The sequence below is a fragment of the Mauremys reevesii genome, linkage group 1 (assembly GCF_016161935.1).
Source record: "Mauremys reevesii isolate NIE-2019 linkage group 1, ASM1616193v1, whole genome shotgun sequence".
NCBI lineage: Eukaryota > Metazoa > Chordata > Testudines > Geoemydidae > Mauremys > Mauremys reevesii.
The window spans coordinates 271,256,735-271,327,847 of NC_052623.1; the positions used below are offsets into that span (position 1 = coordinate 271,256,735).

General features: G+C 47.4%; 2 protein-coding genes and 1 long non-coding RNA gene across 3 annotated transcripts; 2 read left to right on the plus strand and 1 right to left on the minus strand.

Moving 5' to 3' along the window:
- Nucleotides 1–208: 208 nt before the first annotated feature.
- On the minus strand, nucleotides 209–7,075 carry NDUFA6 (NADH:ubiquinone oxidoreductase subunit A6). Its single transcript, XM_039503838.1, has 3 exons — nucleotides 6,888–7,075; nucleotides 3,963–4,078; nucleotides 209–407 (listed from the first exon to the last, which is right to left on the minus strand). Exons 1-3 carry the CDS (start codon nucleotides 7,024–7,026, stop codon nucleotides 276–278), a joined length of 387 nt encoding a protein of 128 aa, XP_039359772.1. The 5' UTR covers nucleotides 7,027–7,075; the 3' UTR covers nucleotides 209–275.
- Nucleotides 7,076–7,400: 325 nt separating this feature from the next.
- LOC120384797 lies at nucleotides 7,401–12,440 on the plus strand. The gene is made up of 3 exons (XR_005589115.1): nucleotides 7,401–8,021; nucleotides 8,288–8,415; nucleotides 12,058–12,440. It is a non-coding gene; the product is annotated as an uncharacterized LOC120384797 (long non-coding RNA).
- Nucleotides 12,441–17,914: 5,474 nt separating this feature from the next.
- LOC120384786 (cytochrome P450 2D14-like) lies at nucleotides 17,915–35,092 on the plus strand. Its single transcript, XM_039503835.1, has 9 exons — nucleotides 17,915–18,134; nucleotides 19,425–19,596; nucleotides 20,921–21,073; nucleotides 21,386–21,546; nucleotides 23,383–23,556; nucleotides 27,381–27,522; nucleotides 30,992–31,179; nucleotides 31,651–31,792; nucleotides 34,473–35,092. The coding sequence occupies exons 1-9, from the start codon at nucleotides 17,922–17,924 to the stop codon at nucleotides 34,649–34,651; spliced, it is 1,524 nt and encodes a 507-aa protein (XP_039359769.1). The 5' UTR covers nucleotides 17,915–17,921; the 3' UTR covers nucleotides 34,652–35,092.
- Nucleotides 35,093–71,113: the final 36,021 nt, after the last annotated feature.

Below are 71,113 nucleotides of genomic sequence, written 5' to 3' on the forward strand. Positions count from 1 at the left end.
CTGAAGTTTCCCAATCTACTTTAGCTCATTGTATACTTGATGGTTACTTTCTCATGCTACAAGATGTTCCAGAGCAAGCACAATACTTTAAAAAGGAGACAGGAACAGAAGATAGGATCCTTGCTGCGCACAACCCATTGTATCAGTACAATAGCATACACAGTATTGAGATGGATACTTCCTTCATGAAGAATTTCAAGAGCTGCTCTCCAGTATACAGAGCTTTTATTTGCAGTAAGACAGTGAAATACAGAATTCGTTTCAGTCAGTTTGTCTCAAGGGTCATGGCCCGCATAGAACTTGGACAGAAAGTCCTTGGGTCGCGGGGTTTCTGTCTCATGGAAAAACCTCATGACGTGTGTCCGCTGCTTCCATACAAGAGTAGTTTCCTGTAGTTCCATTTTCCCCTGCATTTATACAAAAAGAGCCAGGGTTCAGAGATCAATTCCCAGTTAGGAGATCTTAAGTAGCTTAAGCAGATGAGAACAGAATGCATAGTTAATTTATTTCTACCTCTGCATTCAGAAGTTTTTTTAATGAAACTCCACTGGTTGGTTCAGTTATTCAGTCCTTTTAAAGTCTACTAACCTCACCCTTACAGCCTTTTAAGTCTGTCCCACTAAAAAGTATACTCAGCATTACCGTCCCGTTTCACATCACTGATTTCCTCTGCACCACCCCCAAACACACAGAGCAAGTGACCCAGATCTCTGGTTCTCTCCTCTCGACCTGCACTCCTAGCTACCCACCTGCTTTTCGAACATCCACTCCTCTAGAGCCTGGCAGCAAGTGTCAAGCTGCACAGGAGAGAAAGGCCAAGCCTCTTCTCCATAGAGATATCATGGCTTGCCCCATTTCCTCTGCCAGAAACCCATCCCTGGCCTAGCACCCCCTTCCAGACATGGAACAAGGCTCCAGGCACCTTTATTTTAGAATCCTTGTTCAATACCCAGATTCACCAGTGAGATTACTTAGCTCTGTGTGTAAATACTCTATTGACACTATGAAAAGAAAACATTTGTATAAACGTATGAAACTTAAATCTGGGTCTAAAATGTCAATCATAAATCCCAAAACCAGAAGGACCGTTGTGATCATTAATCCGACCTCCTTTAAATGTGTTATTACATGGTGTTACTACAGGGCAGAGGTAAGGTTGTTTGGGTGCCCAAACTGCATTTCCCTACCGTAACACGACTGGTGCTCTTTTAAGTGCAACTTTAATTCTGGATTTATAATGCTTGGTTTGGGAATAACTGAGGAATCCATCTAATTTTTTTGCCCTTAAAGTTACTGATACACACTCTTGACAAACACTGTTTGTCTGTCTTGGTACTTATATAGCACTAGAGGTGAACACGCAGCTCACAGTTTGAAGGAATCTCTTGGTAAAGCAATGCTACTGCAGAGTTCAGTTAGGGTACGTCTTCACTACTGGCCAGATTGGCGGATAGCAATCAATTTCTCCGGGATCGATATATCGCGTCTCATCGATATATCGATCCCCGAACGCGCTCCTGTCGACTCCGGAACTCCACCAACGCGAACGGCGGTAGCGGAGTCGACGGGGAGCCACGGACATCGATCCCGCGCCGTGAGGACGGTAAGTAATTCGATCTAAGGTACTTCAACTTCAGCTACGCTATTCACGTAGCTGAAGTTGCGTATCTTAGATCGATTCCCCGCCCCAGTGTAGATCTGCCCTGAGTCTTGCTTTGGCCACTTGTTCTGAAATGCTAAGGTGGTGTTTGTGCGTTTTGGTAATTTTATTCTCCCTTGGACAGACAGGTCTACAGCCCAAAATACATATCTGGCAAGCTTATCTAGGAAGTCTTGATGCGGCTACGCCACCCACTTAAAAATCCAAAACCATCCTTTACAGTAGAAGTATTTCTGTAATGTCTAATGCCTCCGACTGATTGGGGGGGGGGGAGAACAACAATAAGATGGAAGTCTGGGAAATGGAAAGATTTCTGTTGGAGAATTAGCCATTTGTGACCCCATCACCTTTTATAAGCACATACACAGGACTCCTTAAACACAACTGTTTCATCCGATGGCCGATTCCTGTTTGCAAATGCAGAACAAGAAAAGTCTGACTGACTAAACTCCTCCTCTTTGGTGTTATGAGTATGGCTGTCAAAAAAATTAATCACACTGTTAAACAATACTAGAATACCATTTATTTAAATATTTGTTGATATTTTCTACATTTTCAAATATATTGATGTCAATTACAACACAGAATACAAAGTGTGCAGTGTTCACTTTATATTTATTTTTATTACAAATATTTGCACTGTAAAAAACAAAAGAAATCATAATTTTCAATTCACCTACTACAAGTAGTGTAGTGCAATCTCTTCATCATGAAAGTGCAACTTACAAATGTAGAATTATGTACAATAAAAACCTGCATTCAAAAATAAAACAGTGTAAAACTTTAGAGCCTGTAAGTCCTTATTCAACCAATTGCTCAGACAAACAAGTTTGTCTACATTTGTAGAAGATAATGCTTCCCATTTCTTGTTTACAGTGTCACCTGAAAGTGAGAACAGGCATTTGGATGGCACTGTTGTAGCCAGCATCGCAAGATATTTACATGCCAGATGCATTATAGATTCATATGTCCCTTCATGTTTCAACCACTATTCCAGAGGACATGCTGATGACAGGTTCTGCTCAATAACGATCCAAAGCCGTGCAGACCAACGCATGTTCATTTTCATCATCTGAATCAGGTGCCACCAGCAGAAGGTTGATTTTCTTTTTTGGTGGTTTGGGTTCTGTAGTTTCCACATCAGAGTGTTGCTCTTGTAAGACATCTGAAAGAATGCTCCACGCCTCATCGCTCTCAGATTTTCGAAGGCACTTCAGATTCTTAAATTTTGGGTCAAGTGCTTTAGAAATTTCACATTGGTATCTTTGCACTTTGTCAAATTTGCAGTGAAAGTGTTCTTAAAAACGAACAACACGTGCTGGGTCATCATCCAAGACTGCTATAACATTAAATATATGGCAGAATGTGGGTAAAACAGAGCAGGAAACATACAATTCTCCCCCAAGGAGTTCAGTCACTAATTTAATTAACGCATTTTTTTTTAAATGAGCTTCATCAGCATGGAAGCATGTCCTCTGGAACAATGGCTAAAGCATGAAGAGGCATATGAATCTTTAGCACATCTGGCATGTAAATATCTTGCAATGTCAGCTACAACAGTGCCATTTGAATGCCTGTTCTCACTTTCAGGTGACATTGTAATTAAGAAGTGGGCAGCATTATGTCCTGTAAATGTAAAAAGAAACTTGTTTCTCTTGGTGATTGGTTGAACAAGAAGTAGGACTGAGTGGAGTGTAGAATCTAAAGTTTTACATTGTTTTGTTTGAGTGCAGTTATGTAACAAAAAACCCTTCATTTGTAAGTTTCACTTTCATGATAAAGCGATTGCATCACAGTACTTGTATGAGCTGAATTGAAAAATACTATTTTATCATTTTTACAGTGCAAATATTTGTAATAAATATAAAGTGAGCACTGTACACTTTGTATTCTGTGTTGTAATTGATATCAATATATTTGAAAGCAAAGAAAAACATCCACAAATATTTAATAAATTTCAATGGGTATTCTATTATTTAACAGTGCGATTAATTGCAATTAAATTTTTTAACCGTGATTCATTTTTTTTTGAGTTAATTGCGAGAGTTAATTGCGATTAATCAACAGCCCTAATTATGAGTCTATTATAAAGACCAACTTGCTTTATAAGGACAAGGTCTTTTCTCTTCTAGTATCTATGACTGAAATACATATCCTAACTATATTACCCTGATCTTAATGGGCTCCAATATTTCAGCTTGTTCTATAGAACTTTGATAAGCAAAGAGTCACCCTCTCCCGCTACTATTTATACATGCTAATCACACCACTTTGTGGATTTGAGAAAGTATGTTTGTTTTACCTTTATAACCAGCATGTCAATCACTCTGGGGTCTGTGACATGGGCATTCTTCATGAACATCTCCCGCACCTTATCACGCCCCTGTTTCACTGAGATGTCCAACTGGTATAGATGTACTAGGCAAAGAGCAGAGAATATTCACAGGAGTCATCACCAATGCGCTAAAGTTTTCCACCATAGAATGTCTCAATTTTGTATGGAACACTGCAAATTAAGATGTGTTCTTTTATTTCTAAGCTAGAAATTATTCCTCTGCTAGAAGCTATTAAAATTGTAATAAGAAATTGCTCAGCCTAGTTTTGTAGACTTAGGCAATTATAACACACATCCTTAGTTTACAGAGTTTATTGAACAAGCTTCACCCAGTACTTGGCTAAGAGATCAAAGTTAGAAGAGAAGACATATGCAGTATTTTTTTTTCTCCTCTCTAGGCCCCTTCCAGCCATTGGGACAGGGTGCATCTTGAAAACTGTGCTAGTCAGTACTGAACACACACACACACACACACACTCAAGATGACTTGCAGCATCACAAAATAAGTGGCAGAAGATCCAGTTACATATAGTCTCAATCATTCTTGTCCCCAGCTGATGGGATATATCATATCATACCAGAGAGGGTAGGGGTACAGACAGTAAGGCTTATAATTTTCCACTGAATATCCAGTATTGTTCACTGAAGGAGACATGATACCAGACAAGATGTCCCTATCGGTTTATACAGTAGAGAAATTATTAAAATTGGAGAAGATGGGGATTAATATGAGAACTGAAAAGTGGATAACAAACTGGTTAAAGGGAAGACTACAGCAGATCATACTGAAAGGTGACCTGTCAGACTAGAGGCAGGTTACTAGTGGAGTTCATCAGGGACTGGTCTTGGGACCAATCTTATTTAACATTTTTATTAATGACCTTGTCACAAAAAGGGGGAGTACGCTAATAAAGTTTGCAGATGATACAAAATTGTGAGGTACTGCCAATATGGAGGAGGACCGGAATATCAAAGAAGAAGATCTGGATGACTTTTAAAATTGGAGTAATATAGAAATGGGATGAAATTTAATAGTGCAAAGTCATGTGTTTAGGGACTAACAACAAGTTTTGGGGATTTAACAGCTGGAAATGACAGAGGCGGAGAATGACTTGGGTGTACTGTTCGCTCACAGGATGACAATGAGCCACCAATGTCATACCATCATCAAAAGAGCCCATGCAGTCCTAGGATGCATCAGGCGAGGTATTTCCAGTAGAGACAGGGAAGTGTTAGTACCATTATACAAAGCACGGGGTGAGACCTCATCTGGAATACTGTGTGCAATTCTAATCTCCCATGTTTAACAAAAATGAATTCAAACTGGACCAGGTGAAGAAAAGGGGTAATAGGACGATCAGAGGAATAGACAAACTCTTTGAGTCTCCTCTCATAAGAGAGGTTTTCTTGTTTAGCCTAACTAAAAGAAGGCTGACAGGAGATATAACTGCTCTCGATAAATAGATCAGAGGGATAAATATCAAGGAGGGAGAAGAGTTATTTAAGCGCCAATGTGGACACAAGAACAAATTGATATATACTGGCCATTAGCAAGTTTAGGCTTGAAATTAGGCGAAGGTTTCTAGACATCAGAGCAGTGACATTTTGGAACAGGCTTCCAATGGGAGTGGGGGCAAAAACACCTAACTAGTTTCAAGACTGAGCTCAATAAGTTTATGGAGGGGATGGTATAATGAGACTGCTTACAATAGCACATAGCTGATCTGTGACTGCTAGCAGCAAATATCGCCAACAGCCAGTGATGGGACACTAGATGGGGAGGGCTCAGAGTTAGTACAGAAAATTCTTCTCCAGCTGTCTAGCTGGTGGGTCTTGCCCACATGGTCAGGGTCAACCTGATAGTCATATTTGGGTTTGGGAAGGAATTCTCCCCCAGGTCAGATGTCAGAGACCCTGGGGTTTTCTGCCTCTCTCTGCAGCCTGGGCAGAGATCACTTGCATGTTTGAACTAGTGGAAATGGTGAATTCTCTGTAACTTGAAGTCTTTAAATCATGATTTGAGAACTTCAGTAACTCAGCCACAGGTTAGGGGTCTATTACAGCAGTGGATGAGAGAGGTTCTGTGGCCTGCAACATGCAGATCATACTGGAGTCTGATCATGAGAGTCCCTCTTGACTTTAAAAAGTCTACCAGCTATTCACATTAAGTCAAAAAAGTCCAAGGTCCTAATACCTGATTAGACGGGACAGGAGTAGCTGTTTAAAAAAAAGGTGTATACTTTGTAACCTGTGCCAATAGTACATGCACCTTGTTGGATACTCTCTCTGCTGCTGAATAGGGAAGGCAGCCCACACAACAGAAGTATTTAGTGTCCAGAGCCATCAGGATTCAGTGGAAGAAGACGCGTGTAAGAATAAATAACCTCTTTAGTGCCACCACCACCCCCATTTGAATTTTAAAGTCCTTCATAAAAAAGAGGGACCATCACTGTCCCAGTTTTACACATGGGGAAAGACGGGCAGAGTGACATGGCCAAGGTCACACAGCAGGCCAGTGGCAGAGCCACCAACAGAGCCCAGGTGGCCTTGAGTGGGCTCCAGCCCAGCATCCAAGACACTGCAAGGCTCAGTGGCAACCAGATACCAGCGCAGAGCCGCGGGGGTCCTGCCCAGCGCGGGGTTTCCAAGCGCGGGAGGGGAGAGAAGGGCAGAGCCCCCGCTCCCCGCACCGGAGCCCCAAGGTCAGCCCCGCCCCGCCGCTTGGCAGGAGAGCGGAGAAGCCCGCGGCGGCCCCGAGGCGCTATCGCCGGGAAGGAGACCGGGGCCTCCCCCACACGCTCAGCCCCGCGCCCCGGCGGAAGCCTAGGACCCCGCACGGTCCCGTCACGAAGCCGCTGCCGGCTCCGACCTTGCGCAGGGCGCCGCCCTCACCGGCATTGGGCACTTCCCGGTACCAGGCGCGGTACAGCTCCCGCACCCGCCGCTTGGCCTCGCCCAGCTCCCGGCTGAAGATCGGCTTCACCGCCGCGCCCGCCGCCTTCGCCACCTTCCCACCCCCGGCCGCCGCCATCTTGCAGGAGCGGCGACCACGCCCCTTGCTCCGGGCAGTGGGCGGGGCTTATAAAGCCTTGGCGTCTGATTGGTTTTTTAAGCTACCGTTTTCCGCTCCCGGAAGCGCCCACCCACGCTGGCAAACGATTAGGTGAAGTCCGAGGTCTTGATCCCTGATTGGACGTAAGTGGCGGATAATCGTCCTAAGGCTGTTGGTTGCCTGGGTTACCCTAGCGGCAGGCAGGCTGTGAAGAGGGGAGTTGTGTCCCGCTTCCGTGGCTGGGGCGGGGGGTGAAGGGCTGGGGGGTCCCCCGAGCTCCAGCTCTGCCCCCCCGCCCTAGCAGCGGGCTCCAGGGGAGGTGCCGGGCTCCAGCTCTGCCCCCCCCCCCCCCACGCCCTAGCAGCGGGCTCCAGGGGAGGTGCCGGGCTCCAGCTGGAGTTGGGCTCTCAGCGCTGTGGGGAACTAGCAGCCCCGTGGCGCGGCTGCGCTGGGCTGAGCTGCCGTCAGGCTCCTAGCGCTGGGGGCTAAAGGCGGGTGGAGGCGCTGCGGCTCAAAGCGATGCCGCAGGGCCGCAGAGCTCCGTTTAAAGTGGGAAACCACAGTGCTGCCCTCTGTCTGACTCCCCTCTTAGGTGTCGTCATCACCCCCTCCAGACCAGCAGCCTGGCCCATGGGCCCCTATCTCCATGCCCTCTCAGGAGCCTCAGCCCTGGAGGGAATCCCCCTGCTTGTCCCACCCAGCTCCCTGCCATACCCCTCCCGGCTGGCAACCTTCACCCGGGAAGGTAGCGCTCGAGAGGTGCAGGAACACTCCAGTATGGTGCTCCTTCCCTTCTGATGGGTGCAACAAAGTAGGGACACCAGGCCCCCTCATTGGGTGCCTTTAAATAGAGCGATCCAGCAGCTGCCACCTCCCCTCCCAGCCAAACCCAAGACAGCAGCCCCTCCACCACCAGTGCTGCCTTGTCCGAGGAAGGGCTTGGACCTTCAGTCCCCTCCTAAGCTGCAGTGCTGGTATGCTGGCAGGGATTTTCCTGTTGGGTGGGGATGTGGATATCCCAGCCTGTTACCTCCTATGTGGATAGTGGGTCCCCAGCTGTGGGGCCAGGCCACCCTATCTAGCTGTCTCAGCCCTGGCCAAGAGGGGAAGTGCTGGCCACTAGGTCTCCACTCAGAGCTGGCCTAGGGGGATCTGGGCTTATAACCCTTCATTGTGCCCCTATCCCTGTCTCCCCCTATAGTCAGTGCCTCAGGCACCCTTTTTTTTTTTTTTTGCCAAGGGATGAGGTAATAGCCCTTTACTGTGGCACAGGCCGAAGGGCTCTGGCAGAAGAATAGTGACCCCCACCCTTTTACTGCCCATGAGTAAGTCAACCTGGACCGGTGCCGGCAGGAATCCAACAAAAAAGTGAGTTCCAGCACTTCTTTTTTTAGAAGTTGAGCACAGGGTGACAGGTCCATCCTGTTTCCTGGCCAGTCCCCGGTGCAGAGAAGAGTTGCTGTGGTTTCAGCAGCTGGCAGGTGAGGGCCCAGCCCATGGCATGGTATACAGAGCAGGATCTGGGTGCTGTCCACGGTGCACTCCCACTCATGAGATGCGCAGCTGCTAATTATAAGATCACGGCATGCAGCAGGACATACACATAAACTTTTCGGGGGGGGGGGAGGGGGTTGTTATCTCTTGACCAGCAACCAGCAAGAGAGTTGGAAAATTGCCCAGGCCTGTCAAAATCTACCAGGTGGCAATCCTATTTCCCATATACCTTCTTAAAAGTGGTTGGGCAATGGCCTCGATGGCCTAAATACTGCACCTCTGACACTGAACATGAGCATATTCCTTTTTAATGGGGCTGAGCCATCCTCTGTCACCACTCACAAGGTCTCATGTTGCTAAAGCTAAGAAGGAGCTTAAGAGGAATATTAGCCAGGCAGCCTGGGGGCAGGGTGTGGGCACTGGGCTGGGGTTTGAGTTCAGGAGGAGGTGCGGGGTGGGTGGGCTCTGGGCTGGGCAGGAGTGTGGGAGAGTGTGAGGGGTGCGGTGCTTACCTCAGGTGGCTCCCAAAAGCAACCCATACACCCCTCTGGCAGTGGCTCCTAGGAGGAGAGGATGGGGGGGGGTCTCCGTGCGCTGCTACCCGCAGGCACTGCCCCTGCAGCTCCCGTTGGCGCAGTTCCCGGGCAATGGGAGCTGCATAGTTGGCGCTCAGGGGCAGTGTGTGGAGACAACTTCCCCGGGAACACAGGGATGTGCCAGCCGCTTCTGGGAGTGGCGCAGAATGAGGGCAGGAAGGAAGCCACCTTAGCCCCACTGTGCTGATGGTGGTGGTGGTGGTGGCAAGCCCCGGGGTGCTTTTAAATTTCCCCGGGGGCAGCAGGCAGGGCTGGGAGATGCACTGGGGGAGGTGGGGGGGGGGGCGCAGGTGGGGCCAGAGGAGAGACCCAGCCCTGAACATTGGTGGAGCTGGGCCCTGAATATTCCTGGAGCATGGGCACCACGGGCCCATATTATTTGCCGCCTCTCCTCTCCTCCTCTTGCCTGGGCTACCATAACTCTCTTTATACTGCTATGTTCCCCAGGAGCATGCACGGCAGTGCCTGAGGGGCAGAGCTTTCCTGGCCCAGTAGTGCTCCAGCCTCTTCCCTGCCTTGGCCTTAGTGTGGGGTTTGTAAACCCCAGCATAGGTCCAATCTGGTAGATGTGCTCAGAGGTTGCCATTAGGTTGATGGCACCAGCTCTTTGGCTCCACTATGTGTAACACACAGTGCTGTTGAGTAACTTATCAGTGTACTGTATGGATAAGACTGGGGCCTGGATGAGGGACATCTGTTTGAGACTCAGTCCAGAGAAGACTTAGATGAAGTTGGTAGGTTGGAGAAGCAACTAGAAGATATGCTAGACATGAATTCAGCCCACTTGAATGTGGGTCCACACCAGAAATTTGCAATTCAAGTTTCCAGTTCCCAATAATAGATGAGGCGGTGTCAATTCCAGGAGAGGCAAAGCTGCATTTGTAATGAGCCAGCCACTCCCAGTCCCTATTCAAGCCCAAATTAATGGTGTTAAATTTGCAAATGAATTTTAGTTCTGCGGTTTCTCGTTGAAGTCTGTTTCTGACGTTTTTTTTTATTCAAGAATAGTGACTTTTAAATCTGTTATATAATGTCCAGGGAGATTGAAGTGTTCTCCTACTGGCTTTTGTATGTTCCCATTCCTGATGTCCGATTTGTGTCCATTTCTTCTTTTACATAGGGACTGTCTGGTTTGGCCAATGTACATGGCAGAGGGGCATTGCTGGCACATGATGGCATAAAATCTTTTAGGCACCCAAAGATGCAGCTAGTCATCTAGTGGGGCTTGCAAAGCACCTAACCTTCTAGGCGCATTTGAAAATCCCACTAGGTGTCTAAATAGCTTTGAAAATCTGTCCTTATGTCTGTGTGTGCCTCAGTGCCCCATCTGTACAATGGGGATAACAGCACAGCTCTGCCTCACTGAGGGGCTGTGAGAAGAACTAGATTAGACATTGAGAGGGGCCACATAAGTAGCACAGGTAGAGTGGGAACCTCTCTATACACTGCTATCCCTTCCCTGGGGTTTGCCCCCTTCTTTTCACCTATGTCCCCAAACCTCCCACATTTCTGAATGTCACCTTAGCTCTGAGGACTTGGCTGTATTTCTTCAGAGTCCTCTGTGTTCCCTCCAAAACCATTCTCCCTCTCCCCCTCCCCCAACAGAGGGATTCCTGTTTTACAAGCTTGACCGCCAGATCCTTAATTTAATCACCAGCCATTTTTATTTTGATCATCCTGCCTTTAAACAAAATACTCACTCCCTATCCCAGGGGCACCTCTCCTCCGCACTAATGCTGTGCTGTAGTTAAGAGCTCCACCTGGGAGCACACCTCCTGTACAAGACTTCGGGGGGGGGGAGTCCCCCTGCTCCCACTCAGTGGCACCCCTGCCCTTCCTTTCTGATATAGACCTCACACTTAATACTTAGGCCCCGTCTACACTGGCAAGTTTGTGTGCAGTAAAGCAGCTTTGAGCACTGTAACTCCTAAAGTGTACACACTTCCAAGCCACTTAGTGCGCAGAAACAGCGCTCTTAAAAAAAACACCTCGACGAGAGGTGTACAGCTTTCTGCGCCGGGGCTACAGCGCTGCAGTGCCAGTGTAGACACTGTGGTGATTACAGTGCTGCAATTGGCCTCCAGGAGGTGTCCCACGATGGTCATCGGTTTGAACTCTACTCCCCTGCCCTCAGGTGACCAACCATCAACCCCACCCCACACATTCCTTTGCAAATTTGAAAGTCCCCTTCCTGTTTGCTCAGTGATGCATGCAGTGGTCTCAACGCATCTTTCGAGGTGGCCATGCCTGCTCCGTGCAATCCCCCGCTTGGAGCAATGCTGAGCTGCTGGACCTCATCGAGAGGAGGCAGTGCAGTCCCAGCTGTGCTCCAGCTGTAGGAATTATGATACCTACAGACATATTTCTAGATGCATGATAGAAAAGGGCCATGACCAGGACACATTGCAGTGCAGGGTCAAAGTGAAGGAGCTGCAGAACGCTTACCACAAGGCGCGTGAGGCAAACCACCACTCTGGTGCTGCTCCCACAAGCTGCCAATTCCACAAAGAGCTGGACCCAGGCTAGCTGCATAGGGGCCAGGGCGGAAGCTGCAGGCTTGGAGAAGATCCTCCCTTGATTCCCTGCTCCCCCTTAGCAGTGAGATATCTTCCATAATGATCATCTCCTATGGAAAGTGTGGGGACAGGAATGATTATCAGGCCCACCCTATAGTGCTGGCTCTCCCCAACTGCCCAAAAGCCATGTGTCCAGTGTACAGCAGGATCCAGGAAGAGTCATTCACCCTGCCCCTGTGGCTACTCACCATTTTGGGGGTCTTGTGGCTCATGTGTGCTTGCCTGGGGTCAGCCAGTTAGTGACAGGTATGTGAGTATTGGCTGTGTTTTAAAGCACTCAAACAATGTTGTCTTGTGTTGCAAACAATACTGCCTCGGTAAAATGTTGCATTTAAACTTCAAAGATGACCTTGGGAGCACAGCCTCCCTCTTTGTTATTGGTGGCAGAATGGTTGAGAAGAATTAGGAAGTGTCCAAGAAGAACTAAGGAGGACTTTATGCATGAGATTATGATGCACTCCACCGCTGAGAAACAGGAATTGAAGGAGTGGCAGGACAGCGAGAAGAGGGAACGAAAGGAGAACGCGGCACACCAGAAAGAAGCCACGGAGTGGCTCTTAACAGTTATGGAGCGCCAAGCAGACATGCTCCAGGTGATGCTAGCTCTTGAAACCGAGCAGCTCCACGCCCGCCCTCCCCTGCAGCCTCTGCTGAACTCTTTCCCATGCACCCCTCCCACACCACCAGCACACTCTTATCAACCTCCTGGCTCCACTCTTTACCCGCAGCATTCAACTCCTCCCTCCTCACAGTCCACCACTGTGGACTCCCACTACCCACTGCATTCAACACCCATCCCTCTGCAGTTTGGTCCTGCTGAAGTACAGCACCTGCTGCATCATACTCCAAAGGAGAAGGTTGGGTATGATCCCTGGACATACACAAATCTGTAGCTGTCTTGGGACCCTTCCTCCTCTGGAGACCTTCCCTTATTCCCCTCCCTGCTGATGAATTTTTTCGTTTGACTCTCTCCACTGATTGATGTCCTTTAATAAAAGAATTGTGTTTGTTTGAAAGCAATCTTTATTCTATTACGTGAAAGCAAAAAGAGCACTGCAAAGCAACATACAATTATGTGAAGGCCCCTTCTTGCATCACATGCACCAATCACCTAAAAGCATTACAAGCACTGCAATCCCAAGCATAGCAACAGATATTAGTAGCTTTCAGCTTCAAATTTCTGCTTCAAGGCATCCCTGATCCTTATGGCCCCACACTGTGCCCCTCTAATAGCCCTGGTCTCCGGCTCTTTCAAACACAGCCTCCAGGCACTGAGCCTCTGCGGTCCAGCCCTGAGTGAAGCTTTCACCCTTCTCTTCACAAATATTATGGAGCGTACAGCAGGCGGCTATAAGCATAGGAATATTGTCATCGGCCATGTCCAGCTTCCCATACAGGCATCACCAGTGGGCTTTTAAATGGCCAAAAGCACACTCCACAGTCATTCTCTACTTGCTCAGCCTGTTGTTGAACTGCTCCTTGCTGCTGTCAAGTTGCCCCACGTATGGCTTCATAAGCCATGGCATTAAGGGGTAGGCGGGATCCCTCAGGATCACAATGGGCATTTTGACTTTCCCTATGGTGATCTGGTCCGGGAAGAGAGTCCCTGCTTGCAGCTTCTTGAACAGGCCAGTATTCTGAAAGATGTGTGCATCATGCACCTTTCCTGACCAGCCTGCGTTAATGTCTGTGAAACACCCGCAGTGATCCGCAAGCACCTGGAGAACCATTGAGAAATACTCCTTGCAATTAATTTACTTGGTAGCTAGGTGGTCTGGTGCCAGAGTTGGCATGTGCTTGCCATCTATCACCCCTCTGGAGTTAGGGAAGCCCATTTGTGCAAAGCCATCTTGTCATAAACCTACAGCTAAGGGTAACATAAAATCCCTCCTTTACCTGTAAGGGGTTAAAAAGCTCAAATAACCTGGTTGGCACCTGGTGAAAAGGACCAATAAGGGAAGAAGATTCTTTCAAATCTGTGGGGGGAGGCTTTGTTTGTGCTCTCTTTGTGTGCTCTCTCAGGGCAGAGAGAGGGACCAGGCAGGAAAAAAAACCACCTCTTCTAAAACCCTACCTGAAATAAGCATTTACGATAAAAAATTGTAAGTAAAGCAAGGAAATGCATTAGATTATCTTTTGTTTTAGCTTGTGAATTTTCCCTATGCTAAGAGGGAGGTTTATTCCTGTGTTTTGTAACTTTAAAGTTTTGCCTAGAGGGGAATCCTCTGTGTTTTAAATCTTATTACCCTGTAAAATTGCCTTCCATCCTGATTTTATAGAGGTGCTTCTTTTACTTTTTTCTTTATAATAAAGTTCTGCTTTTAAGAACCTGATTGGTTTTTAGTGTCCTAAAAACTCAAGAGTCTGGTCTGTGCTCACCTTGTTAACCTATTTGTTTGGTATATTATTCTCAAGCCTTCCCCAGGAAAGGGCATGAAGGGGCTTAGGGGGATATTTTGGGGAAACAGGAACTCCAAGTGGTCCTTTTCCTGAATCTTTGTCTAACTCACTTGGTGGTGGCAGCGATACCGGACAAGGAGGAATTTGTGCCTTGGGAAAGTTTTTAACCTAAGCTGATAGAAATAAACTTAGGGGGGTCTTCCATGTGGGTCCCCACATCTGTACCCCAGAATTCAGAGTGGGGAGGGAACCCTGACACATCCACAATGTCACGCACGTTGCCCAGAGTCACGGTCTTTCAGAGCAGAATGCGATTAATGGCCCAGCACATTTCCATCAACACGACTCCAACCATCGACTTTCCCACTCCTAACTGGTTAGCGATCGATTAATAGGAGTCTGGAGTAGCCAGCTTCCACGATGCAATCACCACACGCTTCTCCAGCGACAGGGAAGCTCTCATTCTTGTGTTCTTGCACCGCAGGGCTGGTGCGAGCTCATCACAGAGTCCCAAGAATGTGGCTTTTCTCATGCAAAAATTCTACATCCCAGACGTGCATCACAATGTGATCCCACCACTCAGTGCTTGTTTCTCGAGCCCAAAAGTGGTGTTCCACTGTGGTCAGCACCTCCGTGAATGCCATAAGCAATCTTGTGTCGTAGCTAGTGTGCGTGGTGAGATCAATGTCACACTCCTCTTGACTTTGCAGTTTAAGGAATAACCGCACTGACACACATGACGTATTGGTCAGTGCAAGCACCATTCTGGTCAACAGCTCGGGATCCATTCCCGCAGCCAGAAAGAGGCAGGGCAGGGCGTGCAGTACACAAACCATTGAAAGATGGCACCAAATACAGACAGAAGCACAGGGATTGCTGGGATGTGAAGCGATGCATCTCAGAGCATTGGGATAGAACCCAGGATGCCCCGCCACCCCTTCTGACCTCCCACAAGTCTTAGCAGCAAAAGAGGAAGAAATGCTCTGTGGGATAGCTGCCAAGAGTGCACCGCTCCAAATAGCGCTGCAAGTGCCATAAGTGTGAACATGCTATTGTGCAGGCAGCTGACAGTGTGAACACTGATGAGACCGGAGTCCCTTTGGACTCCCTTAAGACTAGTCCTTCATTAGGGTGCTACTGACTAATGCTGAGTACTGAGTACTTCCTGCCCTACAAATGGAACACATTGCCTCCAGTGCAGAAAGTTTACCAGCATGCAGTAACATTTCTAACTAGGTGTAACAGGGTCAGCACCCACCTCTCATGAGTGCTCCCTTTTCTCTGGCCAATATGCCTGCGATCCCAGTTTTTTCCCCCAGGGTGGCACCCACCTCTCATGAGTGCCCCCCTGCCCAACCTGATGGTTCTCTCAGAGGGACTTCAGCGATTCAGCCTTCTGGCTGAGCCACATACACTGTCTCCCCTTCCAGGGTTTAAAGTCCAAGTTCTTAGCTCAGCCCTGGTATGGGGCTGTAGCCCTGGTATGGGGCTGTAGCTCTCAGGCGTCTCCCAGAGGCACTACCTTCTGCAACCACCCAGCCAGTCCATCTAGCCCAGTATCCTGTCGTCTGACAGTCGCCAATGCCAGATGCACCAGAGGGAATGAACAGAACAGGTACTCATCAAGTGATCCATCCCCTGTCATCCATTCCCAGCTTTTGACAAAAATGGCAGATATGGCAGCTATGCTAAACATTCATATGTCCCTTCATGCTTTGACTTGTAGGCTCTAAAGTAGTGGTGGGCAACCTGCAGCCTATCAGGGTAAGCTTATTGTGGACTGCGAGACATTTTGCTGATGTTGACTGTCCGCAGACATGGCTCCCCGCAGCTCTCAGTGACTGCGGTTTTCCGTTCCTGGCCAATGGGAGCTGCAGGAAGCATGACACTATAACCAGAGCTAGCACAGAAGCCAAAACACAAAACTACTCTAGGTTATGGAGAAGGGTTTGCCTTTTGGGACCTTGCTTGCTCAGATTCTCTTGCAATATCACAGAATACAGGCTGAGGAGAATGGAATGGGCTGGACACACAGCAAAAAGCATTGCAGTCAGACTTTGGGTGCATAAGGCACTTCAAGGTGGAAAGGTTTATTTGTTTATTTTATTTTTTGTTGTTTAAAGGCTCAATTAGCATTCCAAGAACCACTGCTGTGCTCTACCCATATCAGGCAACTGTAGCTTTCAGCTCAGGTTTTGTTTTGTTAAGGTACCAGGGGAATCAGTGACCTAACAGTCCCATAAGAGTTCTTACTCCCTTTGAAAGCTTTCCCAGCAATTAACCAAGAACAGACAATTTCTCTTTTTTCCGGAACTTGGGCTCCTTCTGTCCAAGGACTCTTACCCGACCTTGGCAAACATCAGTCTTCTTCACGGTGACCCTGTACTCAGTCATTGTTCAAGCTTTGCCTAGATGGTTCCCACCAGGGTAATCTCCAAAATATGGGCCACAAGTACAAAACTCAGCCAAATTATACCCCTATGTCCCCAAATTACCTGAAGTTAATATGTAAATGTGGTGCTGCCTTGCTTAGTCCACTCCTCCTGGTCTCCAGCAGATGACAGCAGAGAGCTGACTCTGTTACCTTCCTTCTTTCCTAGGCTTCAGGCCACAGGACTTACCCTACTGCAGGGGTAGGCAACCTGCGACATGCGTGCCGAAGGCGGCATATGAGCTGATTTTCAGCGGCACTGACACTGCCTGGGTCCTGGCCACTGGTCCGGGAGGGCTCTGCATTTTAATTTAATTTTAAATGAAGCTTCTTTAGTTTAGTTATATATTATAGACTTATAGAAAGAGATGTTCTAAAAACGTTAAAATGTATGACTGGCACGCGAAATCTTAAATTAGAGTGAATAAATGAAGACTCAGCACACCACTTCTGAAAGGATGCCGACCCCTGCCCTACTGACTGACTTCTCTGAGGATTTACAAGTCAAATTGTTAATTAGTTAGCGTTAAAATCAATTAAAAGTGAGCTTTTAAGAAATGCAGCACTTGGCTCATCTTTTCTTTGACTGAATGATCATAATAACAGAGTAAGACAGACAGTTCTAGGTGGTTAAATCTCCTAGAAAACACATGCATAAACGATTTTCAAGAAATTAGATTGTAATTAAGTTAATTTATTAATTATTGATGCCTAATTGTTATAATTCCAGTCATGGATAACTCAGATCCTTCTTAAGTAGTGCCATTGTGATGGTTAGATTCCAAAGGGATGAGCAGCCATATATATTTTAAAAAAAATCCAACTAGATAATGATATCAGAGGTAACAAAACCAATCAAACCTCTTCCTTTTTAGCTAATTTGCCTGCTATAATTCTATTGCTGAAGTGGAGCGGTGGAGAGAGTGGGACGGTGTCAAGAGCTCTCACCAGTACATTTTTTGGCTCCAACTGTCACGAGATTGGCTCCCAGCTGCGACAACTCCTAAGATTTTGTGTAAAATTATGGCTTGTGTAAAATGGGGACAGGCACACCTTCCTCACCACTCCTACGAGGTCTGGGGAGGAGCTGAAGAGAAACAATAACTACACAGCCCGGCACTTCGCTATTTATAAAGTCCTGTGCAGACTTATGGCACTTTGTTATTAGAAGAGAGGACGTGAATAGAATAGAATAGAATAGCTAGAGAAATAGATAAAAACAGAGGGAAAAGAAGAGAGGGATGGGGAGCATGAGAGAGGGAAAGTAGGAGAAAGAAACAGAAAGACAAACTGGGAGAAGGTGAAACAGGCAGAGGGAAAGTGTTGGAGGGGAAAGGGAAAAAATATTCGGGGACAGAGTGAGGTAGGAGAGACACAATGGAACTGCTCTCTTGGCTTGGGTCCCAGCTCCCATCCTTCTGGAACAGCTTCACAACACTTGGCCTCTCTTTTGCTGTCTTTATCCTGCTTTTCGATCACATGAAGCGCAGAAAGAGATGGAAAAACTACCCCCCAGGTCCTGTCTCCTTCCCTTTCATTGGGAACCTGCTGCAGGTCAATTTCCAGTGTCCTCGCCGTGCTTTAACTGAGGTAAGTGCCAGAGGGACAGATGCCTTTCAGTGACTGGCAGAAAGGGTTGGTGAATAGCACCCATGCCAGATCAGTTTCCGGTTCTTGAGTGGCAGCTGAAGTGCATTTATTATTTACTGCATTGCAGGAAGATTTCAATCTATAAAAGGAGAAAAAGCTAAACAATAAGAGCAAAGCAAAAAAGCATTTTACATTCACCTCGTGAGCTTGTGACATCCCTCTCTCACTGTAATCAGTGTAGGTGGTTGGTTAATTGTTGATCAGTCATACACTATGGAACCGTGTGTACATCGAGATTGTAAATCAGTTTGTTAATATAAAGAAAGCATTGACACTAGATTACACTACTCTAATGGTTGAGAAAGCAGCAATGTAAGTGCCCTATTCTTCATTTGGGCCCTTAAACTAGGACTTGGACACACCCTCCCAAGGTGTGTGTGTAAATTGGAGAATTACATCATGTTCCCATACACAGCTGTACAGTAGAGCTGGTGGGAATGTTTTCATTTTACCAGTTTTTGGAAAACAAATGCTGGTTTTGATGACTATTCCCCGGGGGTGGCCTTTCAAAGGGAAAATTTGTTCACTTTGGAAAATGTTTGTTTCGGAGTTCTTCATTTTTAATTATTTTTATATTATTTTGTAACACATCAGTAGCAGTACTATTCAGAGCGTTATGACCACTGACATGTTATGGATAAAATGTAACTAGACAAATAAAAAAGCCCCATATAACAAAACAGCATTAGAATCCAAACTTCTAGATTTCAAAATGACATTTTGAAACAAAAACTTTCCAGAACAGAACTTTTTTGGGAATTTCAGTGTCTGGGAAATTTGTTTTCATTCTGATTCTAACTGGAAACAAATTTCAAAATGTCAAAGTTTCCCGCTGACTAGAAATTGAGTTTTGACCAGCGTGAATGGACAGCCGAGTATTCGTGCAGTGAGACAGTACTTTGAAACCCAACAATGTTCTTTATGGCCAAATAGCAGTTGGGAAATTAAGGTGGCAGGGGAGAGGGACACCGATTGCCTTCTCGCTCAAATCCGCACGTCATGATATGAGACCGTGGTATTGAGCTAGATCCCTCCTGCCAGGTTTGGGCATATTCCCTCTTGGGTCTACAGTCTTGCAGGTATTAAGCACTCTGCAGTCAAAGCCCCTGTGCTCTCTGACTTCCACAGACTATGCTGCAGTGTCTCTCATTTTAAGCTACAGCCTTTGTAGCTGTTTTTTCTCTTTAATCCTTTTTTTCTTTTTTTCTCCTTTTCTCTTTTACTTGACAGCTCAGTGAGAAGTTTGGAAAGATCTCCTCTCTTCAGGTTGGATGGAAAAATGTGGTCTTGCTGAATGGATTTGAAGCTGTAAAGGCAGCATTGGTCCAGAGATCAGAAGACTTTGCTGATCGACCACCCTTTTCCTTATTTGACCATATGGGCTATAGAAAAAACTGTGAAGGCAAGTGTCCTTCAAAGTCCAGGGCAAATTTCCCATCTCCTCCATGCACATCAGTTCTTGGGGAGAACAAACAACATGGCTCTGCCTTCAGGGTATATTATGGGTCCTGTACATTGTGGGTGTATATACATACACACACGCACAATGTGCACATACAGACACCACTGCCCTTTGCAGGATGGACCGATTGCTAATCTGGTTGTTACAGGCAGGGCCGGCTCCAGACACCAGCGCGCCAAGCGTGCGCTTGGGGCGGCGTCCTGCGGGAGGGCGGCAGGCGGCTCCGGTGGACCTCCCGCAGGCGTGCCTGCGGAGGGTCTGCTGGTCCCGCGGCTCCAATGGACCTCCTGCAGATGTGCCTGTGGAGGGTCCGCTGGTCCCGCGGCTCCGGTGGAGCATCCGCAGGCATGCCTGCGGGAGGTCCACCGGAGCCGCGGGACCAGCGGACCCTCCGCAGGCACGTCTGCAGGAGGTCCACCGGAGCCGCGGGACCGGCGACCGCCAGAGCACCCCCCGCGGTGTGCCGCCGTGCTTGGGGCGGCGCAAATCCTAGAGCCACCCCTGGTTACAGGTGAGTAGAAACTGGTTTACAGCCTGACACTGGGCTTCTCTCCAGCTGCCCCAGGCTGCTGGTGTCACAACATTGCCTTTCAGCAAAATGGATGCCACCAGCAAGAGACTCAAAGGCCAGCTGGCATTATAAACTTTCTTTGAAAACCCGTTTCACAGAGAGCCCCTAGAGTGACAAAAACCGGAAGTACCAGGTCTGGCCCATGGAGCAGTGTTAGGAACTGTTGCTCTAGCTCACACAGCTTCCCAAGGGACCCAAGCCCATTTCTCCCCACAAGTATCACCTTCATGAGCCATGTGTACAGTGGCACCAGGGCCGGCTCCAGACCCCAGCGCACCAAGCGCGCGCTTGGGGCAGCATTTTGCCAGGAGGGCGGCAGGCGGCTCCGGCGGACCTCCCGCAGGCATGACTGCGGAGGGTCCGCTGGTCCCGCGGTTTCAGTGGAGCATCTGCAGGCATGCCTGCGGGAGGTCCACCAAAGCCGCGGGACCAGCGGACCCTCTGCAGGCACGTCTGCAAGAGGTCCCCCGGAGCCGCGGGACCGGCGACTGCCAGAGCGCCCTGCACGGCGCGCCGCCCTGCTTGGGGCGGCGGAATTCCTAGAGCCGCCCCTGAGTGGCACCATTAACAGGGGAAAAAAAATTAACTAAAAAGAGCAAATACAACAAAACCAACCCTTTTCCATTTATTACAGCAAGGCGGATGGGGGAGGACAGGTGGCTATTTGACTAGTGTTTCTTTGAAATCCTGCAGGGATAATGATGGCAAGATATGGCCATGGCTGGAGGGAGCTGAGGAGATTCGCACTCTCCACCTTGAGGAATTTTGGGCTGGGGAAGAAATCCCTGGATCAGAGTGTAACTAAGGAAGCTGGATTTCTATGCTCTGCGTTCAGTTCTAAAGATGGTATGTTTGGGAGATTGGAAACTCTCATATCTCTAGTCATAAAGCAGGGAGGGGGGCTCTCAAGAGTAGGGTACATGGAGCTCAAGGGAAGAGCAATTCTAGAGGAGGAGGAGGAGGAGGAGGAAGAGGAGAGGTTTGCATGTGGAAATGATCCAGCCATTGTGGAAGGGATTCAGCTAAATAGCAAGGTGCAGTGTATTTCCCACTTCCTGTGGTGTTAGAGGGTCTCATTGAATACATCCCCATGTAGTAGCAGGCTGCGATCCTGGTGTGCCTCCTAATCTCTTGGGTTGGTTCTTGTATCTTTTTCAGGCCATCCTTTCAATCCACGCTTCCTCATAAACAGTGCCGTCGGCAATGTGATGTGCTCAATCACTTTTGGCAACCGCTTTGAGTACAACAACGAGAAATTCCAGAGGATGCTACACCTGATAGAGGAGGCTTTCAATATAGGAGCTGGAATCCTGTCCCAGGTAGCCCACAAGAATCTGATTGTCAGTAAAACCGAAACCTCTTGGTTGCCTGGGTGGGTCCGAGGGGGATGAAGAGCTCACGCTCCATACAGTGTTTTAGACAAAGGTGCCATGGTGCTTTTGATGCAGGGATTATGAACCAGTTTGGATAATACAGAAATCTCCTGAAACCCATCAAATACTTTCTGGCTAGGGTTTGCACATGGCTATTTCCCTTGAGTTCCTCTGCATTTTCTAGAGGCAGCTGGGTCAGGAAACGGGACTGCCGAAATGCCCGGAGATAGCCTGGTCTCTTAGGCTTTGTCTGCACGGGCAAGTGAAAGACAAAACTTTTGTCATTCAGAGGTGTTAACAAAACACCCCCGCAAAAGACAAAAGTTTTGTCGATGACAAGCGCTAGTGTGAACAGCGCTTTGTCGGCAAGAGCACTCTCCTGCCGACAGCACTAACACCACTGTTTGGGGATGGAAGTTTTTTGTCGGCAGGAGATCTCTTTTCCGCCGACAAAGAGTGGCTACACCGCGCACCTTTTAGCGCTCGACTGTAGCGGCACAGCCGTGTCACTCAAAGCTGCATAGGGTAGACATAGCCTTAGTATTTCTTGGTCAACAAGAAATGTGTACAGGAAATTATTCTAAGGAAGGATTGTTATTGGGAGATTTCCAGCCCAGTTTGGATGGACTGGGATGGTTTAGAGATGTTTCCTAATTTGTAAGTGTTTTTCTGAACAGAACATCTAAAACTTAAAAAACCAGCAATAACAACAAAGGCAACCCCAGACTTTAATGGTTTTCAATATAGTAAGAGAACTCTGCGAATATCTTTAGGAAAGGAAGGCATCCAGAACCTCCCACCTTCTCCCAGCTGGGAGCACAAGTGCTTTCGCGCTATGTGATTTTTGCAAGAAGCTGTCAGACTGCATCTTACTACTATCTTCTATATCACACACACATTCTTACAAACAGGGGTGGCTCCAGGCACCAGCACGCCAAGCATGTGCCTGGGGCAGCAAGCCATGGGGGGCGCTCTGCTGGTTGCCGCGAGGGCGGCAGGCAGGTTGCCTTCAGCGGCATGCCTGTGGAGGGTCTGCTGGTCCCGCGGCTTCGGCGGACCTCCTGCAGGCGTGCCGCTGAATCCGCGGGACCGGGGACCTCCTGCAGGCAAGCCGCCGAAGGCAGCCTGCCTGCTGTGCTTGGGTCAGCAAAATACCTAGAGCCGCCCTGCTTACAAAAGAATCCTATTAGTACAACCAAGATCAGAGAATGGCGAGTGAGAGACTTTCCTCTCCTCCAGAAAACCAGGCCTTCAAGGGAACGCCGCCCTTACAGGCCCTTGGCCATCACACTCAATAGATACATCAGGAAAAAGAAGTATATGAGCCCAGCCCATAAGGGTCAGTGACATTTATCCTGAGTAAGGACTGCAGCATCAGGGCCAGTATTTGTAACATTTAAAATATCTCCAGAGCCCTGAAACAATAAGAAAAGTCTCAACAGTAATCTTTCCCCAGCCCCCAACCCTTTCACTGTTCTCGTGTTGCCACTGTCATGCCGATAGGAGGCTAGGTAACAACTCAGTAACAGAATTGAGGAGGGTGTTTACTCCTAGAGGTGGTTAGTCAGATGGTTAACTTACATGCAGACAATGTTGGTCACAACACATTGTGTTGCATGGTGGAGGGAACAAGGTAGGGAGCCCAAAATGTTTACCCAGTGTGACGTGGGGGATCTGGCCTGTTGGGAACATTCCATCCCAGTTCCATTTCTTCCCCTGCCGAATATCTGAGAACTGCCTTCCTGATCTAATGCTTTTCCTCTCCTGTCTCTTCCATCCTAGATTCTGGACTTGATGCCTTGGTTGTTGTATATTCCTGGGCCTCATCATAGCATCTTCCAACCCTATATTGATAGCTTTGACATCCTAAGGGAGATTGTGAAGAAGCATAAGGAGACCCGGGATCCAGGCTTTACCAGAGACTTCATTGATGCTTTTCTGGAGGAGATAGAAAAGGTAGGAGGAGACAGACATGGATCCTTGTGGGGTCGTATTTTGCTGTTTGGATATGTGTGCTTGTGATGGAACAACCCGTCAGTTATGCTGAGACCTGGATCCTGCAGGTCCTTTCACCTGAGTGCATGCAGCAGAGAGCACAAGGCTGTTGCTCTCCAGTGCAAGTAGGGACAGCAAGTGGGCACACACATGCAGAAGCACTAGGTGAGTGGAATTAGATATTGAGATCCTCATACACCTGCCCCCTTACACTCAAGGACACATGGAAAAGAAAAGTTCAGGGTGTCTAAGGAGGCCTTGGTTTAAGTGTAACCTCAGCTCACAGATGCGGTGCTTGGTTATTTAACAATTCACCTTGTCTTCCCTGCCTCTTATCTCTGTTCCAGTAGCACTTCACTCCCAGCGGAGTGGTATATGGCATGTATGAGAAAATGCCAATCAAAATGCAGTTCCAGATAACTTTTCCAACTATAGCCCCCTAAGATCCAAGGCAGGATCAAGGCCCCACTCTGCTGAGTGCTGTACGAATATACGAGTAGGCACCATCCTGGCCCCGCAGACTTTAGAGTATAGTTTGCTTTATTCTGTGCAATCCCTTTCCTATTATTTACTTGCCTATGTGTGGCAAAGCAGCCCTACCAATACTAGTGAAGTTTTAAACTCTCATCGGTCCTTGGCGGGTTTTCCTGTCAGCATGCATCCCTTACCCAACTGCACAGAGAGACATGGCGAGAAGGTGAAAGTGAAGTTGTGATGCCCAGTCCAACAGTGGCACTGTTGCTAAGTAAACACCAATGACACTATGAAAAGGCACAAAAATCCACATCACTAATTATAGGACATGTACTGATATTGAGGAGTTGCCAGTAGCCTTCTCTTGGCCAGGTCTCATGGCTTATAAACTCATTCTTATTTTCTTTGACTTCTCTGTTGCTTTCATTGAATGATATATTTGTCTGTAACCATGCCTCAGTGGGCCACAACTGAGAATGCCAAACTCAGGACAAACTGCTGAGAACCAGGGCAAACACAACCCAAAACTGGTGGTTATTCTCCCATGAGATATACCAAACCAGCAACAAAAGTAAACTCCTGTTTCGCCACCCTGGCTAACAAGAAGTCATAAAAGCAGCTTCCTTGGGCATTCCAGTTCTTATGTCACCACCAAAATACTGGATTTAAAGGGGAGTGATTCTTTACAACCAGTCTCATTAATTAAAAGGTTCTTCTGATCCCAAAGGACCAGCCACACACCCAGGTTAATATATAACTCAGATTTTACCCAAAAATCACGCTGATGTCAGTCCTTTAGTATCTAAAATCTAAAGGTTTATTTATAAAAAGAAAGAAAGGGAGAGTTAAAATTGGTTAAAGGAATCAAATACATACAATAATTGCAAAGTTATTGGTTCAGGCTTGTAGCAATGATGGAATAAACTGCTGGCTTAAGTCAAGTGTTTGGCTGCTTCCAAATTATTGGAAGGTCCTCAGTCCATTGGTTAGAATGCTCCCATTAGTATAGTCCAGAGGTTTGGGCAGGAAAGAGGCTGGAGGAGGATAGAGGCTGGAGCCGGATAGAAGTAAAATGTAGGCATTTCCAGGCCTTTTATCTCTTCTGCCATGTGGAGGGAATTCCATTGCTCTTACTGTGGAGAATTACAGCAACAGGATGAAGTTTGGAGTCACATGGGCAAGTCACATGTCCATGTACTTTGCCTAGTCACAGCAGGAAATTCCATTAAGTGTAGATGGATGTCTGCCATGGTCCATTGTCAGTTAAATGTTCTTTCAACGGGCCACTCCATTTGAATAGTCCCTCCAAGATGTGCCTACCTTGTGGGCGGTACCCCAAGAGCACACATTTGAAATCCAGGTATAGCGCCAATACTTATAACTTCAAATACAAAAATGATACATGCATACAGATAGCATAATCATAACCAGCAAACCATAACCTTTTCATAGACACCTCACTTGACAACCTTTTTACAAGATTTGCTGCAAATATATAACAGTGGTTGCAACAATGATCTATATGGTCATATTGTAATCAGATAACGTCACACTGTCCTCCTTTGGTTTCTGTGGTACTGTTTTTTCTTGGTTCTCCTGCTATTGGTTTCTCCCCAACTATTCCTTCAGCATTCCCTGTGGTGGACTCTCCTCCGCTCTTCCACTGTCTGTGGAAGTCATAAAGCCTCTGTCCTTGCCCACTCCCTCTACACTGTAACTCTGAGGAACTTCATCTGCTTTCACAGTTGGAACTTTCATCTCGAGGCTGATAATCAGCAAACCTACCTCAGCTCTCCTGACCCATCTCTCGCTAAGGAGTCCTGTATTTCAGTCCTTCTGACATTTCTTCCTAGGTGACTTGTCCGCAACATAAGTTTAACATAGCTAAAAATGAGATTCTTACTTTTTCCCCAAACCCCTCTTTCTGCTCATCCAGGATCATAAAGCGAGGGTTATCTATGAACCCTTCCTCTCCTTATGCACACATCCAATTTCAAATCTTGCTGCTTCTTCCTCCACTCTACAGGTTCCTTCTTGTTTATCATATCACATTTAAATCTCTTGTCCTTGCCTTGAAAGTCTTACACAACCCACATTATATCTTGGACATAGTCTCTTAATGCATCACCCCAATAACCCGTGATCTTTCAATGATGGCTGTCTCAATGCCGTGCTCATATAATTCCCCCACAGTTTTCTCTGTGTCTTCTTTCATGCCACCTCATACCACTGAAACACCCTCCAAATTCTGGTCCACTAAGCGATTGCCTTCTCTTCATCCAAATCCCTTCTAAAAATCCACTATTTTCTTCTTGCCCACAAGAAGTAAGTCCATGATTTTAAGCTATTAAAATATCCTTATTATAATTTCCTTTGGACTTCCCATGGCATCCTGTCTATTCTGTATCTCTTGCTTAGATTGTAAAACCTTAAAAGGACTGGATCTGTCTTTATTTCATCTTGTCCAGTGCCAAGCACTTTGACAGCACTTACCTTCAAATAATACCTGGAAATTGAATTAACCTAGAACAACTGAGCCTTAAATAGGAATTGTTACTGCATCTAAAACCATGTATCTGGGATTCTTACTTCACTGAAATGGCCCCATAATACGGTCTTTTTAAACCTTATTTTGTGCTTCTGTGAAATCTAGCATTCTGAGCCTTGAAAGTAATGCAAAAATATTTCAAATTTCATTCCCGTACTTCATGAAGCCTTAATGACTCTACCTTTGATCAATGCATGAATTTCCAGTTTGTTTAGCTCTTCTCAGTCAAGGAAGAATCTTGTAACTCATTCATATTTTGAATTCTAATCCCTACTATGAAGATTTTCAATATTGTGGGCCTGTTTCCCCACTGCCCTATACCTTGTATAAACATGAGCACCAGTTCAAAGGGAGTGTAAAATGCTACCACTCTGGTCAGGCATCATCCTCCACTCTGCACGGGTGTCAATGATTATACCAGGTGTGGGGCAACAGGGACTCAGACCCCTATGACTGGAAAATGTGTTATACACCCAAATGTATGCTCCTAGGTAGTACGGTGAATTAAAGAAAAAACAACAAACCCAAGTTTGAGGAGGAGGAATAGCTCAGTGGTTTGAGCATTGGCCTGTTAAACCCACGGTTGTGAGTTCAGCCCTTGAGGGGGCCACTTAGGGATCTTGGGCAAAAATCAGTACTTGGTCCTGCTATTGAAGGCGGGGGGCTGGACTTAATGATCTTTCAAGGTCCCTTCCAGTTCTAGGAGATTGGTATATCTCCTATTAATTAACTTATATGACAAGCCTATTTTTATTTCCTTCAGGCTAAAATGGACCCAGAGAGCACTTTCAATGAGGACAACCTGATCTTTACAGTTTTTGACCTGTTTGGTGCTGCCACTGAAACAACCACTGTAACCCTGTGCTGGGCACTGCTGTACATGCTTCGCTATCCTGATGTCCAAAGTAAGTGATGCAGTTTGGGAGGGCTTATAGATGCTTTTGTCTTTCAGATGCGACCTCCTGGATTACAGCCAGTAGCATTTACTATTGGACTGAACTACAGTAATGAGGTGGGGATAATTCCACACAATCTCCATCAGGGAGCATTATGTGCTGAGGGGGAAAGCAAAAACCCATAGGGAGAGGGAAAACCCCTGTTAAAGATCTCAGTATGTGCATAGAAACCCACTGCTACTGTTAAGTGCACCTTGTGTCTCCAACAGCTCCTTGCTAAGTTTTCTCTCTCTGGCCACAAATGCTCTAGTCAAGTTTTCGGTAAATGACTAGTGATTTTGGGCAACTCAGCTTTTGGGTGTTCAACTTGAGATACCTTAAAAGGGCCTGATTTTCAGAAGGTGGCTACTCAGCACTTTCTGAAAATGAGGCCTCTTGTTAAAATGGACACCTACATATTATGTCACCCACAAGAACTAGTCACTCTGGAAAATCTTGGCCCCTTTCACTTCCACCCTCGATCAACATTTGCCTCTATTGCATAGCCAGACTTTGCTCACGAGTCCCAGTGCCCAGGGCTCTCTTATCAGATGACTTACAACAAGCCTGGACGTAACTTCAGGGATATGTAATAAGAAGCCTTTTCTCAACTCTTTACACAATTTCTTCTTGAAGCAACTATTTCTCCAACACATAAATAGAGAGTCTGCACTCAGCTTAGTCCTAATACCACATAGGACTTCATTCAAGAGGTAAGTATAGTTCAGACACTAAGTGTCACAACCATATAAATAAGTTCAACTGCTGAAGGGAAGGAATCAAACCAAAAACTAGCACTTTCCAAGGGGGATTTTAAAAATGAACAGGGCAGTCAAAAAGTCACTATAGTCAGAAGTGAGGATAGGGTAGGGTTGCTTAAGTAGCATCCTGGTTGTTCAAGCCAAAGAGGTATCTGTAAAAACTAAAATGGAAATCCAGCCCAAGTGATGCCAGTAGAAAGAAGGTAGAGAGGTATACTATAACATGGAAATTAGAAGAGGCAAGAGGAAATGTAAAGAACTTATATCCAAAGACATGAAAACAAAGACATTATTTCAGTATATCAGAAGCAGGATGTCTGGGAGAATTGGTTTGCTCACAGAACTACCAGGGAGGAATGGGAACAATCAAGGAGGATAAGGACATTAACAAGAAGCTAAATGGTTTCTTTGTATCAGTCCTCACTACAACAGAGAACCTTTGGGGAGATACCTCTGCTATACATTTTCAGGTAGTGATCACAAGGCATAGTCAGAGATAGAATTAACAAAAGAAAAGGTCCTGGAATAAATGGATAAATTTAAGTGCCACCAAGACCAGCTGGCTTACCTCCAAGAGATTCCGAGGACTTTAAGCATGAAGTGACTGAGCTGCTAAGAAAATTGTGCTGTCTCTCAAATGATCAAATACCATACTGGGGGAGAAAATGTTGTAACAGTGGTTTAAAAAGCCTCTAGGGCTGTCTGGGGAAACACAGACCAGTGAACCTTCCTTCAGTACAGACAAATTGGTTGAAACAATAAATAGAGGTAACCATGAAACACCTTGATTAACTGACATATCTGTACATCTGACATTTCCTGTTGTTGCACTTCTCATAGGTGCAACAACAGGAAAACAAAATGGATGGGGACCAGCTGGGAGAGTTTTGTTGAACATAAAGGAGACACAATGATGGAAGAGGGGCTAGTTGGGAGCTAGTACTGGCCCAAGGCAAATTTTTTGTCCCCTCCTGCATAGCACATTTTATCACATTTCTTAACAACAAAACCTTTACACAGTATCCTTGGTCTCCCTCGCGTTTGTTCTTTCCCCTTTTCCATTTCCTTCACACCATCATCTCCTCACTGTAAACATTTTGCTCTGTGTTTTCAGTCTATTATCCCCTTAGCAGTATTCTTCAACGTTGTGTCCTAATTGTTACCTCTCTTTCCTTCTCTTCTCCATTCCATCTGCCTTCCTCTTCTTTCCTAAGTTGTGCTCCCTTCCTCCTTCCCCTAGGTTGTCAGTCTCACGTTCTCCTGCAGCCAGCACCAAACCCTTCACGTCGTCCTTTCTCACCCACAGGCACTTTACGCTCCCTCTCCTCCCCTCGGCCTCTCTCGCACGCACCCTCCGGCCTCTCACAAAGATCACTCTCTGGCTCAGCTGCCTTCCCTCTCCAACCCCTCCCACCTCACACCATCAATCAGACCAAACTGAGTCCCACACACCCCCTCAGATCCCACTCAGGCAGGCCGGCTCTTGCCCTAACGGCTCCATTCACACACATACCTCCCTGCAGGCTGCCCTACCTCACTTCGCTGACACCTGCCTGCGACCTAGGGAGTCCTGTCTATACAGTGGGTTAGCTTGGTATAACTTGTTGCTCAGGGGTGTGCGACGTTATTATACCCGATATAGGTCTGTAGTCTAGACCTGGCCTTGGTGTTACACAGCCTCCTGCCAAAACAAGACCCCGTCCCTCCACACACACTCCTCAGCCACCCCTCTGCTGCGGAGAGCTCTCTCTGACCCCCTTTGTGCAGCCTCCTCTCTGCTCTCATGGTCCTCTCCCTCCTTCACTGCCCCCCGCAGAAAGGTCAGCCTCCCTCCTCAAGCTAACTCACACCCACTCATTCCCTACTCTCTGCTCGCTTGTTCTCCTTCCGCCCACCCCCACCACCCTGGCTCTTTCTGCTGCTTCCTTCCCCAATCACGTCCCTTCCTCCCCTCCCCACCCCCCACCTCCTCCTGGGGCTTCTGAAATTCCGAGGCTTCCTACTGTGGATTATTCACACCTGTGAGTGACGTAGTTATGCTGACTTGATTTCCTAGTGTACAGGCCTAAGTAGTGCTGCAGTTTCTGTACTTCTGCCTTCCCCTGTAGGCTTGGCTGGCTGCAGCACAGTAGTTTGTAATATTTACACTGGTACAGCCCTGGGTACAGGGGGCAGGGGAGGAGAGGCTAAAAATGGTTATGTGCAGGGGAGCGCTAAGAGGAGGTGGGCAGCAGCAGGAGGGCACATCTTAAGGGAAAGATGACAAGCTTTTGCAGTTCTAACTCCATGACCAGAGGGAACAGTGGTGGGGAGGACAACATCCTGGAGGGAGGGTATCCCCCGCACTCCCCACAGTGGTTGTCCCTGTGTCTCTTATGGAAATTGTGCCGCTGCAATCTCCTAGAATCCTTCACGTGTCAACAAAATAATAGCCAGGGTAAGTGTCTAATATAGACATAACTCATGGAAACTTATTTACACTGAATATGTGTTACCTGTGTCTTGGATGGGAATACCGACTAGTGCTAAATATGAAGGGTTGATAGAGGGTCTCTTTAGAAGAGAAGTTAATGGGAATGTTTCAGCTGATTTCAGTGGTAACTGGATCAGACCCGTAATAGTCTATTACATCTACTCTGTTATACTCCCTGCTATATAAAGTGTTTCTATATTTCCAGGAAGAGTCCATGAGGAAATTGATAAGGTGATTGGCAGGGACAGGTCACCCGAGATAGAGGACCAAGTGAACTTGCCTTACACCAATGCTGTGATCTATGAAACTCAGCGTTATTGTGATGTTGTTTTTGCTGGAGTGCCTCGCAGGACCTACCGGGACACCGAAGTTCAGGGCTTTTTCATCCCTAAGGTACAGCAATTGTGACCCCTGGAAAATTAATGCAGCCCAGATGCAAATTGCTAAGGGATATTGCTAGGACACGTAGTTACTTAGTCCCCGGCTGGTTATGTAGCGTGCTAGTCTAAAGGACTTGAACCTCGCCTAGAGATGTATTTCTACCAGTAGCTCCAACTGTATAGATTCAACTGAATCTCATTATGCAGAATTCATTTGCTTGAAAGTTTAGGGAGATCTGGAGTGAGAGGAAATTTTGTCCTGATAATATCATTGGAAATCTCATTTACATATACAAACCTTGATAGGCTTTTTCCAATGGAAAGTTGTGCCATTATCTGATTAATAGGGCAACAGAGAACTGCCTGGCTTTTCTTTCCCTATAGATGATAGTAAAAGGAAGCATAGATAAAGTTGACAATGGTTTATATTCTCCTGAAATAACCTGTTTGTTTTTGTTTTGGGGGCGTTAATGGGAATGTTTAGGGCACCACCGTCGTCGCGGTTTTGTCCTCGGTGCTGAGGGATGAAACGGTTTGGGAGAAACCCCATGAGTTCTACCCGGAGCACTTCCTGGATGCAGATGGGCAGTTTGTGAAGCGAGAAGCCTTCCTGCCTTTCTCAGCAGGTAAATCCAAGGGCAGAGCAGTTGGGTGAGGCCGTCCCTGGGGAAAGGAATCACAGATGTCTTTATCTTTAAAATGAATAAAGGGCATCAGTTCTCATGCTGCAGGGAACAAGCCAAATATTAACTGCTCATTATGGGGCTTCTTGGACCTACGTCAAAATTCTCTGGTGCTGGTCACGGTCAGGGAGAGGATGCTGGACTAGATGGACCACAGGTCTGTTCCCGTAAGGCAATACGTGCATTCCTGTCTTTCAGGAGTTAGGTGTTTGCAGTTGTCAATGATATATGGCAGATATAGGGAAGCGGGGCAGATCCTTTGATCAGGGGCGGCTCTAGCAATTTCGCCGCCCCAAGCATGGCGACACTCCGCGGGGGGCGCTCTGGCGGTTGCCGGTCCCGCGGCCCCGGTGGACCTCCTGCAGACGTGCCTGTGGAGGATCCGCTGGTCCCGCAGCTCCGGTGGAGCATCCGCAGGCACACCTGCGGGAGGTCCACCGGAGCCGCGGGACCAGCGGACCCTCCGCAGGCACACCTGCGGGAGGTCCACCAAAGCCGTCTGCCGCCCTCCCGCCGACCGGCGGAGTGCCCCCTGCGGCATGCCGCCCCAAGCACGCGCTTGGCGCGCTGGGGCCTGGAGCCGGCCCTGCCTTTGATTCAATTCATTGTTCATGGGGTGGGAGTCCTGCTCCCAGTGACATAGAATTATAAACATGCAGGGCTGGAATGGAACTCGAGAAGCCATCAAGTCCAGCCCCCTGCGCTGAGGCAGGACCAAGTACCCTGACAGGTGTTTGTGCAACTTGTTTTTAAACACTTCCAATGATGGGAACCTAGGGCCCCGGGGGTGGGGGACATGATCCCACTTTTTACCAGATGTAAGGGCAACCAACGGGGGAGGGGGTGGAAAGGAGTGAGAGGGGGCGGGGCCTTAGGGGAATGGGTGGTGCGAGGGCAGGAGCTTGGGGAGAAGGGACGGCACGGGGTGGGGCTCCATGGGGAAAGGGCAGCGTGGGGGGCCAGGGTCTCAGGGAGAAGGGCCGTGCAGGGGCAGGGCCACAGTTCGGGCACTGGTGGTCCCCACACATTTAAGGCTCTTCTGCCGCTCCTGATAGGGACTCCTTGACCTCCCTTGGAATCCTATTACAGAGCTTAACTACCCTAGAGCAAGAAAGGTTTCCCTAATATCTAACCTAAATCTCCCTTGCTGTAGATTAAGCCCATTACTGCTTGTCCTACCTTCTGTGGACATGGAGAACAATTGGTCACGGCCCTTTTTATAATAGACCTTAACAGATTTGAAGACTGTTATCATGTTGGCACTTGTCTTTCTTTTCTCAAGACTATACAAGCCCAGATTTTTCAACTTTTCCTCACAGGTCAGGTTTTCTAAACTTTTGATCATTTTTGTTGCTCTCCTCTGGACTCTTTCCAATTTGTCCACGTCTTTCCTAAATTGTGGTGTCCAGAACTAGACACAGTACTTCAGCTGAGGCCTCACCAGTGCTGAGTAGAGCTCGACAATTACCTCCTGTGTCTTACATGCAACTCTCCTGTTAATACACCCCAGACTCATATTAGCCTCTTTTGCAGCTACATCATATTTACAACTCATACTCAGCTTGTGAGCCACTGTAACCCATAGACCAGGGGTGGCCAAACTTACTGACCCTTCGAGCTACATACGACAATCTTCAGACGTTTCAGCCCCACTTCTGCTGATGCCCTGAGCCCCAGCAGACACATCCTGTGGGGAGAAGCACCAAGACCCCCCTTCTCACTGGGCAGAAGCCTCTTCCCCAGAACCCCACTGCAAGGAAGAGGTCCTGAGCTCCCCACTGCAGTCTGGCAGGTGGAGAATGCGGGGGAGGTATGGGGGTCTCAGCGAGCTGCACTTTAACTGTAAAAGGGCCACATGTGTCTCACGAGCCACAGTTTGGCCACCCTTGTCATAGATCTGTTTCAGCAATACTACCACCTAGACAGTTATTCCCCATTTTGTAGTTTTGCATTTGATTTTTCCTTCCTAAATGAAGTACTTTGCACTTGTCTTTATTGAATATAACCTTTCTGAATTCAGCTCAATTCTCCAAATTGTCAAGATCATTTTGAATTTTAAACTTGCCCTTCAATGTGCTTGCAACCCTTCCCAGCTTGGTGTCGTCTGCAGATTTTACAAGCATACTCTCTACTCAATTATCCAAGTCATTAAGAAAAATATTGAATAGACTGGACCCAGGACTGACCGCTGCAGGACACCACTAGATATGCTCTCCCAGTATGACAGCAAACCATTGATAACTACTGTTTGAGTTTGGTCTTTCAACCAGTTGTGCACCTGCTTTATAGTAAATTCATCTAGACCACATTTCTCTAGTTTGCTTATAAGAATGTCACGTGGAACTGTGTCAAAAGCCTTACTAAAATCAAGATACATCACATATATTGCTTCCTCCCTATCCACTAGGCCAGTAATCCTATCAAAGAAGGAAATTAAGTTGGTTTGCCATGATTTGTTCTGGACAAATCCATGCTGCCTATTCCTTATAATGCTATTATCCTCCAGGTGCTTACAAATTTATGGTTTAACTAGTTGCTCTAGTATCTTTCCAGGTATCAAAGATACTTATCATTTTGTTTTTGGGGTCTCCCTCTTTCTCCTTCCTCACTCTCTCTTTTACAGGTCGTCGCATGTGTCTAGGGGAGCAGCTGGCCAGGAAGGAGCTCTTTCTCTTCTTCACAACCCTCCTGCAGCATTTCACTTTCCATATCCCTGAGGATCAGCCCAAGCCACAGGAAGACGGGCATTATGTCCTCATACATTCCCCAGACTTCTACGAGCTGTGTGCCATCCCCAGATAATGTGTCCCAGGCATGAGCTGCCAGATCTGCGTTGATCTGAGCTAAAGCTTCCACAGAAGAACAATATAGGAAGCACTTTTTTTTTAGATTGAAATAACTTTATCTAAGTGTTTTGAAGTTTGTAAAGAAATTATGGCAGAGACCCAACAACACGTGAACTTTGGATTCAAGATGCCAACCAGAACAATCGATGATTAAAATATTTGCTGTATTACTTAAGAAACAAGCCCAACACAACCAAAGATATAGTGATAACTGGGAAAATGGAACACACTGGAAACCATATTGGAAAAATCATGGAACCAACAATATGTTGGAAGCCTCAGTTCCGCCCCTTTTCTTTTCAGCTATATAGCTTCCCCCCATCCCTTTTCTCATACCTTTTTGTGTCTTCTTAGGTTATGAATGCTTCAGGGCAGGGAGCTCTCTTCTCACACATTTGCAAAGCTCCTATCTCATTTTGGTGCCACATAAATAAGAACACATTATAATAGTTTTAGAACTGATGCTAGCAATCAAATGAGATTTCAGGATTAGGTGTGGAGCTAAACCTCTGTCATGTCACTATGTGCTGATCATTTTAAGATGCAACAGCAAATCTTACAGCATTCCCACTGAAAATCCCATAGTCTATAAAATGGGAACCACTAAACAGAGCCATGCTGCCAATGTAACTCAACAGCCGTTATTTATAACATATCTGCCGGGGTTGTTGTAGAGTCCTGGGGCAAATATAATCCCTGTTTGTAAGGTTACTGACTTCTCAGAAGTTAAACCACAGTTCAATTTGGGCCTAGGTTTTTTGGGAACCTTTAGTGAGCATAAAACAGTTTGGTCTTGGGCCGTCCTGCAGAAATCATTGGGTCAAATTCAGCTGAGGTAAGCAGGGACAACGCCTCTGGTTTAAATGGCATTGCACCTGCATATGCCATGCCTGACTTTGGCCCTCTGCGTCTGTCCTTTACTTGGATTGAACAATGAACATCCAGCAACAAAAACCATCAATGTGAGGTTCACTACTGCAGCTCAGGAACAAAACACCACTAATCCCACGTATTGTTGAATAAAGCGTGTGGTAGCCTGACCAGGCATAAACTTACTACTATGAAACATGGGAATATGGCCAATACTTTGCTCTTTGGATTGCTGAATCTGATACGCAGACAGGTGAATCATCGAACTTATTATCCTTTATACATATGTTTTTCCTGTCTAAATCTTCGTCATTTAATCCCTGTTTATTGTATTATTCTTTCTACTTGTGTGATGGTCTAATTGTAGTTTACTTAAAGCCAACACTTCCCTTGCACTTTCTTTTTTTTCTGTGACTCAAAACTATAAACTATCAATATATTAAAAAACTAGACAACACTCCCTATTGGCTCTGCATCATTCATAAAACACAGAGAAACCGGAACCAATATCCCCTTCCTCCTTCTCAGTTCCTCACTGTATTCTTGAGGGGGGCTCTTCTGTCCCCTCAAGAAGAGTAGCTAACGTTGGATACATGAATAGCAGCCTACAGCGTTGTCTGCCTAGGAAAGTTTTACCAGCTATACTGGTATAATGATACTGGTATGTAGAGTTGTGCAAATAACTGATTTTTTCAGTTCTGTGGCCAAACCAAAAAATAAAATAAAATATTTGTTTCAGGTTGACCTAAGCAAAAACAGAAAAAAAATCATTTCAGGTCAAACAAAATATTTTACTGTACCATTATTTTTGAAAACTCATGGCGATCAGGGGAGGTCCCGGATGACTGGAAAAAGGCAAATATAGTGCTCATCTTTAAAAAAGGGAAGAAGGAGAATCCGGGGAACTACAGACCAGTCAGCCTCACCTCAGTCCCTGAAAAAATCATGGAGCAGGTCTTCAAGGAATCCATTTTGAAGCACTTGGAGGAGAGGAAAATGATCAGGAACAGTCAACACCAAGGGCAAGTTCTTGCCAGCAAGTTAAACAAGTATGGATTGGATGAATGGACTCTAACAGTGGTCTCCAACATGGTGCCCGTGGGCGCCATGGCGCCCGCCGAGGCATTAATGTGCGCCCACCTAGTGCCCAGGAGGGAGAGAAGCCACGGCCCCACGCCTGACGAGGACAGAGAACTCAGGCTGCGGGCACGGTGGTCTCTGTTCCCGGCAGGCACAGGGCCCACCTAGTGCCCAGCAGGGGAGAGAAGCCAGGGCCCCACACCTGCTGGGGACAGAGTACTCCGGGGCTGCAGGCGCCAGTGTTCTCTGTCCTCGCGGCTTCTCTCTGGATTCATATATTATGTAATATTAAATATGATGGTTTTTCGTATTATTTAATGTACAAATACAAAATAAGCCTTGAAAAATTGTTGGCACCCGCCACACTCTTCTGAAAACATGAATGTGCTACTGGCCACAAAAAGGTTGGGGACTACTGGACTACAAGGTGAATAGAAAGCTGGCTAGATTGTCTCCATCCTTAGAGGTTTTTAAGGCCTATCACAATCATGCTTTGCTATTTGCACATCCATGGGTCTGCTCTGCGGGGTGCCAGGAACAGCACTGACTCCGCGTACAGGAAGTAATGTTCATTTGGGGGCAGAGTTTGCCACCGTGACCCTTACTGAGTAACACATTACTCTGTGCGTATTCTCATTGCCATTAATGGTACTGCTGGCTGAGTACTGGGCTACTCCATGTGACTCTTACCTATTTAAAGAGCTTATGAAGGAGTCTCTAGTCTGAGAAATGCACAAAGCCCGAGGGCTCTGGAGAGTCTGGGCAGGGCACTGAGAAGGTCTTATTGTTATGCACAGCCGGTTGGAACTGAACACGGAATAAAGCAGAGCTCCGGCAAGCTCCCTACGCACTGAGTGATCACTGCACCCCACACGGGCTGCCTCTCTAGGGCATATTGCAACCCAGTTCTCCTGAATGTCACACCAGTGCCTGCACACCGCATGCGAGGAGTCATCTGCGAAGGGTGCCCTGGTACTTTCCCAACAGAATGGCTCCCAAGCCCTCTCTGTGATGCCACAGTAAGTTCTAGCCGAAGGAGGGGGGCCGTATATCTGTACCAGTTCATGCCCTCGACTGCTGTGCAACATAGACGAATTGCTCCATAACACATCTCACCACATCTGGCTGGCCAAAGATGAGAGCTAGAATTAACCAATATTTGAGAGAACAAACAATGACTGTTCTAGTATGGGTTGCAACATGCCTCCTCCCCATTTTCTCTGGCACCATTCCTAGACAGCCACCCAGAACGCTGAAGTGCTTGCAGCGGTGGCTAGGATGCTGGCAAGAGCACAAACAGATGAACTTAATGGTCGTGTTTTGGCTTTGGAAAACCCCTCCTTCCATTGTTTCATGTACAGTTATAGAGCAGGGAAAGATCTGATCAGGAACACGCTGGGTGTGAGGAAAGGCATGTTTACATGAACGATGGGGGCAGGATAAGTGCGTGTGCCCAAGGGGGAAGGTGCAGTGGGAGAAGGACAGAGTGCCCCCCCCATAGATAACGTGGGGTGGGGAGAGCGCGGTGGCCCTGGGCTAGGCACAGGGCAGGGGACGAGACATGTGGGGTGGTCACATATCCGCCCCTTTCAATTGTGCCCCCCTCCCCCACATGACCAGTAGGGCAGAAACATGCAGTAGTAATTCCAATATGGAAACCAGGTAAACTATGCCACAAAAGTGGATGCATATAGACCAATTGCCTTTACTTCCTCTCTGGGTAAAATTATGGAGAGAAAGTGAATTAAAGACTGGTTTCCTATTTGGGAAACAATGGCATTATAGATGAGGTGCAGATTGGTATTAGGAGAGGAAGATGCAGCACTGATCATATTGCTAACTTAGGCTTTGTCTACACTGGACTTTCATTGGTAAAACTTTTGTCATTTAAGGGTGTGAAAAAATACACCACCTCCCCGAATGACAAAAGTTTTACAGACGAAAAGCACCAGTGTGAACAGCGCTTTGTCATTGAGAGAGCTTGCCTGCCGACAAAGCTACCGCCATTTGTTGGAGGTGGAAGGTTTTTTTTCAGTGGGAGAGCTCATGCCTGCTGACAAAGAGTGGCTACACTGTGCACCTTTTAGCGGCACGGCTGTAGCAGCCTGGCTGTTGCTGAAAGGTGCATAGTGTAGACATAGCCTTTGAAACTGAAATACCAAAAAGTATGAGGCACAATGGTTCATTAGAGCTGTCTTTCTAGATATTGAAAAGGCACAAGGCATGCTATGGAAGGGAGGTAGGTGCACTGGGGATAAGGGGGAAATATATAGGTGGAACAGAGAATTTTTGAGTAAAAGGACATGCAGGTCAGAGCTGGGAAAGTTCTGTTATATATATATAATATAAATAATGGTACATCATAGGGAAGTGTTATCAGCCCAATCGTGCTTAATAATATGATAAATGATCTCACATAACAAATAAGTACTGGGGTAGGTGCAGAAGCGGTGCCAGGGTTTTTTGCGCCCTAGGTGGGGGTCCTTCCGCGCTCCCGGTCGTTGGCGGCAATTCTGCGGCGGGGGGGGGGGGGTGTCCTTCCGCGCTCCCGGGCTTCGGGGCACGGCGGCGGCAGGTCCCGGAGCGAATGAAGGACCCACTGCAGAATTGCTGCCGAAGACCCGGAGTGCGGAAGGACCCCCCACCGCCGAATTGCCGCCGAGGGCGGCAAAATGCCGCCCCCCCAAATCCTGGTGCCCTAGGCGACTGCCTAGGTTGCCTAAATGGAAGCGCCGGCCCTGGGAAGGTGTCACTCTATTTGCAGGTGATTGTGCATTGTGGGAAAGGAACAGGAATACTGAGATGGCAGAAAAGAGAATCAACAAAGCCTTATGTGCGATATCTGACTGGGGAAATGCCTGGGGTTTCAAGTTTTTCATTGCTAAATCCAAAGGACTGATCTTTACAAAAAGGAAAGTATCAAAGGAATGTTAACTGTATCAGCCTGGAGAACAAATAGACATTGTTAAAAGGTTCAAATTCTTAGTGGTAATGTTTGATAGGAAATTACTTTGGAAAAATCCTATACATTATGGTAAAGAGAAATGTGCAGGAAAGATTAACCTGCTTAAAAGTCTTGCTGGTACTAATTGGGTGGTGGATTAGAAAACACTGCTGATAGTAAACAGAGCCTTAATCAGAGCAGTTATTAACTATGTTGCCAAGCTTTTGGGTCACATCAAAATCAGAACTTAAATTAGAATTACTACAAACTCAGGCACTACAAATTGAGTGTGGTGCATTTATTATAACATTCTACAGATAATTTTTTAGTGAAATGCCAGCTACACTATGAATGAAAACTACCAGACCTAACATTCCAGGCCAAAGTTAATGGGAACTGCAATGATGAAAGTACCAAATAAATTTGAGAATTGTTGCCAATTTGATAAGCAAACTACAGCACATGATGTTAGAACTCCACATGCCATTCAAGTTAAAGTGTGGATGCAGGAGTTGAAAGACAAGGAAAATCTGAACGAAGTCAGAACTTTTAGTCATAGGAAAATTAATTATGGATGGAAAGTTGCACGTCCAATGTGGATTTAGATTTATTTTAAAAACTTAAGGGTAAAAAAAGAGACAATAGGTATTAAAAATGAAGGGTATCAGTATATAGAAGAAAAGTGGAGTCAGTTTTGTCAAATATATACAGATGGGTCCAAAAAAGAAAAAATAGGAAAAGTAGGGACAGCATATTGTATATCACAACTGGGAATTAGTTACATCTAAAAGAATATTTGACTATGTAGATGTCATGACAACCAAACTAGTAGCAATAATGCTAGCATGGAATTGGGATCTGGGATGTACTCCCCAGCAGCAGCGGTAATTTTTTCAGATTCAATCTCAGGCCTTCCGGAAATAAAAAAGAGTGTCTGGCTATGCAGAAGTGATTTAATTCATGAAATTATATTTCTAATAACAGAGTTAGCACAGATGGGCACAAATGTAGCATTAGCTTCGATCCCAGAGCATACTGGGACAACAGGGAATGAAATAGTGGACAAAGCAGCTCAAAATGCTGTAAGAAATGGAAGGCTGGACATAGAAATGCCCTTGAGTAGCAGAAATTCAAAAGCCCAGCACAGAAAAATGGAAAAGACGAATGGCAAAAATTTGGATTAATGAAAAGAGAGGAAGAAGAATTTTGGAATTGTGCCCTGGAATTGAGGACTACGACATACTTCAGGGCCTGGATAGTATACCTGGAAGTGTTTTTGTTTAGAGTATTAACCGGCCATAGTGGCTTAAATAAAAATCTTTTAAAAATAAATAGACACAAAGATGGCCTATGTAAGGTAGAAGAAACAATTGATCACATTTTATGGGCAAGTAAGGGCTTTGCTAAAGAAAAGAAAAATATATTTGAGCAATTCAGACATTTTAAGGTAAAAAAAATTACATTATTTGATTTAGTAAAAACATTGGGAAAGTGGAGTATTATTAAAACTGGGCTGTTACATTACCTGAAAGACACAGGGCAGAGTGGGAGGATAGAAACCTCTAAGAAATGAGGGATTATAGTTGGTGGCTGCTATAAACTATTCAGTCAAGTCGGCTTCACCATAAAAAAAGAGAAGAAGGAGGAAAAGAAAGAAAGGGGGCTCCAGAGAGAGAGTTTGCAGTTGCTCTCTGGGCACAGAGATGTGGGTAGGAGGAAACCCAGGGGGAGCTAAAAGCCCTGGGTTCCTGTCCCTAGTGGAAGGGGTTTACCCAGAGTTGTGGGGAAGAAAGTCTGTGGAAGGCAGAGCAGGAAGAAGCCCAGGGAAAGAGCAGCAAGGGCTGAGACTGTGTAGACCTTGGCTGCTGAGGACAGGGTCCCTGGGCTGGAACCTGGAGTAGAAGGTGGCTCAGTTTCCCCCACCAGCCACTGGGAAAGCGGCTCTGGACGGACCAGAAGACGGACTGACGTGGCATACAGACAGTTTGTCCAGTGAGACTCTGACATCCCGAAGGGGAGGACTAAATAGTGGCCTGGCTGAAGGGCTGACTCACGAAGAAGGAGCACCCTGCGTTCCAGAGAGAGAGGACACTGTGTGAGCCCTGATAGAAAAGGCCACCAAAGCGGGTGAGAACTTATCCCCAGCCACAAGGGGGCACCCTAGCAGTGAGTGCACCCTGTTATAAATCGGTGGAGAAGTGGGCATGACAATCATTCCTGATACAAGGGAAGTGTGAGGGACTTTACAAGACCTCCACTCAAGGGGAGAGTGATTGTCCCTAGGAGAAAAGTGAAGGGAAAGAGACAATGGAGCCACAGTGTGCAGAGGCCCTTTTTGCTGAAGACAAGTATAGTTCCCCAAGTTGGACCCCAGAGCAGCCTCGCCCGTCGATAAACAACTAAAAGGGATCCAGGCACTGTTACGCAGGTCTTAGGGTATGTCTACGCTGCAATTAAAAACCCACGGCTGATCTGTGCTAGCTGACTTGGGCTAAGGAGCTGTTTCATTGCAGTGTAGATGTTCGGGCTCAGGCTGGAGCTGAGTTCTGGGACCCCACAAGGGGGGATGGTCCTAGAGCCCAGACTCCAGACCAAGCCACAACATCTACACCACAATTAAACAGCCCTTTAGCCAGGCCCGTTCCTAGACATTGTGGTGCCCTACGCAGCCAACACCATCGCGCGGGGAGGGGGGCAGGAGCTGGCCCCAGGCCTCCGCGGAAGGGAGGGGGCGCCCAAGGTCTGTGGGAGGCAGGGGGGAACCGCCCCCCCAGCACGAGCTGGCAGAGCTGGTTGGGGCCAGTGGACTGGAGCAGTCTGGGGCCGGGTTACTCTGCTTCCTGCCGCCTGGTGATTGCAGGGCGGGCCTGACCCCACACTCACAGGGCGGCAGGAAGTGGAGTGACCTGGCCCCAGCCCACTCCGCTCTGCTCCCCTGACTCCCAGCCTTGGGACTTGGGGGAAACGGAGAACCGCCCCCCAGCACTCACCAGCAGCACGGCTGGGAGTCAGTGGAGTGGAGCGGGCTTGGACCGGGTTGCTCCACTTCCCGCCACCCAATCAGTTCAGGGCGTGCCCGACCCCTGCTGCAGTCTCCTGGTATGTAGCTCAGGAGAAGGAGTGAAGTGGGGGCAGGGCTGGGGCGGAGCAGGGGCAGCTTTCCTGGCCAGCTTAGCCAATCGGGGGATCGGGCTGGCCGTTGGAGCAGCATGCAGCTATGTAAAGCACCAGGAAATCTGGGGCAATTTGTTGCCCCGGTTTTCCTGGTGCCCTACATAGCTGCTAAGTTTGCGTATGGGTAAGGATGACCCTGCCCAGGCCCTGCAAGCCCAAGTCATCTGGCATGGGCCAGCCGTGGGCTTTTAATTGCAGTGTAGACATACCCATGGAGAACCAGCAGAGACAATGGAAAATGTAGTTGTGCAAAGTTGGCAGAACAGAAACAATGTTTGCTTAAGATCCTCCAGGCAGAAATTAGCAGAGGCCGCAGTATCGTAGAACAGAAAAGAGTTTCCATGGTTAGGAGATCAGAGGCCTGGCCAAGAAAGTGTTATGCCTGTGGGAGGAGGGAACATCTGCAAAATGAATGCCCCTGCCTATATTGTAATAAGAAGGCTTGTTCTGAAGGGAGGAAAGCAGGACAGCCCCACAGAGTCCCACCTGTTGGGCGAGCAGGAAAAGGGGGCCAGTTTTTCCAGTCGGGAACTAGGACATTTAAAGAGGTATTGTCCTCCCAAGAAGAGTAAAAGTAGCCAGGAAAAGGGAAAGGCTGAGGGAGAGAAACAGAAGGGAGTTCCCGTGCAAGGGAGTTAGTCTTGATTGATAAAGTACTAATTGCTGATGAAACCCTGCTGGTGGAGAAGCCAGGTAAGGTATAAAGCCAGGAAGTTTGCAGCAGAAAGGGGACTGCAGGGAGAGAGTCTGCAATCACTCTCGGGGCACAGAGAGGCAGGTAGGAAGAAACCCAGGGGGAAGCAAGAGCCATGGGTTCCTGTCCCTAGCGGAAGGGGTTTACCCAGAGGAGTTGTGGGGAAGAGAGCCTGTGGAAGGCAGAGCAGGAAGAAGCCCAGGGAAAGAGCAGCAGGGACTGAGACTGTGTAGACCTTGGCTGCTGAGGACAGGGTCCCAGGGCTGGAACCTGGAGTAGAAGGTGGCCCGGTTTCCCCCACCAGCCACTGGGAAAGTGGCTCTGGAACAGGACGTGGACCAGCAGACTGCCTGACACGGCACGTGGACAGTTTGTCCAATGGGACTCTGACACCCCAGAAGGGGAGGACTAAACGGTGACCTGGCTGGAGGGTCAAGTCATGGACAGGGAGAACACTGAGTCCCAGAGAGTTCACTGTGTGAGCAGCCCATGGAAAGGGCTCCCAGACCAGATGAGAACCAATCCCCAGATCCAGCCACAAGGAGCTGCCCTGGCAATGAGTGTACCCCATTACAATGCCCCAATCTTTCACCCTTTGGAAAACAGTACAGCTCCCCTGTTTTTGTAAAAATAGCGGGAGGGCAGATATGTAACTTCAACTTCTAACATATTCCAACTTCTTCAGAAGGCATCTACTATACATGCTGTACTACTGAATAAGCTAACTATTTAGAGTTATTGAAGATACACTTAGAATAAAACAAACTTGGAAGACATAGTTCATATACACTAAAATGACAGAGAGGCATTGCTCAAGTCAATCTAGTTAGTCTATTTGGGAGTCTTCCAGACTGCACAGCTGGAGATGAGTCTCTTTCATGCTCGGAGATCTCACCAGAGGCATTGCTTTCTGCGGGCATGGGTCAGTTAGGCATCATTTGACTAAAAGCTTGGGAAATGTTATCTTGGGTCTGAAATGGTTGGTGACTCTTGTTCTGGGTGATTTTGGTGTAATCAGTCTCACTGAAAAGCAGATTTATTTTCTTCTTTGTGATAAGTGGCCTTGGATCTTTGACTTTACGTATTAAAAAGACCCAACAACTTTGGATGATTTGGAACCATTCACAGTTATCAAGCTGTGCAAGAGCTAATCTGTGTGACTATGGGACCTCATTGTTTTGTTACTCAAGTCCTCCCTGAGCTGCAACTGTTTATCAGGAACACTTATATCTTGCTTCATATTATACAATAGGTCTCTGAGACGTGGGGACCATGTCTCTCTGTGTAGAACGCCCAACACAATGGGAATCTGAGCTTTGACTGGGGCCTTTTCAGGCTACCATAATTAAATGTAACTATTATTATTATTACAACACACTCGCTGTTTTGTACATGGCTGCTGTCATTGAGTCAGGTGTGGCAAGCGTTCTGTTTGGCCCAGCCTCCAGTCATATCTTGTTGTTTTTCAGTTGTGCTGTCATCTAATTTCATCATGTTGGGGTGATGTGCATTGCTACAAGTCTGGCAATGGAATACTGAGTAGCTACACTACCAACTATGTAACAGCTGATTAGATTTGTGAAAGAATGATGGCTTTTATGAGAAAAGCATGAATTTTGCCAGACTCTTAGGGCAGGACCCAATTAAAGATTTTCAGGTCTGGGGCCATTGCCATCTCATGCAATGCTGGCTGTGGCCACCATTTTAAATTCAGAATCCATTTTTTGTCTATCGATGTTTTTCTGATGCTGATTGTTTATGGTATTAATCATCCCAGTGGGTTTTTATTTTTGTACATCTGTTCATTGTTTTAGGTATCCTAACCACTAAAGCAATGAGTTGTGATGACTTGAGATTAATATTTTTGTATAAGAATTAACAATTATTCCTGGTGACACACTGTGAAGTATTAATTGCACAGAAAAATAACACAATAAGTTGACAAGTTTCCATTCAGGAACAGAAAGTTATATTTCATCTGCATAACAGGATATTGCTGTGTCTCAAAAAGACTGAATGGGCAGCTTACTTAAATATGCAGCTGAAAATGAATTATGAAAAACGTCTGTCACAGTCTTCAATATATTGAAACAACACATTGTGCACCCTTTTTCAAGGAGAGCTGCACTTTGGTCTTGGAGATCTCCCTTGCAGGAGGTTTGCTGAACAAGAGGAGTTTAATTTGTTTGATGGGCTCAGTTAATGGCTTGGTTTTATTTTCAATCTCTACTACAAACATGGTGTAACAAGGAGACAATCCCAGAAGGGTTTGCAATGTCTTTGGTGTCTAGTTTAACAAAGTCTACACTCTTTTTGGAGAAGGGGTTGCCCATGTCTTCTATTACCTCAACCAGTAGCTTGACGTGTTGTGCAAAGGAAGCCTGGACACTTTTCACCTGCTCGTGGTGTTTTGTGTTAGACCCTTTCTCTGCTGCGGCTCCAAATTCCTTTCAACCTGGCCACCTCTGGTCCTGCTCTCATCCAGTGCTGAAGAGCCTCTGGACTTTGTGATAGACCAAGCACTGCTATCCCCTTTCATTATGGCATTATTTTGCTCATTGCAGAGAAAGCGTGCAATGTCTAGCAAACTGTGAAGTTCCCCTTTAGGAACTCTTTAGCTATGTCTAGATGCACTGTATGAAGGCTTACTGTAACTGGGAGGTAAACTGGCACCTAACAAGTGAAATTAGTATAATCTACTGCAAAGAACCAGGGTCACAGCTTCCCAAGGCCTTCAGTGTAGAGAGGAAAGTTTGCCTGGCAGATTGACAGCACGCGGGTCAATAAAAGAAGCTCCAGATGAATGTGCTATGCCAGAACTGGGACATTGGGTTTTCTAGTTTTTGCTTATCACACGATGTATCATACCCCATTCTGACATACCAGGTACAGTCCAGACCAATGAGCCACTGTGTCACCCCTGCCCTGCAAGCTTGGGTGCCTTACGATGCCTTGCTGAAGTAGCTCCCACTTAGGCCATTCACAAACAGCCTTCCAGCATACAAGTCCCACCCTGATTGTGCAACTGCCGCCTGCCAGCCACACTTGGGTTACGCTCTGGCTCTCACCAGCCTTGGTTATATTGCAGGGTGACCCCAACACCCCCAGTCCCTGATTTCCCCCTAGGAATGTATGTTCTGTGCTGCCCAGCCCTCTCCTGGACAGTACCAAATATTTCAAATCCATTATTCCTTAAAGGGACTTATATGCTAGTTTATGATCTCAAATGGTGATTCAGACACTTGAAGTTAAACACACAATGGTTTAGCTAAAACAATAAAATGAATTTATTTAACTACAAAGACATTTTAAGTGAATATCAGTAATGTGGCATAAAAAGTCAGACATGGTTACAAGAAAAATGAAGATACGACTTTACTAATACCTAACTTAACAAACTATATCAGATTCAAGCAAAATTTCTCACCATACACTTTTAGTAGTTTTACTGACCAAACTCTGTAGGTCAGGAACCCTCTCACAGAGTCTAATGAATGCTTCCTTTATCTCTTCAGGTGTAGTGAATTTGATGGGTGGGGTGAGATGCATTAGGGTGTTTGTCCCTCCTTTTTACAGTCTCTGACTCCAAGTGCCCAGTTCGATGTGTATTTCAAGAGAGGGACTAAGAGTTTATGTGGAAGGATGTTCCCTGCTGGCTTTTTCTCACCTGTCTGAGGTTTCCTTGTTTCCCTTCCTGCTTGATGACTCTGTTTTGAGGCTTAAATGCAAATTAAGCAGAGCACACATTCCTTTGTTTAGGACAGACCTGTTTGACAATCTTAGTTTGGGCAGGGCTGTGGAGTTTGGGAACTTGTGTTAATAATATCATATGGGGAAATTTATAATTTACATACATTGTTGCAATACATATTTTAGCAGGACAATAATGACCAATAAATGATGCGTTTTCAAATGATATAAGCGATTGTCACATAAACACCACACTATACTGGAAACCTACTGATCGCTATACTTACCTACATGCCTCCAGCTTTCATCCAGACCACATCACACTATCCTATCCATTGTTTACAGCCAAGCTCTAAGATACAATTGCATTTGCTCCAATCCCTCAGACAGAGACAAACACCTACAGGATCTCTATCAAGCATTCTTAAAACTACAATACCCACCTGGTGAAGTGAAGAAACAGACTGACAGAGCCAGAAGGGTACCCAGAAGTCACATACTACAGGACAGGCCCAACAAAGAAAGTAACAGAACACCACTAGCCATCACCTACAGCTCCCAGCTAAAAACTCTCCAGCGCATCAAGGATCTACAACCTATCCTGAAGGATGATCCCTCACTTTCACAGACCTCGGGAGGCAGGCCAGTCCTAGCTTACCGACAGCCCCCCAACCTGAAGCAAATACTCACCTGCAACTACACACCACATAACAAAAACACTAACCCAGGAACCAATCTCTGTAACAAACCCCATTGCCAACTCTGTCCGCATATCTATTCAAGGGATACCATCATAGGACCTAACCACACCAGTCACACCATCAGGGGCTCATTCACCTGCACATCTACCAATATGATATATGCCATCATGTGCCAGCAATGCCCCTCTGCCATGTACATTGGCCAAACTGGACAGTATCTTTGCAAAAGAATAAATGGACACAAATCTGACATCAAGAATTGTAACATTCAAAAACCAATAGGAGAGCACTTCAGTTTCCCTGGACACTCAATAACAGACTTAAAAGTGGTAATTCTTCAACAAAAAAACTTCAAAAACAGACTTAGAATCATAGACTCATAGACTTTAAGGCAGAAGGGACCATTATGATCATCTAGTCTGACCTCCTGCACAATGCAGGCCACAGAACCTCACCCACCCACTCCTGTATCAAACCCCTAACCTATGTCTGAGTTATTGAAGTCCTCAAATCATGGTTTAAAGACTTCAAGGTGCAGAGAATCCTCCAGCAAGTGACCCACGCATGCCCCACACTGCAGAGGAAGGCAAAAAAACCTCAGGGCCTCTGCCAATCTGCCCTAGAGGAAAATTCCTTCCTGACCCCAAATATGGCGATCAGTTAAACCCTGAGCATGTGAGCAAGATTCACCAGCCAGCACCCAGGAAAGAATTCTCTGTAGTAACTCAGATCCCAACCCATCTAACATCCCATCACAGACCATTGGGCATATTTACCGCTAATAGTCAAAGATCAATTAATTGCCAAAATTAGGCTATCCCATCATACCACCCCCTCCATAAATGTATCAAGCTTAGTCTTGAAGCCAGATACGTCTTTTGCCCCCACTGCTCCCCTTGGAAGGCTGTTTCAGAACTTCATTCCTGTGATGGTTAGAAACCTTCATCTAATTTCAACTCTAAACTTCCTGATGGCCAGTTTATATCCATTTGTTGTTGTGTCCACATTCGTACTGAGCTTAAATAATTCCTCTCCCTCCCTGGTATTTATCCCTCTGATATATTTATAGAGAGCAATCATATCTCCCCTCAGTCTTCTTTTGGTTAGACTAAACAAGCCAAGCTCTTTCAGTCTCCTTTCAGAAGACAGGTTTTCCATTCCTCGGATCATCCTAGTAGCCCTTCTCTGTACCTGTTCCAGTTTGAATTCATCCTTCTTAAACACGGGAGACCAGAACTGCACAAAGTATTTCAGATGATGTCTCACCAGTGCTTTTTATAATGGTACTAACACCTCCTTATCTCTACTGGAAATACCTCGCCTGATGCATCCCAAGACCGCATTAGCTTTTTTCACGGCCATATCACATTGGCGACTCACAGTCATCCTGTGATCAACCAATACTCCGAGGTCCTTCTCCTCCTCTGTTACTTCCAACTGGTGCGTCCCCAGCTTATAAACAAAATTCTTGTTATTAATCCCTAAATGCATGACCTTGCACCTTTCACTATTAAATTTCATCCTATTACTATTACTCCAGTTTACAAGCTCATCCAGATCTTCCTGTATGATATCCTGGTCCTTCTCTGTATTGGCAATACCTCCCAGCTTCATGTCACCCGCAAACTTTATTAGCACATTCCCACTTTTTGTGCCAAGGTCAGTAATAAAAAGATTAAATAAGATTGGTCCCAAAACTGATCCCTGAGGAACTCCACTAGTAACCTCCCTCCAGCCTGACAGTTCACCTTTCAGTCTGACCCGTTGTAGTCTCCCCTTTAACCAGTTCCTTATCCACCTTTCAATTTTCATATTGATCCCCATCTTTTCCAATTTAGCTAATAATTCCCCATGTGGAACCATATCAAATGCCTTACTGAAATCGAGGGGGAGCGCTGGGGCTCAGGGCTTCAGCCCTGCGGATCCATTCCCAGCTAAAGCCCTGCAGGGGTTTCTGGGGCTCGGGGCTTTAGCTGTGGGGCAAGTAGGGCTGAAATCGGTGCTCCCCACTCATAGCTAAAGCCTTGAGCCCCAGAGCCCCACTCCCCCCCAGCTGAAACTGGGATCAGAGCCATGGGGAGTCCTGAGCTCCGGCACCCCCCATGGGGCAGAAGCCAAGAACAGAGCTGTGGGGCTGAAGTCCCAAGCCCCAGTGCTCCCCCCAGGTCAAAATCCCTTAGCCCTGGTGCTCCTGCAGGGCAGAAGCCCTGAGGGCCCCCCCCGGGAGCCCTGGCGCCCCAAGAGTCAGAAGCCCCAACGCCCCCTCACATGCCCAGAGACCTGCCTCCCCCCCTGCAGCTGCAGCCCCCAACCCCTCTCCTCCCCCTGTGGCTGAAGTCCGTAACTTCTTGTTCAGAGTTACGGGACATTTCAGAATTACAAAAAAAAAAACAACCCAACATTCCCAAGGTATCGCTAACTCTGTAGCGATTTTACTGTAGTGTATAGGTTATGAATACAAGGTTATATTCTGTTACATGGGGGGGCCTCATCTTCCCTTAGACCTTGGGTATATTGTGTGTATTCCTTTTGGAGCAAGATGTACAGGCTGCTGGTAGTTACATAGTGGGCATGTCAAGAAGGTGTGACATGAGACACTTTCAAGAAGGAATCATCCATTCCTGGGGAGGCCGTTTTGGCCTGCACAAGGGCTTCCATCTATCCACTATCTTCTAGACAATCTCCAATCAGCTTTAGACTTGCCATTTCCAACTGAAGAGCGCCCAGCATAATGACAAACTTGTCCTCTCCATACCCAGCAGGGCAGGTCCACTGAATCTGTTTGGTTATGATGAACAGGGGCTGATCCACAGTGGTCATGTACACTTGGAATGGATTTAGGTGGCATACAGCATTCCTTATTACAGCCATGGCACAGTGAATCACTGCCAGAGCCCTGGAGCCCCCTGGAGATAGACACAGAAGCACAGTGATGGCTGGGGTGACAGCTGGCACTAGCTGTTTTCTGGCATGGTAAGCTGCCCAGGAAATGTAACTGAAGGTTTCCAGACTTGCCTTACTTGTTCAAGACACCTGCATGCTTGTTGCAGGGCTTGGGTAGTCAGTTGGCAGTCAGTCTTGATTTCAGTATTTGCCACAGGGATAGGAGCATTGGTTTTCTTCAAGATCAAAAGAGGGACAATTGTGTAAGACTCAGGAAGTGATGATATAGATTTCTTCTCTGATGCTGCAGTCTCCCAGTCTGGGATGGGTATTCCATAAACAACTCCCTCCATGTGAGTACTGAGATGCTGAAAAAGTTCCGTGGCCATGGTCCGTTGCTGGGGTGGAGCTGGAATTGTGGCCTATGTCTATGGTCGCAGTAACGAACAAACCACCACAAAGCTTCAGAGGACAGACTACATTCTCATCCTCTAAGTGTTCGCATGCCCTGTTTGCCAGGCTGGTAAAGATGGCCAGCACTCTCTCATAGGAGCTGGATAATGCAAGTTTAAAGAAGATATCTACTAGCTCACTTTTTCGTGTCTATGCATTAAGTGTCAAACCAATGTAGATTGGGAAAGGCATTTCTCAAGCTTTGTTGTGGTACAAACTTTCTGTTCCTTCACGGTGACGTGTTTTACTGTTGTAGTGCAACAGTTGTGCCAAGTAGCTGGATGAGGGGAAACTTGTTCCGACTGAGTTTTAATGTTTGGATCATCCAATATCATGGACATCAGTGCCAATAGTGACTCAGGAACAGATTTTTCTTGGCATCCTGGGTCAAGTGATCCAGTGAACTGTGTTCTCATGTGAACCTTGTCCCTTTGAATAATTTTTGCTATTTGGGACAGGTGAAGTGCTTCTTTGTCACAGACTTACTCACATACGTTTTGGAGGGCATGGACAATATCCTGGTTGAATGAGCACATCACATCCTTCTTTGTGTTCTTGGAGATCTGGAATGTGTGGAAAGATATGGGATTTTAGTTCAGTGCTATGCACAGGCACCAACTTTCCAAAATGCTGGGGGTGCTCAACCCCAGGCCCTGGCCCCCCACCCCACTCCTTCCCCCAAGGCCCCACCCCACCACACCTCTTCCTGCCCTGCCTCTTCCTGCCCCCACTCCACCCCGCCCTGCATACTCACTCCCCCCCCCCAGCCTTCTGCATGCCGCAAAACAGCTGATTGCGGTGGGTGGGAGGTGCGGAGAGGGAGCGAGAAAGTGCTGATTTGTGGGGCCCACCAGCAGGTGGGAGGCACTGGAGAGGTGGGGGAAGCTGGTGCTCAGCACCCACCATTTTTCCCCATGGGTGCTCCAGCCCCGGAACTCCCTCGGAGTTGGTGCCTATGGTGCTGTGAATGTGCTCAGCCATTGTCAACCCCACCTCTTCTAGTCTAGCTGTATAGAGTCTTTGTTCTGTCTCATTACATTGGGTGATACGAAGGGTTGAGTGCTGCTCAACCCTTTATGCCCTACAGAGGGGTACAGAGTGCATGCATGACCCCAAAAGACACTGCTGGTTAAAAGAGTCTGACATTTCATAGATTGGATTCTAGCACTGGAAGGGACCTCGAGAGGTCATCAAGTCCAGTCCCCTGCCCTCATGGCAGGACCAAATACTGTCTAGACCATCCCTGATAGACATTTATCTAACCTACTCTTAAATATCTCCAGAGATGGAGATTCCACAACCTCCTAGGCAATTTATTCCAGTGTTTAACCACCCTGACAGTTAGGAACTTTTTCCTAATCTCCAGCCTAAACCTCCCTTGCTGCAGTTTAAGCCCATTGCTTTTTGTTCTATCTTTAGAGGCTGTTTTCTCCCTCCTCCTTATGACACCCTTTTAGATACCTGAAAACTGCTCTCATGTCCCCTCTCAGTCTTCTCTTTTCCAAACTAAACAAACCCAATTCTTTCAGCCTTCCTTCATAGGTCATGTTCTCAAGACCTTTAATCATTCTTGTTGCTCTTTTCTGGACCCCCTCCAATTTCTCCACATCTTTCTTGAAATGTGGTGCCCAGAACTGGACACAATACTCCAGTTGAGGCCTAACCAGTGCAGAGTAGAGTGGAAGAATGACTTCTCGTGTCTTGCTCACAACACACCTGTTAATGCATCCCAGAATCATGTTTGCTTTTGACACACTGTTGACTCATATTTAGCTTGTGGTCCACTATAACCCCTAGATCCTTTTCTGCTGTACTCCTTCCCATTCTGTATGTGTGAAACGGATTGTTCCTTCCTAAGTGGAGCACTTTGCATTTGTCTTTATTAAACTTCATCCTGTTTACCTCAGACCATTTCTCCAATTTGTCCAGATCATTTTGAATTATGACCCTATCCTCCAAAGCAGTTGCAATCCCTCCCAGTTTGGTATCATCTGCAAACTTAATAAGTGTGCTTTCTATGCCAATATCTAGGTCGTTGAAGAAGATATTGAACAGAGGTGGTCTCAAAACTGACCCCTGTGGAACCCCACTTGTTATACCTTTCCAGCAGGATTGGGAACCATTAATAACTACTCTTTGAGTATGGTTATCCAGCCAGTTATGCACCCACCTTATAGCCCCATCTAAGTTGTATTTGCCTAGTTTATTGATAAGACTATCATGCAAGACCATATCAAATGCCTTACTAAAGTCTAGGTATACCACATCCACCGCTTCTCCCTTATCCACAAGACTCGTTATCCTATCAAAGAAAGCTATCAGATTGATTTGACATGATTTGTTCTTTACAAATCCATGCTGGCTATTCCCTGTCACCTTACCATCTTCCAAGTGTTTGCAGATGATTTCCTTAATTACTTGCTCCATTATCTTCCCTGGCACAGAAGTTAAACTAACTGGTCTGTAGTTTCCTGGGTTGTTTTTATTTCTCTTTTTATAGATGGGCACTATATTTGCCCTTTTCCAGTCTTCTGGAATCTCTCCTGTCTCCCATGATTTTCCAAAGATAATAGCTAGAGGCTCAGATAACTCCTCTGTTAGCTCCTTGAGTATTCTAGGATGCATTTCATCAGGCCCTGGTGACTTGCAAGCATCTCACTTTTCTAAGTGATTTTTAACTTGTTCTTTTTTTATTTTATCTTCTAAACCTCCTGCCTTCTCATTAGCATTCACTATGTTAGGCATTCCTTCAGACTTCTCGGTGAAGTCCAAAACAAAGAAGTCATTAAGCATCTCTGCCATTTCCAAGTTTCCTGTTACTGTTTCTCCCTCCTCACTGAGCAGTGGGCCTACCCTGTCCTTGGTCTTCCTCTTGCTTCTAATGTATTGATAAAAAGTCTTCTTGTTTCCCTTTATTCCTGTAGCTAGTTTGAGCTCATTTTGTGCCTTTGCCTTTCTAATCTTGCCCCTGCATTCCTGTGTTGTTTGCCTATATTCATCTTTTGTAATTTGTCCTAGTTTCCATTTTTTATATGACTCCTTTTTATTTTTTAGATCATGCAAGATCTCGTGGTTAAGCCAAGGTGGTCTTTTGCCACATTTTCTATCTTTCCTACCCAGCGGAATAGCTTGCTTTTGGGCCCTAAATAGTGTCCCTTTGAACGTATCATGAACATATGTTTACATGTAGTGAAGAGGGATGTCACCAGAACAGGGGCAGTACTTGTCTGACAGGTATCTTGGACCTTTTGATTATTTTTATCTGTTTACTCTGATTATACACAGATCTTTCAACTGTTATGTTATGCTATGGTCAAAGTGGTTATGGGGTGCTGAACAACACCAGATTATTGCAACCACTGGAATAATCGCAACGGAAATATTGCAGCCAGTCGAAGTCCTGAACATAAAATGGAGTCCCATCTTCTGTTTCAATGTCAATGGGAATGCCAATATTTGCAAAAACTTTGTTCAGTAGAGACAATGCAAAGAAGTTTGCTGTTGACATAAAATGTATCCTGAGCACTCATCAGTAATGACTAATGCATATGTAAGAGCTTCTCAAATGTGTTTTGGCATTTCTGATATTTGCCAATTCAAACTTGTTAGCTTGTAATATAGGTTTATTAATTATAGTTTATTATTTATATTGCAGTAATGCCTAGGGCCTTGTCTACACTACAAGACTATTTCGAATCAACTTAGTTCGAATTTGTGGATTCGACCTTATGAAGTCGAATTTGTGTATCCATACTAAATACACTAATTCGAATTTCTGAGTCCACATTCACGGGGCCAGCGTCGACTTTGGAAGCGGTGCACTGTGGGAAGCTATCCCACAGTTCCCGCAGTCCCCGCTGCCCATTGGAATGCTGGGTAGAGCCCCCAATGCCTGCTGGGGGGAGAAATGTGTCAAGGGTGGTTTTGGGTAAGTGTCATCATTGAACTGTCAATCACAACCTCCCTCCCTCCCTCCTTGAAAGCGCCTGCGGGCAATCTGTTCATGCACTTTTCTGGTCAGTGACAGCGCGGACGCCACAGCACTGCAAGCATGGAGCCCGCTGCGATCATCGCCGTTTTCTCCTCCTCGCACTTTATCGTCCACCTCTTCCACAGTCAGCTGCTGAGAAATTGGGCCACTTTTCAATGGTGCTGCAAGCACAGGGGGACCATAGGGGACGTTTTACAAACATCAACGTCGGGTGGCCGGGCAAGGTTCATGATGCGTGTGTTTTCAGGAACTGTGTGCTGCTCAGACGCCTGCAGGAAGGTAGTTTCTTCTCGGACCACGAAATAACTGTTGTGGATGTGCAGATGCCTATAGTCATCCTTGGGGACCTAGCCTGCCCGCTAATGCACTTGCTCATGAAGCCCTATACAGGCGCCTGGGACAGCGACAAGGAACTCTTCAAATACCAGCGAGCAGCGAGCAGCGTGACCTGTGACTGTTCAGTTTCTTTACAGAGAAGCTGAACCTGCCCCTGTTTCTTTACCCAGTTACTGTTGACTCTCCTCTTCGGTTACATACCCCGTTCACCCCGTTACCCCCACTTCCAGCACACGTGTAAAAATAAAATACATGTCCCATTATTACTTAACAAAGGTTTCTTTATTCATGACTTTTCGTGAAAGGGTTGAAACTGGGACGCAGGCTGTGCTGGGTAGGGTGTGCGGTGATGTAAAGACCGCCTCTAAACTCAAGGAATGACAGGCTCCTGCTCCTAGAGCGGTCCGCAGTGCCAGAATGCTTCTTTCAACGGAGCCTGCCATTCCTCTTTATGGAATTCTGTGTGCGGGCGGATATGTGACCTTGTGGTGGAGGAGGACGGATACAGATTCCTCAGCTGTATGACTCAGCGGTCCAGGACAAGGACCGCTGTATAAGATCTGTAACCGCCCTCCCCCGCTGCAAAGTCACATCTCCCCCGCCCACACAGATCCTGGAAACCACCTCCAAAAACCAACCAGGGTGCCTACTGACTGCACCGTGTGTGTGACCCGCTGCTGATCCTGCCCCCGTGTCTGTACCCTGGGAAAGGTGACTGTCCTATGCAATTAACCACCCCCTTCCCCACGCCCCCCATTCAAACACAGTCTTCTTTGAAAAAACATAACGGAAACAGTAATTAACAGCAAAGCATTTTTATTAATTAAGTACACAGTTAGGGGATGGGACTGGGATTGGGACTACTGTGAGTGTGGAAGTGAAGGACTTCGGCAAAGGTAGGGTATGAGAGCTTTTGGGTACTTGAGCACTGTGCTGTGGTGCAGTGACAGTATTCACGTCCCCGGCTGCCCCTCCTCCTGATTACTTTCGTTGAGGGGGGTATGGGACTTTGTGGCAGGGGAGTGCGATTGCAGATACACTGCAGGGTGTCTCTGTCCTCCTGTGGTCCTGCAGAACATCCACAAGGCACCTGAGCGTGTCCGTTTGCTCCCTCAGTAGTCCAAGCAGCGTTTCAGTCGCCTGCTTGTCTTCCTCACGCCACCTCTCCTCCCGTTCGCTGTGTGAGCGCTGGCACAGAGAGACGGTCTCCCTCCACTGGCTCTGCTGGTCCGCCTCTGCTAGGTAGCAGCCCATACGTTCCTCGAACATCTTGTCCCTTGTCTTTTTCTTTCGCCGCCTAATCTTTGCCAGCCTCTGCGAGGGGGATGCTGTGGCAGGTCTGGAGACAGTGGAAGCTGTGAGATGGGAAACAGGGAGTGAATTCCTTGCAAAGATACATTTTGGTGAACAATTAACTGAGTCTAGGCTGTCTCTGTGAATTCTGGGTTGAGACCCCTGTGCCTGCTGGGGCACAAATCATTTTCGCGGTGGATTCTGGGTAAATGTCGCCAGTCATTCCTTCCTCCGGGAAAGCAATGGCAGACAATCATTTCAAGCCCATTTTCCCAGAATTGCCCTGGCATACGCCATAGCGTGGCAACCATGGACACTGTTTTGCCTTTTGTGTATGTCCCCGTATGTGTACTAGATGCCGCTGACAGAGGCGGGCCAGCAGCGCTACACAGCAGCATGAGTTTGCTTTTGCATGACAGCAGAGATGGTTACCAGCCATATTGTACCATCAACCATACCATAAATTGGTAATAAGATGGTAATAAGATGGGCATGGTTACCTGTCCTTTTGCACTGCACCATTTGCTGCTGTCATAAGTGCCCCTGGCCGAGCAGCCCTGAGTCAATCCCTCCTTTTTGGTATCTAAAAATAGAATCAGTCCTGCCTAGATTATGGGCAAGTGTACTAGAGAACCACTGTATCATAGAACCAGAGAGCACAGCTGCTCTGTGTCCGATCCTGCATAAATTATGAGCTGTATGCTATTCACAGGGGGTGCTCCTGCAACAACACCACCTCTTCATTCCGTTCTTACCCCGGCCTTCCTGGGCTACCATACCATTGTCCCCCCACTTCTGTGATGAAGTAATAAATAATGCAGGAATAAGACACAGTGACTTGTTTGTGAGAAATGACTGGAAGGAAGCCTCCAGCTGCAATGATAGTCCAGGCAGGACATTAAGGAGTGTGGATGAAGGAGCCCATCATCCCTCTGCTAGTCCAGGGGCAATTGAATCTTTTATTTACAATGAAGGGTGGGGGCTGATGGAGCTCAGCCCCCTGTTGCAATGATGAGGACGGTTACCAGCCATATTGTACCATCAGCCATCAAAAATTAGGGACAGGCGCCCTTGATCGACCTTACTGATACTAGTCGGCATGGTTACCAGCCCTTTTGCACTGCCCCATGTGCCAAGAGGCTGATGATGAGGACGGATTTCCATCATTTTGTACCATCAGCCATCCATAGCGTGGGGGGAGCAAGGATGTTGGTGTTGAGTGCTGCACCATCGCGTCTATCTGCAGCATTCAGTAAAGATAGGGTGACATGTAAAAGACTCAACAGAGGATTGTTTTAACTTCTGGTGGTGGGTGTGGTGTGTGCGCAAATTGCCAAACTATGCCCTGACCCACCTCAGACACTGTGTTTGACCCTAGAAGCATTTGGAGCTCATCCAAGAATGCAAATACTTTTCGGAGACAGCAGGAACTGTGGGATACCTTGCGTCCTCATTCCCCCCTCCCTCCATGAGCGTCCATTATATTCTTTGGCTTTCCGTTACGCTCGTCACGCAGCTGCGTGCTGAGTCTGTGCTATGCCATGTGTCCGTAGATTTTTTAAAAATACTTTGGACCAGGCGTAACATTACAGTAATTACCCTAATTAGATGCAGGAGTCTCCGAGCGAGATCACCCTGAGGAGGGTCACTGAAGGAGATAGAGAGCGCATGCTGCGTGAAAGCTCGCACGAACCAGGGCCCGATGCAGCCGTGCTCGGGGAGGCAGTGCTCCCTGAGTACCTCATGAAAGCCTGGCACGGAAAACTGTGCTACCACGGAGCACCCAATAAGGCAGCTCTCCCCAGGAACCTCCTGCGGAGGCTTTTCAATTACCTCCAGGAGAGCTTCGTGGAGATCTCCCAGGAGGATTTCTGTTCTATCCCCATATATATAGAGACCTCCTTTACACATACTTCAGATTCCTGTTATATTAAGAATAAAAGTTTACATGTTTAAAGCACTTACCGACTGCTCCTTCCCCTGATTCAGGGTCCGGGTTAACGGCCGGGGAGGCTTGGTAGGGGATCTCCGTGACGGTGATGAAGAGATCCTGGCTGTCGGGGAAACCAGCGTTGTAAGCGCTCTCGCCTGCCTCGTCCTCCACAAACCCTTCCTCATCTTCCCCGTCCGTGAACATCGCCGAGGAACTGTCCGTCGACACTGTCCCATCGTCAGAGTCCACGGTCACTGGTGGGGCAGTGGTTGCAGGCTCCGTAGCGTCCGTTTGCCGCTTTGATTTTTTGGTAGCCTTGTCTGGGGTCCTTGATTTTCACGCGGCGCTGCGTTGCATCCCGGCTGTATCCTCTGTCTCTCATGGCTTTGGAGACCTTCTCGTAGGTCTTCGCATTCCCTGTTTTGGAGCGCAGCTCCGAAAGCACAGACTCCTAGCCCCACACACCGATCAGATCCAACAGTTCCCAGTCAGTCCATGCTGGGTCCCTCTTTCTATTCAGAGATTACATGAACTCCTCTGCTGGAGAGCTCTACAGCGTTGCAGGTGCTGCGGAGCTCGCCCCGATGTCCAGCCAGGACGTCAGATTCAAAGTGCCCAGACAGGAAAATGAATTCAAATTTTCCCGGGTCATTTCCTGTGTGGCTGGTCAGAGAATCAAAGCTCGGACTGCTGTCCAGAGCGTCAACAGAGTGGTGCACTGTGGGATAGCTCCCGGAGCTACTAAGTTCGATTAGCATCCACACCTAGCCTAATTCGAGCTAGCCATGTTGAATTTAGCGTTACTCCACCTGCCGGGGTGGAGTACCAAATTCGAACTAAAGAGCCCTCTAGTTTGAATTAAATGGCTTCCTGGTGTGGACGGTTGAGCGGTTAGTTCGAATTAACGCTGCTAAATTCGAATTAAAGTCCTAGTGTAGACCAGGCCTAGGAGTTCCATTCCTGGGCCACTACCCACATGTGCTAGCTGCTATACAAACTGAAAGCAAAAGGATGCCCTGAGGAGCTTACAATCTACGTATAAGACAAGGGACAACAGGCGGATATAGACAGATAGATGGGTGGAGGATAAGGAAACAATATTCTTGTCATATTTTAATGCAACTGTCTACATACCGCTTGATTTTTGGAAAGGACTTTTTTTTGGTCAGTAATGGTTTTGTTTTAACAATACCAAGTGAATGGCCTATGCTACTTCAATCCATGGCCATTTTCTTGGGACCTGAAGGGATCACTCCCTTCTTTTTAAAAGGATGAAATCCTCATGAATAGTTATTTGACTTCAAAACCACAGAACAGAATTAATCAACTTCATTTTCTTTTGAAGTAAAATGTTCCTCAGTTCCACCAGTCATTATGTCTTATGCATTATCTCACAGCAGTCAGTACAGCTTGGTTAACAACGTGTTTCCAGATTCCTTTATGGTTAAAGTTTTTCTGGAATTTTATCTATGATAATGCCTTACATATTCTGACAGCAATGGACTTGTGCTAGTGTTTATTGGGTACCTGGAGGCATAGTCAGTGGGGATGGTCTTTCCGGATCTCTGAACTGCAAGGCTATGCATGGAGATATAGGTCGCATTGTTCAATTTTGGTCAGCTGTTTTGCTTTCGGATTTCAAAGTGGAAGGGATGATTGTCCCCTCTCAGGAGTTTTCTACTGGCAGGAGGCTAAGGGAGAAGAAACCACAGAGGTTCTCCTCACAGAGTTCTTACTAATTGTCCAGTCCAGTGGGCAGGGGTTCCTCCCCAGCCTCAAAAGAAGACCGGGGTTCCAGCTCCACACCAGGCACATCCTCAGGATCTGCAGGAGGTAGCTCCAACCACATAGACTCTGTGCCTCTGCATCACCTCTGTGTCCCTTTGTACCTCTCCACTACGTGACAGCATTGTTCCATTGGAGCCATTGTATCAGGGCTTCAGTAGCTGGTGACTACCCCTGTAACCATCTGTCCTTAAAGGGGCATCCCCACAGCAGGATATATATGCATGCCTGAGTGTAAAAGTAACAGAGGTTGGGGTCTTACTAAAGTTCAGTTGTTAAGGTCTAGTTTTAGGGAGTATGAAGCTTCATTAAGATTCCTTCCTAACATCCACAGTTAGTGTAATATGCTGGTTTTATTTAATAGAGACGTCTAGAAAACAAAAATACGTGTTGCATCTGTTTCTTGTGCTTTGGTGACTGCAACAGTTGGAGATATTGCTGGGGCAGATCCCTCGACTTTCTTGGTATGTCTTCCTCGTCTAGTTTTTTGTAATTTCTTCTTTGCTACTTTTCCCACATGAAAGAAACGTCTTCAGTGCTCCGACACTGCAAGTATAATTGTAGCATCCATACGTAGGCGAGCCTCATGTACTCCCTAATTTCACTCAAGCTATGTGTCATACTCTGCTACGAGATTGGTAATACTGTCCTGGTGCTTCAGTCAACCACTGTGTTTCCCACACTTTTTAATTAGGCCCAAGGTGCTGGGAGTGATTATCCAAGCAACCTGCCATTTGACATTTTTGTATTATATGAGCCCACAAATTTCCTCATCTTCATTTGATGTATCTTAAGAGTCTGAGTCAGCTTCTATTCAATGAAACTTTTTGAAATTGTATCTTCTGTTGGGCTGTGTCTTGTCAAAACCTTGGAGTTTGAATGTGATTACCAGGGATCCTAGTTTTCCATGATAAAACCTCCCCAAAATTCTCCGATTAAAAAACCATAAAAATCTGAATTTAAAATAAAAGGCTGAACTTTAGTTTCCCTAGCCACAATATGTATCAGTATCAATTGACCACAATGTTTTATTTATTATATTTACAATTTTTTAAGTTGAGAGCTTGAACCCCTGCCCCCATTCTACTGATTATCCACATTTTTGATTATCTGATCTGGCCCAGTCCCAATTAGGTCAGATAATCGGGGTTCTAGTGTATATGTTTTTATTTTTTCACAAATAGTAAGAACTAAATATTCTCTGTAAAAACACAAATTCCACTTTTTTCCATGGCAAATGGATTTCTAGGATCTCTGGTGACTACATGTGTCACTTGCCTTCTTGCTTTAACACACTGATGCAGAGATTTGTGCCCATGAATGTGTCAGGTTTCCCTTTTTTGCAGGACAACAATCTCCTTCACAAAGGAGCGGTTTACCACATTTGTATTAAGTGGTGTTGCCTGTCTTCTGCCAGGTGGATGATTTGTCTTTTCTGGCTTATGAGTCTTTATTGCCCATCAGTAATTTGGACAGGCACCTTGCCACTCCTGTCTATCTAAAGTATTTACAGAGACCCAATCGCTGCAACATCTAGGCCCTGAACACAGTAAGAGGACATGAGGTTTAGACAAAAGTGGACTCCACTCAGGGCCGGCTCCAGGCACCAGTGGAGCAAGCACGTGTCTGGGCTGGCACATGCTAAGGGGCGGCATTCTGTCCATTCTTGGGGCGTCAGAGTCCGAGCAGTTTTTTTTATTAATTTTTTTTTTGCACTTCGGCAGTTCAGGCGGTGGCAGTCCAAGCTTTTTTTTTTTTTTTTTTTTTTGCTTGGGGCGGCAAAAATGGTAGAGCTGGCCCTGACTCCACTCCTGCCTTCCTGGGGCTCTTTAAATGTATTTCTCATCACAGCTCTCCTACTTACTGGATCTTTCACACAGAAGGTGGGTTTCACGCTAGGCTCTGAAGGTGCCCAGACTACAGCAGTCTTATTCTCCAGCAGGATGTTCCACTGCCTAGAGCCTAGCTCTGAAAAGGCCCTGCCTCCATGTTCCTGCATTCTCACTCTGGGAGGATCTAGTTTCATTGAGTGAATCGACAAACCCATCCCTGAAGTAATCTGATCCTACTGGGCACCAAAGAACTTCTGGATCAGGGGGTGCATTTTAATTTGCTGCCTCCTTCCTGTGGTGTTTAGATGTTGCTTGTAATTATTAGAACTGGGAGCACTGTTGGGAGTCTGAAAGGACTGGAAACCGGAATGCGGGGGAGGAGTTGAGGAGGCAGAGTGAGAGTTACAGAGGTTGGAGCAGCAGCTTGGTAAAGAGGTTTCCACTTTAAAAATAAAGTCCTGTTGAAGTTTGTTAGTACCTTGCCTGGTTGATACAACACTTCCACAATGAGCGAGAGAGAGAGAGAGAAAGCTCTTCCCATAGCTTCGTTAACACAGTACTGAGCCCTTTCACCACCCCCAGCTGGAAAACACCACCCCAGCCTTCTTCTCCAGAGCTCACAAATGTGAACGTAGGAGGCAAGACTCAGGAACAACTCCGGCCACAGAACAGCAAAGTTCCTCCAGAAGACAACATTGACGAGATCTTGCTTCAGGCAGTCGCACTCCTTCTAGGGGCTGCTCCATGTGTATGGCCTGGGCTGAGCAATCCACCCCCCCAGCATGGCAGCCCCATTCCTCACAGTGGTGGCCCATAATAGGTTTATGTTGAAATCTTTTTTTTTAAACACAAGTAACTCCCCCACAGAAACTGTAAGCGAGAGTTAAGTGCAGGTTGGAACCACCCTCACCATTACACACGCTCCAAACGTTCACACATAAAGGAATCACAAGCTAAGTTTTAATAAACAATTCAGACCCCAAGCGTAGTAACCCACAGTTCACAGGGGGGGCGGCGGAGGAAAAAAAGAAAAGCCGGCGGCAGAGCGGAAAAAAAAGCTGCTGGAGTGTTTCCCTTCCCGCTGCCGCCGCCAGGCGGCACAGCCCCATCTCCACCCAACTCTGTGGTGGCTGCAACAGCTGAGCGTGCCCCGGCCCGGAGCTGCCAAGCCCACATGCTTCACTAGATCCCCGGGGCAGCCTGGCTCGCTTCCCAGCCACTTTTCCTGCCTGGGCCAGGCCCCGCCGTGAGCCATGGGTGTGGCACAGGAGGCCCAGGCCTGCCTTGCCTTCTACCAGGGGCTCAGGCGGAGGGAGACACTGTGGGATCTCTGTCGGGCCGTGCTCACCTTCCTGGAGGACTGGAGCAGTTTGCAGGGTGAGTGCTGGGGGCCACCCCCTCCCGCCAGGCTTGCACCACCATACAGCTGATCAGCGCAAGCCTGGGAGGGAGGAGGAATGTGGCATGCTTGGGGAAGAGGCGGGGCCAGGGCGGGGATTTGGGGAGGGATCCAATGGGGCAGTGAGGGGGCGGGGGGAACGAGAGCCCCTCCAGGCTCTGCCTGTGCCGGAGCAGAGGGCAAAATTGCTTGTTTGTCCAGTGTCCCGACCGAAGATCGGCTGGGACGTGGGACAAACAAGCAAATATCGGGACAGCCCTGATAAAATCGGGATGTCTGGTTACCCTACCCTTTAGGGCCCAGGAGGAGACTGTGGGTCAGCCAGCCCTTTCTAATTAGACCTACCCTGCTCCACCTGCACTGGAAGTGAGATTTAAAGAGAGCTCTTATGGGAGCCCATGGGACTGCAAGTAGTGCTGGGAGTGCCAGCAGGACAGATGCCTGAGAAGCTGCAGCTGATAACCACATTGGGAGTGACCTATCTCTGCCTCCTGTCACCAGTCTCTGAGTCTAGCAAACTATTTCTGTGGAGTCTCCTCTCACCCTGTGGGGTTGGCCTCCAAATGGTTCTGTCCCTCCGTTCTGTGACGGTCTTTGTGGGTACGTCTACACTACGGGATTATTCTGAATTTACATAAACCGGTTTAGTAAAACAGATTGTATATGTAACCCTTCTGCTGAGCCGAAACGATAGCAGCAAGGGCCAGGTTCAATACATAGGGGTCCCTTCCCCACAACATAATGCAAAACCAGCTCGAGCCCCCACCCAGTGACCTGGGAAAATCTTACACACACCCCTGGGCGCCTCGAGGAGGCAATACTTCCCCTCTCGCAAGCACAGAGTCTTGGTGTAACAGAAAAGATTTAATTACATGATAAACAACAAGCATTAAATTGGGAAAATACCTCAGCTAGAGTTCATAGGTCAAACCGTGAGCAAAGACCCACCCCAGCAAATTGGGCCGTGTCCTTCTCTCTGGGCCCTTGAGTCCAGCAACCCCCAAATCACCCACAGTCCCAAAAGTCCCACAATCCCAAAAGTCTCTGTCCCAGGTCAATGAAGCCCCAGAGTTCAAAAGTCTCTCTGCAGAGGTCCCCCTCCCCAGCCTGGGTAGAAAGGGGCACCTTACGTGGTTTCGGGGCCAACTGCCCTGCCTCTTCGTAGGGTTCTGCTTCCACTAGTCATCCCTGCAAACAGCTCAGCTCCGCTTGCTCTGTGGGCTGCTCCGCTCTGCCAGCTGCTCTGGTCCACCAGCTGTCCTGTGAGCCACTCCAGCCTTCCACACAAGCTGCTCAGCTCCACTCACCCAGTGGCTGCACCAACTGCTCCACTCCACCCTGCCAGCTGCTCTTCTCCACGGTATTGCTTCAGGCTCCCCCACTCATCAGCACAGTACTCTCAGCTCAGCAAGTCCAGCTCTTCAGTGATTTCAGCTCCACTCATTAGCACAGTGCTCTCAGCAAGTCCAGCTCAGCAAGTCCAGCTCTTCAGTGATTTCAGCTCATAGTAGGGGAGCCCCAGTGTCAGTGAGTTCAGCTCAGTAACCTGCATCTAGATTCTTAAGAGAATCAAAAATTAACTCTGATATTCCACAGTGGAGAGAGGCATAGGTGGAACTGGTGCTTCTGGCTCACACAAGGAGCCTGCACCACCAAGTACAGAGGTCTGTCCCCAGCCACTCTCCCCTCAATGGGTTTTGGAACCCATGTGCCCCATCTAGCAAGCGCTATCCAGCTGACAATGAAACCCCCCATCACAAGACAATTTTGTAGTTCCCCATTTACCCAATCAGGGTGACAACATTTCATTCCTCCTGCCCCAATAACAACGAAATTGGGGGCTCCCACAGCTGTGAAAGTAACCATCCCATGCTGCTTTGCGGTATGCTAAGTGGGGTGGGAGTGCCCATGCAAATAACCGAAATACCAATGCAACACTTTCCGCACTCCCCATAATTTACCACCAGATGTCAGGGTGGGGCTCATCCTGACTCTGCTTACATATAAAATCGATTGTGCGCGGCCACACTAAACACATTAAATCGGTGGTGTGTGTCCACGGTCCGAGGCTAGCGTCGATTTCGGAAGCGTTGCACTGTGGGTAGCTATCCCATAGTTCCCGCAGCCTCCCCCGCCCCTTGGCATTTCCGGGTTGAGATCGCAGTGCCTGATGGGGCAAAAATCATTTTCGCGGGTGGTTCTGGGTACAGCCTCACCCCTCCCTCCCTCCCTGAAAGCGGCAGACAACCGTTTCGCGCCTTTTTTGCTTGGTGAACTGTGCAGACGCCATAGCACAGCAAGCATGGACCCTGCTCAGCTCAATACCGCAATCATGGATGTTTTAAACACCTCGCGCACTCGTGCAGTATATGCTGAACCAGGACCTTCGAACCGAGGCTAGGAGGAGGCGGATACGGCAGCGCGGCGATGACAGTGATGAGGACGTAGACACAGAATTCTTTCAAACCACGGGCCCCGGCGCTTTGGAGATCCTGATGGTAATGGGGCAGATTCTATCCATTGAACGCCGATCTTGGGCCCGGGAAACAAGCACTGACTGGTGGGACCGCATTGTGTTGCAGGTGTGGGACGATGCCCAGTGGCTGCGAAACTTTCGCATGCGTAAGGGCACTTTCATGGAACTTTGTGACTTGCTTGCCCCTGCCCTGAAACGCCATAATACCAAGATGAGAGCAGCCCTCACAGTAGAGAAGCGAGTGGCGATAGCCCTGTGGAAGCTTGCAACGCCAGACAGCTACCGGTCAGTCGGGAATCAATTTGGAGTTGGAAAATCTACTGTGGGGGCTGCTGTGATGCAAGTAGCCAAAGCAATCACTAAGCTGATGCTACGAAAGGTTGTGACTCTGGGAAACGTGCAGGCCATAGTGGATGGCTTTGCTGCACTGGGATTCCCTAACTGTGGGGGGGCGATAGATGGAACCCATATCCCTATCTTGGCACCGCAGCGCCAGGGCACCCAGTACGTAAACCGGAAGGGGTACTTTTCAATGGTGCTGCAAGCACTGGTGGATCACAAGGGACGTTTCACAAACATCCACGTGGGATGGCCAGGGAGGGTTCATGACGCTCGCGTATTCAGAAGCACTACTCTGTTTAAATGGCTGCAGCAAGGGAATTACTTCCCAGACCAGAAAATAACAGTTGGGGATGTTGAAATGCCTGTCGTTATCCTGGGGGACCCAGCCTACCCCTTGATGCCATGGCTCATGAAGCCATACACAGGCAGCCTGGACAGTGGTCAGGATCTGTTCAATTACAGGCTGAGCAAGTGCAGAATGGTGGTGGAATGTGCATTTGGCCGTTTAAAGGCACGCTGGCGCACATTACTGACTCGCTCAGACCTCAGCCAAACCAATGTTATTACTGCTTGCTGTATTCTCCACAATCTCTGTGAGAGTAAGGGGGAGACCTTTATGGCGGGGTGGGAGGCTGAGGCAAATCACCTGGCCGCTGATTACGCGCAGCCAGACACCAGGGAGATTAGAAGAGCACACCAGGAAGCGGTGCGCATCAGAGAAGCTTTGAAAACGAGCTTCATCAATGGCCAGGGTACAGTGTGACTGTTGTGTTTGTTGATGAACACCCAACCCCCTTGATTGACTCAGTCCCTGTAAGCAACTCCCCCTCCCCCTTCGAGTACAGCTTACTTATGCAAATAAAGTCACTCTCATTTAAAAAGCATGAATTCTTTATTGATTCATTATAAAAAGAGGGAGAGAAGTGAGGGTGTGGTTTGGGAGGAGGATAGGAGGGATGGAGAAGGCCATTAAAAAAAAATTCAGAGTAACGACATCCTTCTGGTTGGGCTGTCCACGGGGGTGGAGTGGGCGGGTGCACGGAGCCTCCCCCCACGCGTTCTTACACGTCTGGGTGAGGAGGATGTGGAACATGGTGAGGGTTGAGGGTGGTTATACAGGGGCTGCAGCGGCACTCTGTGATCCTGCTGCCGTTCCTGAAGCTCCACAAGACGCCGGAGCATGTCAGTTTGATCACGCAGCAGCCCCAGAGTTGCATCCCGCCACCGCTGATTTTCCTGCCGGTCTTCCTGCCGCCACCTCTCATCTCGGTTGTCCCTCCTGTTCACTGGCCTCTTTCCTGTAATTTGAAACCACGTCCTTCCAATCATTCAGATGAGCTCTTTTATTGCGTGTAACTTCCATAATATCCGAGAACATCTCATCTCGCGTCTTCTTTTTCCTCCGCCTTATCTGTGCTAGCCTTTGGGATGGAGGAGGGATGGTTGAAAAATTTGCAGCTGCATGAGGGAGATAAATATTTAGAAAGATACATTTTACAGAACAATGGTTATAGTCTTTCATAGTGAACATCACTATTCACCTAGCACATGTGATCTCCCTACAAGGTCGCATTTTTCATCTTAATAGTGAGTGCTTGCAGCTCTGGAGTTACAGATCTCACAGACACAGGTCCAGGCATCAGAATTCAGCTTGCATGCGGCCATGGTAAGCCACTGTCTTTCGGTTTCTGCACTGATTTACCCCTCCCCCCCCAACGCATGGCTAATACCACGCTAGCTCCCTGCTAATCAACAACCTTCCCCCTCCCCCCTACCCACTGCGTGTCTGGTAGCTTGGGGAAGCTCGCCGGTGACCAAACACAGAAAAGATCATCGGCATTTCACTCCTCCTCCCCGCGCTACGTGCAGGAAAGCGTTTTTTTTAAGCTGCTGCATTCCACGAACCCAGTAGAAAAATGGCCACCCCCCTTACTTAAATTCCTGATTTTTAACCAGGTTATCCTGAACGATATCACTTTGCTGAGGATAACAGAACAAGATAAAGAGCGGATGCTTCTTGAATGCCAGCAGTCACCGGGACCATACGCTGCTATGCTTTGCCACACAATGATACCTGATTACTTGCTACATGCATGGCATGGTAAAGTGTCCTACCATGGTGGGCGGAACAAGGCTGCCTTGCCCAGAAACCTTCTGCAAAGGCTTCTGGAGTACCTACAGGAGCGCTTCATTGAGATGTCCCTGGAGGATTTCCTCTCAATCCCCGGACACGTTAACAAACTTTTCTAAGTAACTACACTGTCTGCGAATGCATCCCAAGTCCTCAGGGCAAATCAATCATTAAAAAAGGCTTGCTTAAAAAACAATGTTTGCTATTTGCAAAGGTACACTCACCAGAGCTCCCTTCCATGGCGTCATTGTCTGGGATAGTTGCTTGGGAGGGCTGGGAGGAGGGTAATTCAGTCAGGGTGATAAAAAGCTCCTGGCTGCTGGGGCTCACGGAGTGCTGTGTGCTCTCTGCTAGGTCGTCCTCCTCTTCTTCATCTTCATCTTCCCCGTCTGCATAATCCTCAGACATGGCAGAGATTACAACCCCCACCTCGGAATCCACGATCAGGGGTGGGGTACTTGTGGCGCAGCCCCCTAAAATTGCATGCAGCTCAGCATAGAAGCAGCATGTTTTTCGACCTGCCCCGGACCTTCCGTTTGCTTCTTTGGTTTTCTGGTAGCCTTGTCTGAGCTCCTTAACTTTCACTCTGCACTGCACTGAGTCCCTGCTGTGGCCTTTATCCGTCATAGCCTTAGGCCTGGTCTACACTAGGACTTTAATTCGAATTTATCAGCGTTAATTCGAACTAACCGCTCAACCGTCCACACCAGGAAGCCATTTAATTCGAACTAGAGGGCTCTTTAGTTCGAATTTGGTACTCCACCCCGGCAGGTGGAGTAAAGCTAAATTCGACATGGCTAGCTCGAATTAGGCTAGGTGTGGATGCTAATCAAACTTAGTAGCTCCGGGAATTATCCCACACTGCACCACTCTGTTGACGCTCTGGACAGCAGTCCGAGCTTGGATTCTCTGACCAGCCCCACAGGAAATGACCCGCGAAAATTTGAATTCATTTTCCTGTCTGGGCGGTTTGAATCTGACGTTCTGGTTGCACATCGGGGCGAGCTCCGCAGCACCTGCAACAATGCAGAGCTCTCCAGCAGAGGAGTCCGGGCAATCCCAGAATAGAAAGAGGTCCCCAGCATGGACAGACCGGGAAGTCCTGGATCTGATCGCTGTGTGGGGCGAGGAGTCTGTGCTCTCGGAGCTGCGCTCCAACAAGCGGAACGCGAAGACCTTCGAGAAGGTCTCTAAAGCCATGAAAGAGAAAGGATACAGCCGGGATGCGATGCAGTGCCGCGTGAAAGTGAAGGATACAAGGGTATCAAAAAGTCAGAGCGGCAAACGGACTCTCCGGAGCCCAGCCCCAGACATGCCGCTTCTACGAGGCACTGCATGCCATTCTAGGTGGGTCTGCCACCAGTGCCCCACCAGTGACGGTGGACTCCGAGGATGGAATAGTGTACCGGGACAGTTCCTCCTCGATGTTCGCCGATGGGGAAGATGAGGAAGGGTCTTTTGAGGACGGCGCAGGCGACAGCGAACCCACTCCCGCTTTCCCTGACAGCCAGGACCTCTTCATCACCCTCACAGAGATCCCCTACCAACCGTCCCCGCCCGTTAACCCGGACTCGGAATCAGAGGAAGGATCAGGCGGTAAGTGCTACAAACAGGGAAACATTTATTTTTTAAGAAACAGGTATATAAAAAATAGAAATACTATATAAAAATTTTTAAATATCAAACTATACAAAAAGTAGGTCGACACATATAGGAATCGAGCAATAATCCTCTGGGGACAGTTCAAAAAAGCTCTCAGAGAGCAGCTGGAAAAGCCTCAGCAGGAGGTTCCTTGGGAGAGGTGCCTTATTGTGTGCTCCGTGGAAGCACACTCTTCCGCGCCAGGCCATCCTAAGGTAAAGGGGAAGCATCACCTCTACAAGCATTGCAGCGTATGGTCCTGGTCTGTGCAGGGCTTCTGTTAGCATCCGCTCTCTCTGAGTCTGAGTGACACGCCTCAGGGTAATGTCGTTCTGGAAGTGCTGCATCTAATTAGGGGAATTAGTGTACTGTTACTATTGTGAATGGTAGACTTTTACTTTGCATAACAATGACCCTCGCTTAACAGCTTAACAGCTTAACAGCTTAACAGCCACGTGTTGGAGGCCACAGAGGAAAAGCATACAGTGATCTTTCCCGTGCACTGGTGGGAGGGGCTGCAAAAGGCTCATCTTTTCTGCTTTGCACATTGCCTTTAGCAGGAGAGCACAGCTAACCACTAACTGATAAGCAGTATGTACTGTAAGGCTTACCAGGACTTTGTGCAAGAGGGATGCAGCTGTCTCTCCTCGCATGCGCTATCCAGTGCAATGGCGCCAATGAGAGCGTATTCCGAAATCTCGGACTAGTTCTGAGATCTCCTGAGACTTGGTTCCCTCTTTGGTCTTGTTAACTGAAACTGACTAGACTGT

What these genes read in the sequence shown, in the direction of transcription:
- NDUFA6 (XM_039503838.1), bottom strand. Translation starts at nt 7,026, where the DNA reads ATGGCGGCGGCCGGGGGTGGGAAGGTGGCGAAGGCGGCGGGCGCGGCG. An exon ending in CCGGGAAGTGCCCAATGCCG is followed by an intron (nt 4,079 to 6,887) that starts GTGAGGGCGGCG and finishes CTCTTTGCCTAG; the next exon opens with TACATCTATACCAGTTGGAC. An exon ending in TTGACATGCTGGTTATAAAG is followed by an intron (nt 408 to 3,962) that starts GTAAAACAAACA and finishes GTATAAATGCAG; the next exon opens with GGGAAAATGGAACTACAGGA.
- LOC120384786 (XM_039503835.1), top strand. Translation starts at nt 17,922, where the DNA reads ATGGAACTGCTCTCTTGGCTTGGGTCCCAGCTCCCATCCTTCTGGAAC. An exon ending in TGCGTTCAGTTCTAAAGATG is followed by an intron (nt 21,074 to 21,385) that starts GTATGTTTGGGA and finishes TATCTTTTTCAG; the next exon opens with GCCATCCTTTCAATCCACGC. An exon ending in GAGCTGGAATCCTGTCCCAG is followed by an intron (nt 21,547 to 23,382) that starts GTAGCCCACAAG and finishes CTTCCATCCTAG; the next exon opens with ATTCTGGACTTGATGCCTTG.